Source organism: Loxodonta africana, chromosome 5 (assembly GCF_030014295.1).
Source record: "Loxodonta africana isolate mLoxAfr1 chromosome 5, mLoxAfr1.hap2, whole genome shotgun sequence".
In the NCBI taxonomy this organism is placed as follows: domain Eukaryota; kingdom Metazoa; phylum Chordata; class Mammalia; order Proboscidea; family Elephantidae; genus Loxodonta; species Loxodonta africana.
The window spans coordinates 135,981,363-136,053,451 of NC_087346.1; the positions used below are offsets into that span (position 1 = coordinate 135,981,363).

The following is a 72,089-nucleotide window of genomic DNA, read 5'->3' on the forward strand; positions in this document are numbered from 1 at the left end:
TTGCTGTTCCTTTAGGTACAGCACTATTGACTCTGCGATTTGGGGCACATTTCATAACCGCTCTCAGCTTTAGCTTCCACGCCTATAAAATAACATCTACCGTGCAGGGTTACCGTAAGAGTGAGGTAAAGAGGTAGGATTAACGCTGTCACAAGTGCAAAACAGGCATTAAAAAAAAAAAAAAAGGTAATTATCCCCTTATTGCCAATTGTCTCTACTCCAACAAAACTTTGATAGCCCAAATGCATGTTGTCCGTGTTGGGTAGAGAAAGCGCAAAATGGATCATGGCAAGTCATGACATCTTCTCATCTCAGTTTTCTCTCTGCAATTGAGTGTTTAGCACAGTAGCTACAAGTTCTAGATTTGGAGTTTTAGATCAGGTTCCAGTCCTGGCTTGGCTGGTCTCAGATTGCCCTAAAGCCAAGACCATACAGATAGGTAGGATTTCCTAACTAGGACTAGACTTCCTCCCTTTCAATTTCCTAAATCAGAGCGGGACAGTGAGACAGAAGCGGAGCCTCAAGCGCCTCCGTCTCACGGCTCTTTACACCCTCTCAGACTCGGAAAGCGCCGGGAATAGGGAGGCGTCAGGCGGGGCGCGGGGTGGGCGGGCCAGAGCGTTGGTGGGCGGGGCCAGAGTTGCCGCCTCCGAGAGTCGTGTGCGTGCACTACGCACGCAAGGACGCACAGTACGTACGCTGCGGAAGCGCGCGCGCAGGCCCAGCCCTCGTCGCCGCCGCCATTTTAGCTCCTGGTTCCGGCCGCACGGTGTAGGCTGTTGTAGCGGGAGGGGTGGGGGTTCTCCAAAGTAGCTGCCCTCGACTGCGGCGCTACAGCCACTGGCTTCTCTTTTTTCTCCTTCTTGGTAACCGCCCGCTCGAAGAGTACGAAGATGTCCAAGCGGCACCGGTTGGACCTGGGGGAGGATTACCCCTCCGGCAAGAAGCGTGCGGGGACCGATGGGTAAGCCAGGCCGGGGGCGCGAGGCAGCGGCTCGGGCTTTGTTGGAGCCGCGGCGGGCCGGCGGGGAGCAGGCCAGGGCCGGCCTGACCGAGGGGGCTCCGGAGCTCGAGTCTTTGTTTTCCTCTGGGCGGAGGAAAGCGGCGCCACTCTCCGCGGTCGGCCCAGCAAGGACGCGGGGAATGTGTGTGTGTGGCTGGGCCGCCGCCCGCCACCGTCGGGTAGGTGGAGGGGCCTGTTGTGGCCACGAGGACGTATCTGACGGGCCGATTAGAGCTCGACTCTTCGAGGGGGGCTGGCGGGAGGGACCCGCGGACCTCGTGGTTCGGGTTCCCGAGTAAGGCCTGGAGCCGGGGCGGGGGGGTAAGGGGGGAGGGCGCGGCGAGAGTATTCGCTTCCAAGGGCACCAGGCACTTCTCAGGCCGAGGGACCGGGGAGTGGACCTTGGGGAGTGGCTGGATCTCAGGAAGGGAGAGTCAGAGAGTGTAAAGAAGCGCCTGGGTTCTTGTGTAGGCTGGGATGGGGGTGGCGGGAGTTGAGTGTGAGACGTGCAGACGAGGAGTTCTCGGGGGAAGGGAGAGTAGAGGGCCTGTCGAAAGGGGAACGTGGAGTACACCTGGCGGGCTGGAAGGCTGGTGGGATGGAGAAGGCTACGTTTATAGTTTGGCGGGAGGGAGCGTGCCTCGGTCCATTCAAACACTTCAAAGACACTAGACAAACTTCCGCTCTCTGCCTACGCTCCCGCCATCTCCTTTATTTCCTGCTTTAGTTAAAGCATTGGCATCGGAAATCCGTGGGGTAGGGATAGAAGGCGTTCTTTCCTCCCCCCCAATAAGTTATTTTCTATTGTTTTTTCTGCTGTTCTTTATAAGTAGCTTTTGAAAAAACGCTTTTCAAAAAATGGTTATAATTACGGCAAAATATTGCCCCGTGGGGAGGTTGTTTGGGACTTGAAATACAGACTTACTGTTTCAGATAACTTTCCTTTCCCTTAGTCCTTTTTTAAAGGTGCATTAGTAATTGCATTAAAGTCATTTCTTGTTCATTTTTTTTTTTTATCCCGAAAGTACAGAGATCTCTTTGGATAATTCAGGCAAAAACACAATGTCCTGAATGTTCACATTCCTTGGATGATTTTATCTTATCGTGTGTGTATGTGTGTGTGTACAGAATAACTGTGTTAAACCATCTGTGTAGCTTTGGGGAATTGTTGTTGACCAGAAGCCCATGATCTGGATTGATTTGTAGGTCTCTGCTGTGTCCGGTAAATGCCAGGATAGGGTGTACTTTTTAATGCAGTTCCGTATATTGAATATATAAAGCAGAAGTATGTCACATTTTAATGTTGAAAAGTATTTAGTTTACAGTATTAGACAGTTTTCTCCCTAGGCTGCCCCTCCCCCTCCAAAAAAAAAAAAAAACACCCAGCAAAACTTGATGGCGTTGAAGCAACATGTCACAGACCCTCAGAGCTGAAGTGACTTCAGAGCCTCACTCAAGGAGTGGGAAAAGGAGACCCAGAGTTGTTAAGGTGGTTTCTGCAGGTTTACGCAGTTGAATGCCGGATGTAGAACCCTGAGCTTCTGATTTTTCACTCTGAGCTTTTTCCGTTACAACATACAGCCTATGGCTGTAGTTTAAAGTCACTGCAGCCGATTTTAATGACTTGTAAAGTTGGGAACACTTGGTTCTTGATGCCTGTGAAGCAAAAATAAATTGCTTGTTATCTGGCTGAGATGGAACAAACATGTTTCACAAGACTTTAGTTTGGCACAAAATATTTATATCCCTGTGTATGTACACCACTAAAAATGCTTTCTTTGGGGCTAGAGGTCTCATCTGTATATGTGGTTGCTCCCTTTCCCCTGCAAAATGAATGTCTGTCCCTTTTTGTTTCTAGGTGGTGCCCTTATGATTCCCTTCAATAGTGCTTGACTTCTGTCTGTAGGTGAAAAAGAGTTCATATTTGGAATAATGCCCAAGTCCTGAAATTCTGGAGGGCTGTTTTTATACGTTCATATCTTGAATAATTCATTTTTCATAGAACTAGTATTCTTTAGCAATGAGCTTACAGCGTTCATTAGTGCTGGAGTGTGTTTCATACTTGGCAACTGAAGTCACTTTTGGTGACTGCCTTTTCAAATGCAATCCTGCAGATTTAAAAAAAAACCGGGATGGGTTTTATCAGAACATAGGCTTGTCAGTCTGTGAGTGGCACTGCATATAACTGTCCCCTTTTCCCATTCTTGCAGTGCTGCAAATGGAGAGTGATTCAGTGGGAGATTTCACTCATTCATGCTCCCAAACTATTTGTGACTTTGTTTTCTTCTGGCGTGTTTTAACTTCAGGGCCAGATAGAGAAGTTGGGGGTTTATGTTATATACCCTAGCCTTATTCCTTTTTCCCTCATCCCACAAAATCTTCTAAAATTTATCCCCCAAAATATTGTTGGAGTGGAAAAACTCTTTGAAAGTAGGGGTATTTTTCTCTTTAATTTTAGTTACTTCCTGGTAAAAGCTTTTCCTGTTCATTGTGTAAAAGTGAAACACACTAATATATATAGAGTACATATTGTGCACCCGGCATTGTTCTAGGTGCTATATGTATAAACATTTTCACTACAGACTTACGGTGTAGGTGAAGTAACTTGCCCTAGGGAATGTAAGAAGTCCATATACAGAGGTATAAAGAAAACAGCAAAAAATTCCTGAAAATATCCCCAGCTTTAATTCTTTGAGGAACATTTTTGATCTCTGCATGTTTACTCACAAATATGAACTCTAGCTGTTAAGAGTGAGATCTCTCAATGGGTGTTGTTTTGTGGTTTGATTTTTTTTTTTAGAAACATGTCATGAACTGCTGTAAATATACCTTATTCTTTTCATTGGCTGCATAGTATTCCAGTTGTAAAGGTGTGTTGTAACTTATTTAGCCGATTTCCTGCTCATAGATGTTTAGTTTCTCAGTCTTCATTATTGTAAATAAAAAATTGTGATAAACATTCTTATATGTATATATTTGTACACTTATCTTTAGAACTAGTTCTGAAACAGATTGTCAGATACAAAGCAATACTTATTTAAAATCTACTGATTTTTATGACCAGTTTACATCTTCTTCAGCAGTACTATAGTTATTTTTCTTTAACGTGGTATTCTTAACATGGCATTGTAAATTTGTAAGTTAAAAAAAATCTTTAGTGGCAACTAATATTTATTGGGAAACCCTGGTGGCTTAGTGGTTAAGTGCTAAGGCTGCTAACCCAAAGGTTGGCAGTTTGAATCCGCCAGGCGTTCCTTGGAAACTCTGTGGGGCAGTTCCGCTCTGTCCTGTAGGGTCGCTATGAGCCGGAATCTGCTTGACGGTAATGGGTAATATTTATTGGGCATTTGCTGTGTGCCAGGCACCACTTTAAGCCCATTGCATATATTAACTCATTTAATCCTTGCCATACCCCACAAGATAGCTATTGTTAATAAAACCACATTTTATACCTGAAGAAACTGAGGCAGTGAGAAATTAACTTCTGTGTTCAATACAGCCAGTTTAAAAGTACACGGCTAGGATTGAGGGAAACAGTAGAGAACCAGGTGCTTAATGAATGTCATATTTTGTCTCTGTCTCTGACGGTATTGTGGTCAGTGACTGCAAACCACTGTCTTGAGATCTTCCTTTAAAAAAAAAATTATACCTCAATTAGTAAATATTTTAAGAACAAAGCTCCTTTATGGTAAAGTATTAAAAAAAGAAATCATACATACTTATAATAGTGGATACATATTTATAGCAGAGGGTTTGAACCCTCATTTACCTGAATTTTAATTTTTATCCTCCCCTATTGAAGGTAGACAGTTTTAACAGTGAACCATAGGCAGCATTCGAGGTGATTGAAATTTGTTTTCTTCATTCTCCCTGTTACCTAAGAGACTTCTGTTAATGCTTTTCACTATTTACTGACCCACATTGTAAATTGCAGTTTATGCCTTGCCCACGTATGGTTAGAGAATAACTGTGGTCCCCGTGCACCTTTTACCCTTATACGACTGTTGTTATTAGGGGCCATGGAGTCAATTCCGACTCATAGTGACCCTGTGTGCAAAAGAATGAACCAGTCCTGCCCCATCCTCAAAATCGTTGCTCTGTTTGAGCTCCTCATTGCAGCCACTGTATCAGTCTATCTTGTTGAGGGCCTACCTCTTCCACTGATTCTCTACTTTACCAAGCATGATGTCCTTTTCCAGGGACTGGTCCTTACTGATAACATGTTCAAAGTATGAGACTTAGTCTTGCCATCCTTGCTTCTAGGGAGCATTCTGGCTATACTTCTTGTAGGACAGATTTGTTTGTTCTTCTGGCAGTCCATGATATATTCAGTATTTGCCAACACCAAAATTCAAATGCATCAATTCTTCTTCTGTCATCTTATTCATTGTCCACTGCTACCCCCATTTCTTGGTAAGCAGCTAATCTTTGGGTCTTCACAACATATTCTGTGCTGTAGCTAATTTCAGTAATGAAGTTTCTAATGAAGTGGGTCCTTGAAAAAAATCTTTGTTAATATAGATATTACTGTGAGAAAGCAAGGCAGCACATGATTTACTTTGTCCACCCCCTCCCCCAGTCCTACCCCCGAATTTTGTAAACTCTTGGAAGGTTAGGTTCATATTTTAAGTGCCTGGTACTGTGCCAAAAGTATAGGAGGAGTTCATTAAGCTTTGGTTTTTGTTCCCCCTCCCCTCCCACTTGGAGTGAGTATTGGAAACATGAATCCTTTTTTTCAAGTGTATGATCCTAACTCCTGTGACATCAGTTCAGCCTTCATCTTTATTTGGACCATATGTTCTTTAAGGTTCTAGCTCTTAGGTCCTGTGATCTTTAAGAAGTCTACTTTTCGAACCATTCATGGCTACATTGCTTCTCCCTTGGCTGGGCACATTTCTGTGGACCCTATTATAAACTATTCCTCATTTGCATTTGAAGGCAATATAAATCCTTTTATTAATGAGCATCTTAAACCAGATGCAGAATAAGAGAAGCAAAGAGGATGGTTGATGGCATATTTCAAAGATAGGCCAGGACTCTTAAGTTTTGAATTGTGAGATTTCATTTTATATGTTTATTAGGTTATCCATTGGTTTCCTTTCCCTTTATGCCAGGTGGTATGAGTGGTTTCCTTCAATTCTAATTTGTATGTTCTGTGATTCTATAGAAGGTGAACACTAGAACAGGAAAAGGTAGAATATAAAATAAGGCTTTTTCTCCCTTTAAATTTCTGTGGATAGAATTATATTTAGCAAGGACATGACCAGATACAATTTTCTATTTCTGTAATTGAGGGACCATCTTAACTCCTACTGGGTTTAACATTTTAGTTGTACTCTCCCTAGGGAAGTTACTGTTGCCCAGATGAGCTTTCCTGTTCTGATGATACCTGGGGCATAGGAAATTTGTACATTTGTGTTTTAAGGATAAGGAACAGTCGTGTTCAGGGGCTTTTGTTATAGCTGTCGTGTTGACTCATTCTTTCAAGTATGGGTCTGAACATCTAGTGGAAAGTTTGTCTACTGTAGAACTGGATCTGAAATAAACTGGATTAGTAGAATGAGTAAACACATTATTTTAAAATTATTGTATTAGGGACCATCTCTGTTTATAGAACTAGTAACTAGAAGGGGATACCAGAATTGACTACTTAAAATTGACCAATACTAAGTTTAATATAAGGAGCCTGGGTGGCGCAATGATTAAATACTCCGCTGCTAACCCGAAAGGTTGGCGGTTCAAACCTACCAGCCACTCTATGGGAGAAAAGACCTGGTGGTCTGCTTCCATAAAGATTACAGCCTAGGGAACCCTATGGGACAGTTTTAGTCTGTCATGTAGGGTTGGTCACTATGTGTTGGAATTGATGGCACACAACACATTTAATATAGTGGCTCTCTGCATAATTCCAACATTTTAATCAGTTAAACGATGTGCAGTGAAGTGTATTTTTAATTTGGCCAGGTTTTATTTTATGGTTGATCGAGGTATTTAGGTTTACGAAGCACTTCCAATGTTTACTCTTGCTGTTCAGGCTAACATGCGAGAGTAAAGAAAAAATGAACATGTTTTAATTTTAGTTTCTCTGATTGTAAAGCAACATATGCTTATTGAACAAAATTGGCAAAGTGCTGAGAAATGTATATCTAATCCTGTAACTCTTTTTATTCCATAGTTTAGATGCTGCTCAACTTGTAGTGGAGCTGCTCAACTATGTCATGTTCACATACTTTAACATACATGCCTTTTTCATATAGCATTACAACATAAAACATCTTCCCATGACAGGAATTAAAAAAAAAAACTATTAGAAATGAATTCTAAAAGAAAATGTCCTGAACTTACCACTGTTTATTATAACTAATGTAAGGTGGAATTGTCTTTTTGTACAGTAGCTGTGTATCTAGCGATATCCCGGCTACATTTTGAACATACTTTCCGTGCAGAGAATACCTTCTCACGTAGTTGGAAGAGAGATGGTGATGCCCTCCTTTCCCAGATTTGGGCCTGCCTTTTCCCCGCCCCACATTCAGTCTCTGACTTCAAAGTAGGAGGGGATTTCACCTGTGAAAGACAAAGTTCTTGTGTTTCTCAGCTGATGGTTAAAGATTGTAGATAGAATTAAAAGAACTTGTTAAAAGAATTTGGAAACATCATCAAACCAAGGGAAGGAAAGATATTTATGGGCAAGACATGGGAGATCAATGATTATAAGTTATTTGTTATTTTTCATAGTTATGTAAGTTACTGAGTTTCATTATTCATTTGGTTGTTAGACTTTTAAGTTGTTCTTTGTGGTTGTAATGCCGTCGTGAACTTTTGCATAAAATTCAGAAACTGAATTCTAAATTTTTATTTTTAGGAAGGATCGAGATCGTGACCGGGATCGTGAAGATCGGTCTAAAGATCGAGACAGAGAACGTGATAGAGGAGATAGAGAACGGGAGAGGGAGAAGGAGAAGGAGAAGGAATTGCGAGCTTCAACTAACGCCATGCTTATCAGTGCTGGATTACCCCCTCTCAAAGCTTCCCATTCAGCTCACTCAGCCCACTCTGCACACTCAGCCCACTCTGCTCATTCAGCACATACTGGACACGCAGGACACACATCACTTCCACAGTGCATTAATCCGTTCACCAACTTGCCCCATACTCCTCGATACTACGATATCCTAAAGAAGAGACTCCAGCTGCCTGTTTGGGAATACAAGGATAGGTTTACAGATATTCTGGTTAGACATCAATCGTTTGTGTTGGTTGGTGAGACCGGGTCTGGTAAAACAACACAGGTGAGTTAATGTATACCACTGTATATGTTTTATTAATGTTTTAAGTTACCAAATGTTGCTTATTTGATCTTGGTGGTTATTCTAGTTGTTTTATAGAACACCTTGAGGAATAACTGCTTTGATGTTTAGTACTTTTTAGTGACTTTGAGAGTGGGATTCCTATAAGGAGTCGCTGTCTTTTGTGAGTCTGGGGCAGGGGGGAATAGCATTGCTGTTTTCCCGGTTTTGTTGCCTTAAATATGGCAGAGTGATATTCTCCTACCCACCTTGACTATGGGCCAGTATAGATTTGGAGGTATGAAGTTCATGTTTCATTTAAGAAATCTGAATCATTGGAGTGATTTTTGTTGATTGATTATTTCTTTGTTTGGGGGCTTGATTTTGTCTTTATAAATATTCTTTTTAACCATGTGAATATTCTTTCAAAAAATAGCAGCCCTAAAAGCTGTGTGGTAAAGTCTCCTTACCCATGACCTCCATCCAACTAGTTACACCCCTACACATGGAACCTAATGTGTTGTTAGTAATATATCTAGGATGTTTTTCAAGCATGGATGGGTCCCTGTTGATTGACATCTAGGCTGTTCGCAATGATTGTTTTGCATCTGGAAGTATATCTGTAGGATAAATTACCGGAAGTGGGTCAGAGGGTCATTAGTAATTGTGATCTGTACAGCCAAATAGCCTTCCAGAGGGAGCATATCAGCTTATCCTCCTGTGAGCATTTATGAGAATATGTGTGGGAAACGATTAAAGAATATTTCTGAACTCTTAGATTTTTACAAATCCGATAGGTGAAAAATGATACCTCAGTGTAATTTTAAATTTGTGTTTATCCATGTTTTAGTTACATGTGCCACAGATCTAGTTGGAGTACTTCATGGAGACGTTTTGTTGGCTGCTATAGCAACTGAGTCTTTGGGGCAGTTCTACCCTGTCCTAGGGTTGCTATGAGTCAGGATCAATTTGATGGCAGTGGGGTTTTCTTTAATAGCAAATTGAAATAGGAAGCTTTTATTAAAGACCGAGCCTTATTGAGTACAATTTTCCTTTTTAAATGAGGAAAAATTTAGTATTGATCTTAGAAACTAAAATGGTTGGGGTGCTTTTTTTTTTTTTTTTTTAATCACCTTACTGAAATTTAAAGAAATGCACGGAGACAACTATAGAGTGCGTTAGTACCAACATTTTTAATTGTTTCAGATGGTTTATCCACTGTGCTTAGTATTAACAGCACCTGCTTAATTAGCACTTGGATAAAGCCAGGCACTGTCTGCTTTATATGTATTATCTCATTTAAGCTTTTCAACAGTCCTGCAGGGAAGGTGTTAATTACCGTTTAATAGATAAGCAAAATGAGACTTACAGAGAGATTCATGAGAATCTTAGAAAAGTTCCGGGTTTGCCCAGAGCTCTGTACCTTATGGATTTAGGTGGGTTTAACATTTAAACCGTGTCCCTTTGTCCCACAGCCCAGGTTATATTTATTTTTTTTACTGATACTCTCTAGTCTGATATTAACTTTCCTTCAGAGATGAGTTTGATTGTTTAATAAAAGTGTAGAAAAAGGTCATGTCAGCTTGAAACAAGAGGTTGGTGATTGTTTAGAATGGTTTGCTTTTTCTGGATACTTGGAAACTTAGGATTGTAGGGCATTTGGGGGACTTGGATGGGAAACTGAACAGACTAAATGGTGAGTTTCTCCCAAATGCTTTTTGGCATGCTCTTAAAGCTTCGACTCAAAATCGTTAAGAATATTCAGCCATTTTGGCTACCTTTTACCTACCAAAAATAAAAATCTAAGGCGTGATGACTTTAAACTTTTCGCTAATACCCACAGTAAAGACATTTTACATTACAGTTTAATGTGCACATACTGTTTGCTTGTATAAGAAACTGAAGCTAGTTCAGGCAAAGGGATAGCATAGCAAGGAAGTTTAGAGGAGGGCAGGCATCTAATGGTCTGGCCAGAGTGTAGGGTATGTATGTGTGAAGGGAGAAGTGGGGCAGGTGAGACTGGTAAATTGAGCCTTATCTTGCTATGAATTAGGAAGCCGTTAGAGGAGAGGCATGAGAATGGTGATGACAGGCCATTTAGAATATCACGGCAAAAATCTTTGACTCTGCAAAGGGTGTCAGGAATGGAGAAGAGAGGGTGCATTAGAGTCAAAATATAACTTATTAAGTAGGAGACATGGGAAGAACTATTAAGTATTTGGGCCTGTTGAATTTGGGATACCAATAAAATGTTTATTCTTCAGGTGGAAAGGACCACTAGGTCTGAGAGTCAAGCTGGAGTTGATAGAGTTAACACTGAAATAGGAAGTATTAGAAGTTGGAATAAATAAAACCACCCAATAAGACTGTTGAGTTGAGAATCAGTTTTTATGAGAAGGGCCTCAGACGGAAGAAGGGAAGAAGCTGAGCTGAAGTTGAAGTTATAAGAACTGGTGACTGGCTTGAAGAAGCCAGTATCCTGTGTGTATCAGGACCTGCTTTACTTCCTAATGCTGTTTTTAGAAATGTGAATGGATGCATTAACTCAGCAGTTTTCCAAATATGTCTGGAAACCCTTTAAAGACCCTGAAGCCCTTTCTGGGATCTCTGAGGTCCTAGTATTTTCTTCATATACTGCAACCAAAACAATGTATTGAATGTAAAAGTAGATACGAGAATCCAGCTGTCTTCTATTGAGCCAGGCATTAGACATCTGCAGAAGTGTCAGACAATGCACTCTTCTTGCTAACTTGTTTGGAGAATTTTTTTTTTTTTAATAGAAAATGTTATTTCTTAGGATAAAATGGGTTTATTAATATTTCAGTAATTTTTTAGTATTTATTTCTAATAAATCGATTATTGTTTAGTGTCCTTTTTAAGAGTATAGAGAGGTCCTGAGATCAAAAGAGTGAAAACTGCTTTTTTAACTAAAACTGTCTTGTTTTTTAAATGGGAGTAAGCCTTCCATTTCCCTGAAGCAAATTCAAAAATTGGTGAATGTTCTTTCCTTGAGAACTCTGAATTAATTTTAAATATCTTTAATTTGCCAGTGATTTTTTTTTTTTTTTTTTTTTTTTTTTAATTTCGTTATCCTTGGTCTTTTAAAGTACATTTTGGCTGTGTAAGAGGGTGACTGAAGTGGGGTCGTATACAGCTTAGTTGGAAAACCACCTAAACCTGGGTCTGTCAGTCTACAGATACTGCCATTTTAGTTCAGTATGTTTTTGTTCTTTAAAGGCTTTGAAGCCTGTAAAGATATGCATTGTTGGATTTCTTAAAGAAGCAACCTAATTATCTGCCCTCCCCTTCACATATTTGTCAATGACGGTAATAATCCCAAAATTGCAGAAGTAACCTGACAAAAATGCAGTAATAGTGTAATGTAGTAATCTCACAAAAATGTAGTAAGATTAGCAATTAATATTCTCCATTAGGTGTCTTTGTATAGCTCCTGTACTGGGAAAGCTATGTCTCTTGTACCATTAGAACCTGATGGCCTTTTGAAGACTTTGATGGGGATTCATTCGTGTTCTTCCCGTATCAGTGGATTTCTGCTGCTGTTGTAGTGGACATGGACCCTTGCATTTTTTCCCCGTGGTTCTTTTTCCAGTTAAGTGACTGGAGGAGGAGACCGATGAAATTAGAGGATCCTTTAGCTTCTGTTGACAGCGGAACAGGGAGGAAATGCACTGTCATCGTGACAACTAATGTGGGCTTGGCTTTTTTTTCCCTCCCTTTTTCTTTTCGCTTGGATGTCCTCCCTTCTTCATGGAAGTGGTGTTACTGCTGCTGCTCTTCTAGGCCCCGTTGAATTTGAGATGGCAGTTATTGTAAGATGGTACTTCAACTATTGCAGTTGTCAGCCTTCCTCTTGACAGTAGAAGGATGGGAGGACAAAAGGGCTGTTAGAAGTTAGATTCTGCTGGCTTGTTAGCAAATTGAATTGAACTATAAAAGACAACTTTATTACTACAAGAAGATATGATTTCTGCTTTTACCTGCATTTGTATAAATCGAATCATATAGGAATTTAAAAGCTGCAGTTTCTTTTGAAAGCTAAGTGGTTTTGGAAGCCAATGTTTGTTATAAAATAGAATTTGTTTTAAGCATGTTCATCAAAGCCTCTGTAGACCTAGCCCAGTCAGGAGTACAGTTATGTCATATCACTGTTACACATGACCCTTCCTTGGCTTAGAGAGTTCATGTTGTAAGTTGAAGGCATAAATAATTCTATTTGTCATTTGCCTAATTGAATTTTGTTTTAAATTGTTGGAAAGAGATAATAAAACACTTTGTTAAATATACTTGATGTGCAGGCAGAACAGAATTAATTTAAATGTTAAATTATTTGATAGATTCCACAGTGGTGTGTCGAGTACATGCGATCGTTACCAGGACCCAAGAGAGGAGTTGCCTGTACCCAGCCCAGGAGAGTGGCTGCAATGAGTGTGGCTCAGAGAGTTGCTGATGAAATGGATGTGATGTTGGGCCAGGAAGTTGGTTACTCCATTCGATTTGAAGACTGCAGTAGTGCAAAAACCATTCTTAAGTAAGTACTATCTTAAAAAATCGACACTCTTCTTTCTCTGCTTTTAGTTTTCTGCCACTAGATAGGGGATTAGCTAGTAGAACCTTAAGTCATCTAAATTTATAATAGCCTGAAGTAGACCTTCTTAGAATAACCATATGACTTTTTAATGTGGCTTCTTTGTTGGTAAGAATATATATAGCTGTTAAGTAGAAATTGAAATCCAGAAGTCAGATTTTAATTTATTTGGTACTGTATTTTAGGTGAAATGTTACTGATGTTATAACGTGTGGTTTTAGTAGAAGCATTCTGATCTATATTTATATTATGTGTGATAGAAAACTAGTCATTCATCTTAGTAAAAGACAGCTATTTTGCACAAAAATGATGTGTGGGATGGGATATGATTTATTTGGGAAGAGGGCTTTTAATGTTAATTATACAGCTATTACCACACATGCGTTATGAGCTAAAAGGAGGAAATCTTTTGTTCTGTAATATACTCTTGGAGCCTCCTCTCAAGGTCCTTGTTCTTCATTATAGCTGGGATGCAGATGACTACCTTATTGAGCTCTTTTCTCACATTTTCTTTAACTTTCCTAATTTATTATATTCATCTTAGAATCTGCATAAGTAGTGATATTATGTAGCCTGATGGTAATTTCTTTTGAAAATATCATTTCCCTTTGCTTATTCTGTATTTATGTAACATTTAAATAATTTTTTTCTTAATGATTTCTTTGTCATGTAAAAGACAATTTTGGAACAATATTACATGGGCAATAGATATCTCTGATGGCAGAGATATATAGCGTTACGTGATAAATGAGACAAAAGGTTTTGTTTCATTTATCATTTGATTTTTAACTGTATTTTACAGAAAACTTCAGTTGCATGCAAAAATATAATAGTATAACTGACTGCACGTATTTATCACCCATCTTCAACCATTTGTTTCGTACATAGCCTATTACTATTCCATGTTATTTTGAAGCAAATCCTAGATGCATAATTTCATTGGTAAATATTTCAGTGTCTGTCTCTGACAAATTTTTTTTTTATATAACTACAGTATTACATTAAAATTATTCTTAATCAGGATATCCAGTCACAGTTCGTTTCCTGTCATTTTTGTCTAGTTTTAATATATATAACATTTATTAGAACTTCATGGTAATAAATTCCGTGATATGCTTAATAACAGTTGAATTTTAAAAAATCTTTATGAGGCATATTTTTAACTTAAATCTTAATCTTATTAAATAAATTCTGTTAATTTGGTGATAGCATGTTATTGATCACTTTTAATTCTAGTGTAACTGACGTAACAGTTACTCTAGCTAACTTTTTTTTATTGTGGAAAAATACATGTAAAGTTTGTTTTAACTGTTTTAAGTGTACAGGACAGTGGCATTTATTATATTCACAACGTTGTGCAACCATCACCACTTTCTGTTTTCATGACCACAAACTTCGTAAACCATCAACCATAGCTATGATTTTATACTATTTAAAAAAGGAAATAATGTCACAAAATTGAGGGTAATAAAGGGCACATTTTACTCTTCTTTAGGAGGAATAATTTCATTATTACGACATTTGGTATACTATGCATTGACTTTTTCTTGGTAAAGTTTAATGGGGAGAAGAGAATTTGGGCATTGGGAGGCAAGAAAGTTGTATATTGGGCCTGTGTGTGTGCGCGCACACGTGTGCGTGTGTGTAGGTAGGTAGGAAGTGGAGAGAGGATAGGCTTTCAAGAGGTGCATGTTTGTAAAAGATTTTAGTTCATTTAATAGGGAGTGACAAGTGTCTTGTATATAAATAGGACATAGTGATAGTATTTTGGCATTGTGATTTTTTTTATGGAACTCTCAGAAGTTATGGTTCCCAGAAGTTATAACTAAACTTTTTTTTCTTCTAAAATTTATTTTGTTGTTGTTAAGAATATCACTAATTCAACAGCTTCAACATGTATAATTCAGTGGCTTTGAATACATTCTTTGAGTCATGCAGCCATTCTTACCCTGCTTTCTGACCGTTCCTCTCTTGTTAACATAAACTCACTGCCTCCTAAGGTTCCTATCTAATCTTTCAAGTTGCTGTTATCAGTTTGATCCTATATAGGTAATTCTTAAAGGAGCATAATGCTCAAGGCAGACATTCTTTACTAGTTAAGCTAAATAATTGGTTGGTTTAAAGAAGTCTTCAGGGGATATTTTTGGTTTAAGGTTTAAAGATTATCTCAGGGCAATAGTTACGGGGTTCTTTCACCCTCCATGGCTTTAGGAAATCTAGAGCCCATGAGAATTTGAAATTCTGTTCTGCATTTTCCCCCTTTTGATCAGGATTCTTCTATGGAATCTTTGATCAAAATGTTCAGTAATAGTAGCCTGGCACTATCCAGTTCTTCTGGTCTCATGGCAGAGGAGGCATTTGTTCATGGAGGCAGTTAGTCACATGTTCCATATCCTCCTATTCCTGATTTTAACGTTGCTGCAGATGAACAGAGACCAATTGTTGTGCCGTGGATGATTGCTTTTAAGCGTTTAAAACCCCAGACACTGAACAATGAACTAGGAGGTAGTATAGAAGCACTACACATGTTATTAGACCAATTAACTGGAATGGCCCATGAAACCATGACCCTCCAAATCAAGGAACCAAATCTCATGAGGTATTTGGTTGTACGTAAGCACCCTTAGCAGCTACTCTCTTTTTGTAAATATGTTTATCACGTAGCTTCTGATTGCCAGTTCAACTTTTTACAGGTGTACAACTTATTGACAGCAATTAACAATAAATGGCTGTGCAGTGCAATCCTTATTCAGTGTGATTTTTCCATCACCGTTAATCACCCTTTCCCCCCTCCCTCCTGCCCCTGGTAACCACTGATAAACTTTGGTCCCTGTACATCTGCCTTTTCTTGTCTTTTTATGTAAGTGAGATTATGCAATACTTGTCCTTTTGTGATTGGCTTATTTCACTCAACATAATGTCTTCAAGCTCCATCCGTATTGTGGCGTGTATCAAGACTTCATTTTTCCTGCTGGCTGAAAAGTATTCCATGATATGTGTGTATGATATTTTGATTATGCATTCATCTGTTGGTGGACATTTAGGTTGTGAATAGTGCAGCAATGAACATTGGTGTACAAGTCTCTGAGCGTCTGCTTTCAAGGCTTTTGGGTACATATAGCTAGGAGTGGAATTGCTGGGTCATACAATAGTTCTATTTTTAGCTTTTTAAGGAGTGGCCATACTTTTCCAGAATGGCTGTACCATTTTGCATTCCCACTAGCAATGCATAAGGGTTCCGGTTTCCCCACATCCTCGCCGACATTTATTTCTTGTTTTTTATCTTAGCCATCCTAGTGGGAGTGAAATGGTATCTCATTGTGGTTTTTACTTGCATCTCTGATGGGTAAATGTGTTTGATGATCATTTGAATGTCCTCTTTGGTGAAATGTCTATTCACGTCCTTTGCCCCTTTTATGATTGGGTTGTCTTTTTGTTGTAAGGTTGTCAAAGTTTTACATATATTTTGGTTGTAAGATTCTTGTCAGGTATATGGTTTCCAAAGATATTTCCCTGGTAGGTAACTTGTCTCTTCACTTTTTCGGTAAAGTCTTCTGGTGAACAAAAGTTTTCAGTTTTTATGAGGTCCCATTTATTTATTTTGTCTTTTGCTGTTTCTGCTTTTGTTGTTGTATTATATTATTCATTGCTGAAAGTGAGGCCTGACAGTGTTGCACCTGCTTCTTGTTTTAAGAATTATATGGTTTTAGTTTGCACATTTAGGTCCTTAATCCGTTTTCAGTTTGTTTTTGTATATGGTGCGAGGTATGGATACTGTTCCATTTTTTTGCAATTTTTGCAGCACCATTTATTGAAGAGACTCTTCTTTCCCCATCAGGTTGACTTAGTACCCTTGTCAAAAATCAGTTGACCATACTGTGTGGATTTATTTCGGGACTCCTAATCCTATTCCATTGGTCCCTGTGTCTTTTGTTACACCAGTATCAGACTGTTTTGATTACTGTAGCTGTGTACCCAGACCGAGTGTTGGAAGCTGTGTAGTATGTTTTAAAGTTAGGAAGTGTGAGTCCTACTTTGTTCTCTTTCAGCATTGTTTTAGCCATGTGGGTTGGTTTAGGGTGGTGTTTCTATTTTTGTAAAGAAGGCAGTTGAAATTTGGATCAGGATTGCATTCGATCTGTAGATCTCTTTGGGTAGTAATGACATCTTAGCAATATTAAGCATCCCAGTCCATGAACATGGAACATCTTTTCATTTAAGTCTTCTTTAATCTTTTTAAGCAGTATTTTATAGTTTTCATTGTATAAGTCCTTCATGCTCCTGGTTAGATTTATTTCTAGACATTTTATTCTCTTAGGTGCTATTGTAAATGGAACTGTTTTCCCTAATTTCCCTTTCAGATTTCTCAATGTTGGTATACAGAAACTCAAACGGATTTTTGTTTGTTGATCTTATACCCTGCAACTTTGCTAAATTTCCCTATTAGTTCTGGAAGTTTTCCTTTCGACTCCTTGGGAATTTAAAACTAAACTTTTTAAAAGTCTTATTCTGGACAAGGATAAGCTTATTGAGATTTCTTCTAGAATCTGCCACAGAGCTGGGTGCTAACCTAGTGTTCTCTTTAATGATCATATAAAAAGAGTGTGTTATTACCATAAGTTACTCAAAACAGGAAAAAAAAATTTCAAGGCTAGCTTTTTTCCTATTTACTAGTAGGAGACTGGTGGTAGTTAAAGAAGCCCTTGTTGTTAATGGTTAAGTGCTTGGCTGCTAACTAAAAGGTTCAACCTACCTAGCGGCTCTGTGGGACAAAGACCTGGAGTTTTGCTCCCATAAAGATTACAGCCTAGGAAACCCTGTCGGAGCAGTTCTACGCTGTCACAAAGGATCTCTTCGAGTCCGAAAATGACTTGATGGCACCTAACAACGATGGTAGTTAAGTGCTTGACTACTAGCTGAAAGGTTGGCAGTTCAGATTTCACCTCTGCACTCTTCCGAGGTGCCTCGGAAGACCTGGCAGCCTGCTCCCAAAAGGTCACAGCCTTGAAAACCATGTGGAGCAGTTGTACTAGGCATACATGGGGCTGTCATGAGTCAGAATTGCGTGGATGGCAGTTAACAACAGTTGAGTGGTAATCTTGAGACCAGTGGTGAGTCAGTAGTAGAAGTCTCGCCTTCCATGTAGGAGACTGGGGTTCAATTCCTGGGCAGCGCACCTTATATCCAGCCACCACCCATCTGTCAGTGGAGGCTTGCCTGTTGCTGTGCATGCTGAACAGCCTTCAGTGGAGCTTCCAGTCTAAGACAGACTAGGAAGAATGACTGGTGACCTACTTCTGAAAATCAGCCAGTGAAAACCATATGGATCACAACGGTCTGATTCTGTTGCGCATGGAGTCGCTGTGAACCGGAGGCAACTCAGTGACAGCTGATGACAGTGGTAGTTTTAACTAATGAGAATGCTGCTGTACTGAGAGTAGGGTTTTATGATTCCCTAGATATATTTTATATGGTAATTTATCAACTCATTTCTTGAGATTTCAGATGTCAAAAAAGGTAAAGATTTGATTTTCTGAAGATGAGCTAATTGAGTAGGCATAGTGAACATATCAGACACCTATCAGTACATTACAGTAGCTCGCTTCATATAGAGATATACAATGCTTATGTATCGGTGGTATAGCCAGGAGAAAGAAAGCCTTTAGTTTTCACTATAAAAGGAAGGTAAAGAGGATGAAAGTTAAGGGGCTCAGAGTCTAATCCTGCTTGAGCAGTGTTAGCACTAAATAAGTGCTTGTTTACTAATTAAAGAAGTTTTTTTGAGAGCACTTTAGCTAAGTGTAAATTAGTTTAGATTGTCCCTATATAAAGAGCCCAAGATAGGTTCTTCAGTGTTTCGGACACAAATGCTGGTTCAGAAGTGCTGCTTCATTGCATAAATTCTAGTTCCTAGTCTGATGTTTAGTATTTGCAGAGTAGTAGATCTCTAGTATAAGTTAACGTGCTGTTAGACTAGCCTTAAATAGCCACCCAGTCCCAGTGGACAAATTTGTCTGCAAAGCTACAGCTGCTGAATTATTTTTTATTTTGGTTATTGCATGCTTGCCTGCTCCCACCCTTTTTTTTTTTCCTTTTAGTCTATTTATGGTACTTTTGCTGTCTTGAAGTGAAAATCATGGGGTAAAAAAAATGAGGTAGCTGAAGAACAACAGACTAGTCAGTGAAAAAATCTTAATTCATTTTCATGTAAGGAAGAAAAGGCTGGTGCTTGTTTTTAACGTCTGAGATCCTCTGGCTTTTTGCAGTGGATTTTAAGAAGTACTTTGTCTATAGTTGACATTGTAGCAAATTTTAAGAAACTCATTCTTCATTTTTTAAAGGGAATCCATGATTTTTTTAGAGAAGAAAACAATTTGATAGTCTTGTACCTGTGGAAAAACATTGTAGTATTTGAAGTTATGATTGCATTTTTGGTTTTTTCCCCAGGCTGCAAAATAACTGAGATAATGCAGAATTGGGAATCTATTTAGACAGATAATGCTTAGTCATTCGGTCAGCTGATAATTGTCTTCTGTGTGTAGTACAGGACACGTTACAGTAGTAAAAAGGAAGAGTCTCTGTCCTCATAAAACAAACATGTATATAAGATGTCATATGGGGAGTGGGCTTCTGAAAGGGAATATTGGAGTTTATATGAAAGTGTAATGTGAGAATTCATGCTTTTAGATTGGAAAAGTGAAGTTGTTGGCGGAAGCCTTCTTGCGATACTGTCACTAACTGCACTATTAAAGGAGCAAGGTGGGCAAACCCCACATTTATCACTAACTGCATGGTTGGTTGGCCTTTTTCTTACTGATTTGTGGAGCTCTTCATATAAGCAGACACCGTGGTGGCATAGTGGTTAAGTGCTACTACTGCTAAGCAAGAGGTCAGCAGTTTGAGTCCACCCAGGTGCTCTTTGGAAACTCTGGGCAGTTCTATTCTGTTCTGTAGGGTCGCTATGAGTCAGAATCAACTTGACGGCAACAAGTTTGGTTTTGGTTTTCTTCATATAAGTTGCAGTTTTTGCCTAGTTTGTCTTCTTTACTTCATGAAGCTTCATGCCATGCAGAAATTTGACTTTTGAATTAACTACTTTTATAATGTCTGGCCTTTGCGTCATACCTTGTCCAAGATTGTTTTAAGTAATTTAATCCGTGGGTTCTGGTATTTTTGTTTTAAATCTTTGTCTGGAGTTTTGGAGAAGGTATAAGGTTTGAGGTAGGGATTCAGGAAGTTTTATCTCAGCTGTACACTATCCTCCCCCCAATGCCAAAATACATAACACTAAGTTACTGGGAATGATTTCCCTACATACACACGGTTTTTTCGTCACTCATAACTGGAGCATTAGTCATTGACACTCATTTACGTTAGGAATAACTTAGTTTGTCTTACTCAATTTTTTTTTTTTTTTTAAATCTGGCTTTTATTTTGGAAAAACATTTCCCACCTTTCTGATCTCCTTTTTTTTCTGTGATTTTTCTTTGGAAAAGACAACTTGGGATGCTTTGTTCAAATCAGAACAGGTGATGTCAGCTGTACTTGTACTGTAGTTGTTGTTGGTGGTTATGCCATGCCATCTGCGTGTGGCCATTACAAAAAAGAATACTTGATTTAGTAACGTACATTGATATTACTCAGCGTGCTTTTTTGGAGAAGGTGTATTTTATTAATACCCAAGAGCTCTATTTCAGCATTCATTTAAATAGCCAGGACTGGAAACCTGAACTGTTTTTTACTTATTCCAAGGATATTTTTATGGCTTAATCATCTGCTTTGTTTACTCTTTCTTGTTTAACTTGATTAGTTTAGACTGACCTACCGATTGCCGATTAGGCTAATGCTTCTCAAACTTTAGCAAGCATCAGAATCATACGGAAGCTTGTTAAAACACAGATCGCAGTACCCCACCTTCAAAATTGCTGATTCAGTAGGTTTGAGGTAGGGCCTGAAAATTTGTACTTGTAACGAGTTTTTTAGTTTTCTGCCCCAAAACAGAATAACAACTCTAGCTAATGAGGTACCCAGTAAAATACGGAGTTGGCTGTCCTGTGGGTTTTTTTTTTGTTGTTGTTTTTGGAACTACACACATTAAATTTGTTTGCTAATTAAAATGCCCTCAAAGTAGAATTCCCTTTTGAAGTGAATAGTTACTGAGTATCCAGAAAAGTTTGGAAACTGAGTGGCTTTGGAAGAGCGAGCAGTTTTTTTTTTTTTCCTTTGCAAAGCAACAGACAGGTGCTTTGTTAATGTAAGGGAGTTACCACGTGTGGATGAAACTTTATTATGTTTTGCTTCTGAGATGATGGACAAAAAGATTGCCTATTTCATGTTAGTAATACATCTGAAGGCAAGAGAAATTGCTAAATGTTCCGAAAAAGGTGAAAGATTTCAAAGCAGCTAGAGGTTCTAGTGTAGCTGATTCATGCAGTGTGTGATGCACTGTCACTGAAGACAGTGACTCATAGTTTCATTTGCTGTTTTTTTTTTTTTCTTTCATAGTCTTACATAAAATAATCTTGTAGCTGATGCTGTCTTTAATTCCAGAAATACAGTTAGGAGTCTATTTTTTAAATATGGTTAAAGAGGAAAGAAGCAGAAAACCTGTAAATGGAGTAAAGATGGACTTGTTTGCCAGAGTCTCGAATTTAGGTGAAATAAAGAGTGGGATTCATGACTGTTGCAGGCTGTCAGTTTGGTGAACTTACTGCTCCAACAGATGACAGTAGTTAAAATATCAAGCTTTAGTCTGTGAAAGATTAGTTCATGAAAAATGTTCTCAAATGGTGAAGACATAGGTGATGACCTAAGATTTTTAAATAAAGTTATGGGTTTTTATTGACGCAACTGAGTTGCAGCTTCAGGATTTGAAGGCATATAGTCCTTTTGTATTGGTGACAGCAGCAGCCTGGGTGGAATGGAGAGGAGACGGTTGACCCACACCACCATTCTGCAAACCATCCTTCAACTAATTGCCTGAATTACACATTAGTCTTATCTTAAGCCGCTGTCCCTCAGCCTGGTTTCCCTCTTGTTTTGGTTCATTGATCAGTCTGATGCCATTCACCTTTTATCTTCCACGTATTTATTAGCATTTCAAGAGTGCAAATACTGCCCCTCTTGTTCCCAGTGCCTTTGTGAATGTATTCCTTTTTGTGCTTCTTTACAGTCATTTGACTCACTTGGCTCTGTCAGCCCTTTTGAAGCAGTAGCCTCTTGTTAGCTCATCAAATGGGGAATTATTAGGGCTTTCAGTTTGCATGTGGTAACATTTTAGTGGTGTGATGTTATGAAGCATCTTAAAATGATTTCTTTTGTTTAGTATGCTGAATATTTGTATGCTTTAAGGTTGGTTGCTAAGAAATCCACCTACTTAAATGACAGTTTTTGGTTGGGCATTTGTGTGAAATCATGTGATTGTTACATTCCATAATCAGGTTTATCTATGCTTATAAAATTATCTCCAAGCTTAGTTTTGCAGATGATTATGAAGCAATAAAACCAGCACATTTGTTTTGGAAGAAAGTTTAATTTAAACTTACCTAATCTCAGCATTTCATTTTTATGTCATGATGTTTAGTTTTAAAATGGCCTAAATGAACCTTGACCAACATGTTCTTTGTGAATATAGGTATATGACTGATGGAATGTTACTTCGTGAAGCCATGAATGATCCCCTCCTGGAACGTTATGGTGTGATAATTCTTGATGAGGCTCATGAAAGGACCTTGGCTACAGATATTCTCATGGGTGTTCTGAAGGAAGTTGTAAGACAGAGATCAGATTTAAAGGTGAAGTAATTTCTTTTACCCATTTAGTTCATAAAATGTATCTCTGTGAAAATATACAGGGAACGCATGCTGATCACTGATCATAGACCTTTGCAGTATCTTTTTGACTGTAAAAAGAAGCAATCAGTGAGTGCCTATAATGTTTTTCTTTGTTTTTAATATACTGTGTCTTCATTTTAGACTTCAAGTGTACCTCTCCCACTTTTTAGTAATATATTTTAAAACAAAATCTCATTTTCTAACCCACCCAGTTCTTTTTGAAACCAGTAGCATGATATTTTAATAACCTTGCTACTCACTCTACCCTTCAGTAAGTCCAGAGGCCTCCTCCCCTAAGGGTCAAATCTTTGTTCTTCCAGTCCATGTCGTGACCCAACACAAAACTCATTATAATGCTGGAGAGTAGCAGTAACTACACCCAGAACAAGCAGCTTGTCAGACATGGATTTGCTTACTCTTCTGTCTTGTTCTCCTTTCGTCCTCTGAACCACTAACACTGATCAGTATCACTGTGTTGATAACAGGCTTAAAAGTGACTAACTTTTTCTGATACTTCTGTCCCTTGAATATGATTAAGTTCCAGTTTTTACATTGTTTATTTTTGTTGTTGTTATGTGTATTTAACATTCGTTGGAACTTAGATACATTATTCTGTGGCAGTGTATGTGTTAAAAAAGGATTCTTCCCTAGACAGAAAGATTCTGTTCCTTAAAAAGAAGATTAAGGTCAGAGTATGTAAACATTTTGTTCACAAAGATTAAATTCATGCGTTTGAAGAATACACTTGAAGAACTAATGAATAGTATCATTATTGATTAAGCCACATGAGCTATCAAGGTTTTAGTAAGACACTCAACTGAAGTAGAACTCTAGTAGAGTGTTTTATGGGGAAACCTTCTATTTCAGGAAATTTTTAATGGATTGAGTAATTTATGATTTACATAGAGGGAAGGTAACTGCACAATCATGCAGCCCCCTGCATCAAGTGACCTTTTGTTGCTGTGACGTTTTATGACATTATAGAAGATTCTTGTTTATTACAAATTTTTCAAAACTCATGCTTATCAAAGATGATCTGCAAGATGGGAGAAAATTTACATCGGTTCCACTGTTTTGTTTTTTTTCTGCATTTCCTTTCCCCACCCCCCATATGCAATGTCGTTGTGTTTTAATAAGCATAGCAGTAATCTTACTACATATTAATGTTCTCTTTCCCAAGCCTTTCCTATATTGTTTAATTGTGGAAACGTGTTTTTAAAGTATAGTTTCATGAGGACATATTATAGTTTACTTATTTATTGGACATGAGGTTTATTTCTCTTTTTTATGTAAATGACTCAGATCTTCCTACAGCCTAGCCTTTATGTATTTGATTTTTTTAATCACTATTTATATGAAGACTCTTATGGGCTTTGTAACTGATACATAGGGCAGTAAACAGTACGGTATTTTTTGGTCTTTAAGACCATGTAAGAACCCTTTGAAGACAGCTTCTAACAATATAACTTTTGGTTTTAGGTTATAGTTATGAGTGCTACACTAGATGCAGGAAAATTCCAGATTTACTTTGATAACTGCCCGCTCTTAACTATTCCTGGACGTACACATCCTGTTGAGATCTTTTATACTCCGGAACCTGAAAGAGATTATCTTGAAGCAGCAATTCGAACAGTGATCCAAATTCACATGTGTGAAGAGGAGGAAGGAGATCTTCTGCTTTTCTTAACTGGTCAAGAGGTATTGTCATTATTTGCTTCATTATTTAGCCTTTGGTATATTATTTTTATTACGCTACGCCTTTCAACTTAAAAACTTCACATACAGTAGGCTCTCTGTATTGGCAGGTTTCATATCCATGGATTTAACCAACCATAGGTTGAAAATATTCAGGAAAAAAAAGTTCCAGAAAGCACTATGCTGAATCCAGGGGAATGAAATGATGTGTAGGCATAGCCTGCTGTAGCCTCCCACCATTTCACAGATCCTTGCACTCGATTGAGCATTGTTCACCTCTTATCTTGTCATTATTCCCTAAACAATACAGTATAACAACTATTTACATAATGTTTACATTGTTTTAGGTATTATAAGTAATCTAGAGATGATTTAAAGTGTACAAGGGGATGTGGCTAGGTTATATGCCAGTACTATGTCATTTTATATAAGGGACTTGAACTTATGCCGATTTTGGTATCCACCAGGCCTCTAGAACCAATCCCCTGCAGGTACTGAGGGACAGCTGTATTAACCTTTTTTTTTTTTTCTTATACAAACTTGTAAAGTTTTTCTTCAACTTGACTATATATAACCCTTTTTATCAGTGTACTCCAGGAGTTCCTTTTTATACCACTGGGCACAGTAGTTGAGCTTTTGGCTGCTAACTAAAAGGTCCGTGGTTCAGATCCACCCAGCTGCTTCATGGAAACCCTATGAGGTAGTTCTATTCTGTCCGTGTAGGGTCACAATGAGTCGGAATAGACTCAGTGGCAGTGGGCTTAGTTTTGGTTCTTAGTGTTTGTGTTATAGAGTGTTAAACGTTTTTAGAATTTCCAGATTTAGCAGTTGTAAACTCAAATTTGGAGAGAACTGGGTGATATGTAGCATATGGTCACCTGTAATTTTGCCAAGGTACATTTGAATCACACCTACCTTGAAATCAGGATAACATAGCCAGTTACTTAGTTTGCAAGTGATCACAACACATTTGTGTGTTTTGTTTTGTTCCATGTACTCACTGAGGATTGGAGGAGATCACCTAAGTGTTGTCATTAGGTTTTATTTCATTTTGGCGCGTTAATTTTATTCTCTGCTACAGTTTTCTAAATGTGCTTCCAACAGGGTGTTTATAGTTGTGTTGTGAAATTCTTGAGTGGCTAAATAAGGTTAAGAGAAGCTGTCCAGAAAGCCTTTTAACTAAAGTAAAGGTCTTGTTAGAAATTTTTATTTGCTTTAATGAGCTTTGTGCATTTTCTAGACTGGTGCTTCTCAAATGACTGTATATATGCAGATCACTTAGAAAACTTGTTAACAGGCAGATTCTGATTGTATAGGCCTGAATGTGTCCTAAGATTCTGCGTTTCTAGCATACTTCCAGCTAATGTTGATGCTACTGCTCAAGGTGTGAGTAACAGCTCTACAACAGCACTGCTCAGTAGAACTCACTTTTGATAGTAGAAATATAGTATATCTGTGCTGTTCAACATGGTAGCCACTAACAATTATGGTTTCCCAGCACTTGAAATGTGGCTAGTGTGAGAGGAACTAAAATTTTATTTTTTAAATAATTTAAATTTAATTATGTGCATGTGCAGGCCCACCTCCTGTTTTTTATTTTTTTATAACCCAAGTGTGGCCAGTGGATTCTGACTGGGGGAGGAGAGTTTGTTAAAACAGTGTAGGTTCCTGGGCCCTGCTTCAAGCCTGCTAAAATAGGGGAAATTTGGGGGTGAAGCATAGGAATCTGTTTTTTTTTTTTTTTTCAATTGTGCTTTAGATGAAGGTTTACAGAACAAACTAGTTTATTGTTAAACAGTTAGTACACATACTGTTTTGTGACGTTGAGTAACAACCCCACAACACGTCAACACTCTCCATTCTCAACCTTGGGTTCCCTATTACCAGCTTTCCTTTCCCCACCTACCTTCTAGTCCTTGCCACTGGGTTGGTGTGCCCCTTTAGTTACGTTTTGTTTTATGGGCCTGTCCTGTCTTTGGCTGAAGGGTGAACCTCAGGAGTGACTTGGTTACTGAGATGAAAGGGTGTCCAGGGGCAATACTCTCAGGGTTTCTCCAGTCTGTCAGGACAGCAAGTCTCGTCTTTCTTTTTGAGTTGGAATTTTGTTCTACATTTCTCTCCAGTGCTTTCCAGGACCCTCTCTTGTGATCGTTTTCAGAACAGTCAGTGGTCACCGGGCACCATCAAGTTGTACTGGACTTAGTCCGGTGGAGGCTATGGTAGATGTGGTCCATGAGTCCTTTGGACTAAACTTTCCCTTGTATCTTTAGTTTTCTTTGTTCTTCCTTGCACCCGAAGGGGTGAGAGCAGCGGAGTATCCTAGATGGCCACTCAGGCTTTGAAGACCCCAGATGATAACTCACCAAAGTAGAACGTAGAACATTTTCTGTATAAGCTATGTTATGCCGATTGAGCTAACTGTTCTTCGAGACCATGGTCCCCACAGCCCTCAGCCCAGCAATTCGGTCCCTCAGGGAGTTTGGATGTGTCTATGGAGCTTCTGTGACCTTGCCTTGTACAAATTGTGCTGACTTCCCCAGTACTGTGTACTGTCTTACTCTTCACCAGAGTTAGCACTTATCTATTGTCTAGTGTTTTTCCATCCCCAGCCCTCCCCTCCCTCATGACCATCAAAGATTGTTTCTTTTTTGTCTGTAAACATTTTCATGAGTTTTTACAGTAGTGGTCTCATACAATATTTGTCCTTTTGTGAGGAATCTCATTTTTAACAAGCTCCTCAGACAGTTTTTATATATGCTCAGGTTTAAGGGTGACCGCTTCAGAGGAACATTTTAGCCAGTGTGATGCCTGTGATACACATAATGATGCCCTAAATAGTGTTGTGGGAAATTGTCATAGTTTCTTTCACATATCAAGGGCCTCCTGTGTGGCTGCTTCCTTCTACTATAAAGTGAACTGCCTTGTGAGGGTACTTAGTATATAGTATTTGAGTAAATTCTGTTGCATTAAAGGCTATGAAAAGCTGAGTAATTTTTTCTATTCTTGGATTTCTTCACAGTTGTCCTTATGATTTGTGACTTAATTACCATTGTGCCCCACTGGCCATGGTTTTCTTTCAGTAGAGCAGAGTCTCTCGACTTTGGCAGTCTTACCCCAAAATTCTTTGTCGTGGAGTGCCCTGTGCACTGTAGGATATTTGTCAGCATCCCTAGCCACTAGATACGGATCAGTAGCACCCCCGTCTCACGGTCGTGACAACTGAAAATGCCCACAAACTTTGCCACATGACCTCTGTGGGGCAGAATCGTCCCTAGTAGAGAACCATACTTGTTCTTTGGGGGGAAAAAGATGTGTTGCAAATTTATTTTTCCAGATAAATAAAAGTGTACGAGTCTTCCTTTTTTATGCATTTTGAATGGAAGAATTTCTTTATATTTTGTATGCAAGAGTACCAAATGCTTTTTTGATGGCATGTGAACAGCATTTGTACTGTAATGTAGCATTGAAGCTGTTCTTTAGTGTCCGGTCTCCGTAGTCTCTTACTACCTCTGAAGTGTGTAGCATCTTTTCTCCCCTTAAATGACTTTAAAACAGTCATCATTATGTTCAGAAAACAAGCATGTTAGAATTCTGTCAGAAATACCAGGTGCCCTCAAGCTGAGGACTGGAAGACATTTCTATGAGTCAACTTTGGACAATTGGTATTTTGGCAACTGAGAATCCCATAGATGGAGAAAGGTAAAGTGTGAACCCTCTAGTTTTCACTAGGAATCGAAAATCTTGGGTAGCACTCAACTATAACCTGAAAGGAAGAGGTGAAATCGCATGAAGCCCTGTTCTTTCATGGTCTTAGAGGAGACAGAAAAAGTACAATGCTGGAGCATACGCCTTTCATTAAATAAAGTGCCACGGTAGTTGTGAACTTTGTTTACATCAGGCCCATTACATTTTTTATGTTCTTTTTCAGTGAGAAGTCTTAAATTTAAAGACCTTTAGGGAGAAGATAGCACAGTACCTGATGTATTTGGTATAAATTTCATTGTGTTTAGTAGAGCTGATTTAAAGGTTTTGTTCCTCGTGTCTGTGACCTTTGTTATAATTTATTTGGTCAGTTAAATGGTAAATTCTGGAAACTTAGTATGTCTGTCTTGATAAATTTGAATAGCCTTCATTGAAATTAGTCATCTTGTGAAATTGTCAAACTCATTTTTAAGACTATATTACCATTTTGACCACTTTTCTTAAGCAATAGTGCTAATTTGGGAGGGGGAAGAGACCAGTTTAAATTGGTGAGAGGTTGGAAGAAGTTTTGACTTCTAGAACATTTTTAGTGTTATTTGATATTACGCAAAGCATCTGGGCCTATCTTTTAAATTAAGTGCTGCCTAGTAAAGGTCCTTAGGGGAGCCACACTACTGAATTAGAGAAGAATGACTGCAATTGAAATATCAGTTGTCTAAGTGGGTACTTGAAGATGTTGAAACATTTCGATTCTTAAGCAGCACATTCTTTTTAATTTTGCTTTGTAAAATGTTTTTTCAATATGCAGTGAATTCAGCCTCTTTAAATTCGTAGGGCCCAGATTAATTACTACCATATACTGATACTTTTGGAGTCGAAAGTCCTCATAGCAGAAGCTTGGCCATCTGTCTTAATTTCAGTACTGCTGATGACTAAGCAGATGGTTTGCTTCTTGAAAGTGAACCTTCCATTTCCTTTTGGAACTCTACCTGTTTGTATTTATTTTCTGATGCACGCAGATACATTTTATGGCATTCTGAACTGACAGTGGTTGAGTCTATGGAAGCTTAGTAAACTTCAGGAAAAATTTTTCTCCTCAGATTTTTAAAGCTTAGCATTTAAGGCCATGTTTATTTAAAAACATAAGTGATAACGGGATTTTTTCCAGCATTTTAGAGATGTCTTTTAATATCGCATGCAGTGTTCCTCATGTTTTAGCTCCGTTCATGGTTAGCAGATGGCATAGTCTAGTCCTAGTAAATTTGAAGTTATTGGCTTGCCAAAAATACAGGAGTCTTAAACTGAAGATTTGGGGACTTAATTTTCTGATAAGTAAATTCAGTGAGTGACCTCTGACTCTATCAGTCATTAAATGGTACTATTAACAAAACTGCATATACTCATGTTTTCTCTTTATATATGTATATTTTTCATTTTAGAAAAATCTAGTTTATATTCTTTTTTTTTTTTAATTTGGAAGAGTTAAGACGATTTTGTATTTGCATGCCAGCAGGGGGCATTCTAATCTAGATACTAGATATTTTAAAGCGTTTTTTCCTAAAAATATTTGTTTTCTTCGTTATATTTTTGCCTTTGAATAGAAGCATTCTACTTCCTTTTTTTTTTTTTTTGTAAAGAAACTAGGGATCTCAAAGGGAACTGTTGATATCCAATCCTTAATGATCATTGCCTATGTCACAATTTTCAAGACCTTAACTGTTAAGAAAACTGGTATGTTCAAAATAGATGGAAAGTATTCTTTTGTTATTATATCTAAGAAATTTGTATTCTTTAACATGAAAACAAACTTACTTTGATTTAAAATTATTTCAGGGAAAATTGCTGTAATTTGATATAATAAAAATATAAAATGATTTTTCCTGAGGATTTTTCACTTGTTTTTTCTGGCATTCTGTCTTTTGAGTAAGGTAATTTGTTTATAAGGACAGCGTCTGTGACTGGGTTGTTTATTGGGTAGACTGCCTAAACATTTGTTTAACGTACTCCCTGAGCACGTTGGTAAGTCCCTTTGCCGTTGCCAGAGCCATTCCCACCACGTGCTGGATCACTCACCACTCCCTCGCTCACTCAGTATTCATTATGTTTCCTCCCTTTCAACTTAAATTTGAATGCAAATGCATTGGAAGCTTTCTGTGGTAGGGAAATTTTTGAACGGACCCTAAGATGTTTGGGTTAGCCTAGTTTTTAAATATCTATGTTGATACTGTAAAGGTGTTTGTTCTCATTAGGCACAATGAAGCAAATCTTCCGTATAATTGCATTAATGATACGTGACATTAAAGCCTAATTGGCTTATATAAAATATCTAGCACATCAATTTCTTTTAGATTGTGAAAATTGAAAAGGTCATGAGTGCAGTTTAATATTCCTGGGTGAGAAATTTTGATTTTTGTACAATCTGTTGAGAATTGATTAGGAAATCTGACTCTTTAAGAAAAAGGGTGTGGAATGCAAATAAAGCAGTTATGTGTTGAATACAGAAATCAAAGCTTCTTGAACTGTTTTTGGAAATCCCGTTGAAATTTGCTAAATTAGTTTGGTTGCTAAATTGAAAATGGAGTATCTGAAATGAAAGCAGGTTACATAGATAAAATAAAACTGCATGGAACTAGGATTGTGATACTTAAAATGTTTTAGTTGTGTATTCGTTTTGTTTTTAGACTCCAACTTGTATTTTGCAGGAAATTGATGAAGCCTGTAAGAGAATAAAGCGGGAGGTTGATGATTTGGGCCCAGAAGTTGGTGACATTAAAATCATTCCATTATACTCTACACTCCCACCTCAGCAGCAGCAAAGGATTTTTGAGCCTCCGCCTCCAAAAAAACAGAATGGAGCAATTGGGAGAAAGGTAATGTTAAAAATGCTCTCTATAAACATTTTTTTAATACTTAGAGAGTTATTAGTGAGATAAAATTATATTTAATTATAAAGTACTTAAGTTATGCAGTGGGCAGATCTGCTAAAGACCTCTTGAAAGTGTTAAAAGGCAAAGTAGTCACTTTGAGATCTAAGGTGCTACTGACCCAAGCCTCATATGTATGTGAAAGCTGAACAGTGAATAAGGAAGACCGAAGAAGAATTGATGCCTTCGAATTATGGTGTTGGTGAAGAATATGGAATATACCATGAATTGCCAGAAGAACAAACACGTTATATCTTGGAAAGAAGCACAGCCAGGATACTCCTTAGAAGTGAGAATGGCGAGACTTCATCTTAGGTACTTCGGATGTTATCAGGAGGGACCAGTCCCTGGAGAAGGACATCATGGTTAGTAAAGTAGAGGGTCAGTGAAAAAGAGGTAGACCTTCAATGAGATGGATAGAAGCACTGGCTGCAACAGTGGGCTCAAACATGGCAATGATTGTGAAGATGGCTCAGTACCAAACAGTATTTCATTCTGTTGTACATAGGGTCGCTATGAGTCAGAACCAACTCAAGAGCACCTAACAACAGTAACATCAGTATAGAGGACTTAAGCTATAGGTGATTGTGATCTGGATTGTACACAACAAAATAATCTGCGTTTCAAAAGTAAATAGAAAAAATTGTGTTTAGGGTGGAGTTCTGCATATCTTTTGATCCTAGAGTAATTTAGAGCATGTACTCCTTTGCAGGAAACCCTGGCAACGTAGTGGTTAAGTGCTTGTGGCTGCTAACCAAAATGTCGGCTGTTCCAATCTAACAGGTGCCCCTTGGAAACTATGGGACAGTTTTACTCTGTTTTATAGGGTTACTATGAGTTGCAATTGACTAGACAGCAACAGGTTTTTTTTTTTTTTTTTCCAACTCCTTTGCCATTACCAGTATACTATAAAATTGTTTTCTGTTATCCCCCTCCCTACAGGAAGTCTTTCCTCAGGAAAAGATGGGTTGGTTAGAGTAGGCTAAGAAGAAATTAAATGCTGCTTTCTTGAATACCTTGGCTTTTATCTAGAATTTTCTTCAAGCCCTAACTAAATGTCATGTCTATGAGTATGTGAAGTGTTGACTATGTCTGGATCCTCTGGATGTGTATGAGTGCCTGGCACAGAGTAGTTATTCAATACAGGGAAGGAACAAGGTTTTCCAGTCTTATCTTGGAGGCCCTTTGTTGGGAGTATTAATAGGAGGGCGTCTGAGTCCCAGTTTGAAACAGAAAAACTATATTTTTTAAAAGTTTATTTTTTAATAGTCCTTATGCCCATTTTTGTTTTTCCAAATAAGGTTGCACTGTTTAATGTGTTTGATACCATAAGAACAGTGACATCAACTTTTTACAGGTCAGCTATTCATTCATTAGGTTATGTAATAGCTGCATATGACTTTTGGTAATCATCTTAATCTCTTGTGCTTAATTTTTCTCCATTTCTTAAAGTGGTATAATTTATTATTTCCATCATCTTGGGAGACAGTTGCTGAGGATTAACCTTGATGTGTACAAGGTACTGAGCAGTGGAAGTTGATGGAATAGGTAGAAAAGCTAGAGACAAATAAACATGCTTCAGAGCAGCCTGGGACCATTCAGTGTTGAGGCTAGAAGCTCACCCAGTCATCTTAGTAGGTGCTGAGTAGCTTACTTATCTTAGCAGCCAGTCAAATTGATTATACGAAGAAATTTTTACTCATGTTTATGTTTTTTTTATTTCACATGTTCTAGAAGAAATATGTGAAATGTGTTTTCCCAAAGTAGCTTTTTTTAAGTGTTGTATTCTGCATTGTCATTTAGAACCAGAGACCTCTTACATAATCACAAACATGTAGTTGTTGTAATTGTATTTAATAACTTATACATGTGTTCCAAAAGTTCTGTATAGTTAAGGCATTTCCTGGATTTTGTAATTTTATTTCTTATATCCTGTATTTGCTAGACCAGGTGATGCACAGGAATCCTAAAGGAAATTGAAACTTAGCGAAGTTAAAAGTTTTTCACTGCACTTAGGTGTTAAGGCTTGACTTGTGACTCCACAAGCTACACCTAAATTTATCCATCTTTCCATTACCTCACACTGACTTTCTAGAACTGTATTTTGAATCAGCTTATTAAAAAAAAAAAAAAAATTTTTTTTTTTAATACTTAATGCTGCCTGTCAACCTTGTTCATTTTTGCTTTAGTTCTGATTATTGAATGTGAATACTACCTAGAAGTCTTGAGGAAGGTATCAACAGACAAATGAAAGTGGAAGCATTTGTTTTTAGACATGCAAATAATCTGAAGTATTCTTGTTAATGTATTCTCTAGTAAATTTTTGAGCCCCTAAGGTTTCCTGCTCATAGTTTGATAAATTCACTCAGTAGATATGAACTCAGGAAAAGAAATTATTAGTATTTTTAGAAGTAAAACAGTTAAAACAAAAAAATCCACTGGCTAGTTTTTTTTTTCCCCAGAAGTAGATAGCTAGGTCTGGAAGTTTCGTTGAAACCTTTCTGCGTCACAGTAACACTCAAGTCACCACAGTGTGAGAAATTGACAGAATGTTGCTGAAGATAATTCAAAAATGGCTACAGCCATGCATCACAAGGGAACTGCCAGAAATTCAAGCCAGATTAAGCAGAGGACATGGAACATGGGATATAATTGCTGATATCAGATGAATCTTGGTTGAAAGCAGAGAATACCAGAAAGATGTTTATCTCTGCTGTATTGACTACACAAAGATGAATCATAATGAATTATGGAGAACATTGCAAAGAATAGGAATTCCAGAGCACTGAATTGTGCTCATGTGCAACCTGTACATAGACCAAGAGGCAGTCTGAACAGAACAAGGGGGTATTGCATGGTTTAAAATCACGAAGGATGTGTGCATCAGGGTTGTATCATTTCACTATATTTATTCAGTCTGTATGCTGAGCAAATAATCGAAGAAGATGGGCTGTATGAAGAAGAATGGGGCATCAGGGTTGGAGGAAGACTCACTAACAACCTGCGTTATGCAGATGACACAACCTTGCTTGCTGAAAGTAAAGAGGACTTGAAGCACTTACTGAAGATCAAAGACTACAGCTTTCAGATGGATTATACCTCAAAATAAAAATCCTCCCAACTGGACCAATAAGCAACAACATGATAAATGGAGAAAAGATTGATGTTGAGGATTTCATTTTACTTGGATCCACAATCAACGCCCTTGGAAGCAGTGGTCAAGAAATCAAATGATGCATTGCATTGGGTAAAACTGCTGCAGAAGACTTCTTTAAAGTGTTAAAAAGCAAAGTCGTCACTTTAAGGACTAAGAGGTGCATGACTCAAGCCGTGGTGTTTTCAGTCACCTCAGACGCATGGGATAGTGGGACAGTGAGAAAGGAAGACTGAAAAAAAATTGATGGCTTTGAATTGTGGTGTTGGAAAAGAATATACCATGGACTGCCAAAAGGAACAAATCTGTCTCGGAAGAAGTACAGCCAGTATGCTAGTCAGGAGCAATGATGGGGAGGCTTCATGTTGTTACTTTGAACATACTATCAGGAGGGACCAATCCATGAAGAAGGACATCATGCTTGGTAAAGTGAGAGGTCAGCGAAAAAGAGTAAGACCCGCAACAAAATAGATTGATACAGTGGCTGCAACAGCGGGCTCAAACATACCTATTGTTGTGAGGATAGGACAGGACCGAGCAGTGTTTCCTTCTGTTATACATAAGGTTGCCCTGAATCGAAACCAACTCAGATACCTAACAACAGTTAGAATAAAAGCCTATGAAAAATTTAAGCCAATTAATTTGTAAAATCTCATATTTTTATAAAAAGAAAAAAGAAACAAAATTCCTCTCATTTCTTATGTGTGTCCCTGGCAGTGTTGCCCACATGCCTTTGTTTACACTGAACTCTCTATGGGTGGTAGGTTTTCTTCTCTTTTGTGTTTAGGTCCCACATTACTTTCAGGAACTCTCCAAAATGCTGTTTTCTCAGTATACCTTTCATGTTTTCACTGCTGAAGTAAACTCTTTTTAAGTCTTACAGCACATCTTTGATATTACATAAACTTTCTGTTGATGTCTAGCCTGCGCTTACAAACTATAAAAGCTATGAGAGCAGACTCTGTATCTGATTCATCTTCTGTGTTAGTTGCAGGCATATACAGACATCTCCCATTTAAGGATGTAATCTGTTCCTGAAAATCATACTCTGGGTAAATACACTAATGAGGAGCTCTTTTTCAGTTATTTTAAAGGGATAAACTTAAATGTAACATCATGTAACTTCCTAAAACATCTCAATATCTAATTGTTGTTAGGTTGTAACTTGAGATTTTTTTTCCCCATATGCTATTTTGTTTAAAATGTCCAATTGAGTTTTGCTGATACAAGTATAAATTTTGCTTTGTGAATATGTATTGAAATCTATACATGCTCTATGAAGCTTGGGTATTAACCGAGAGGCATGCTGTTGGCGGGGAGGAATTCTCTTTACTATTTGAATAGTCTAAACATAACGTGGTTAACTGATAAACTGTAATGGATTTGTTTGAAAAGAATGTTGCTGTTGTGAGCTAAGTGAAATTTTTAAAATAAAGTTTTCCTTTTCATAGCATTGGCTGTTGAAGATCAAACCTTATTTTTAGTTTATTGGTTTGGAATTTGTTGTGTTAGCAAAAGTTAATGGCTAATTTTTCTATCATGTTAATTTTACTTGAAGTGTAATGTAATTTCTACTGTTTAATTTTTCAACAGGTGGTTGTGTCCACTAACATTGCAGAGACATCACTGACAATAGATGGTGTGGTGTTTGTGATTGATCCTGGATTTGCGAAACAGAAGGTACATGTTTTAATGATTTCATCTTATACTTTGTAAATTAGTGTTAGTGTAACTGTAATTACAGCCTGCTCATTTAATAACTAAGATTTTCTGTTTAGAATTATTTCCTGTTTTCTTTTGTTTCATTTTCAAATTCCTAGCTGCCCATTAGAAATTGCCAATGTTTAACATTTAATCCTAGGCTTTTTATTTTTTAAGGTTGTTCTGTTTTTTGTGTGTGTGCATGTGTGGTTGCTGTTTTGTTTCAGTGTTGTGATGGTAGATGTTTTGGCTTTTATGTTCACTTAAGTATATAAGGGTAGTAATAAGAGTATAAGGAGTGCTGGTGGTGCAGTGGTTAGAGCAATCAATTGCTAACCAAAAGGTTGGCAGTTCAAAACCACCAGCGGTTCGCAGAAGAAAGATGTAGCAGTCTGTAGCTTCGGAAACCCTATGGGATCGCTAAGAGTCGGAACTGACTTGACGGCAGTGGGGTTTTTTTAGTTAATAAGAGTATAGGGTTACCATCCCTGCAAATCAATCACTTAACCAACATTAGAGTCCCTCATATGTGCCAGGCATGATGTAAAGGTTAGGGATTGTTCTTGGCACACTGTTGGGAAAAAGTTTTGAAGTCGTTTGACAGTGCTGAATACCAAGCACTTTTGCCAAGTTGAAGTGTTGCTTAGTATATATCATATATGTTTTATTTTTCAGAGATCTTTTGGGTAAATTAATCGCATTTTATCGGCATAATTGGGATATTTAGTTGTATGCAGTATTCGTATTTTTGGTGGAGAACATTCCCTTTAAACTGAAGGCATTTAACTGACTCCTTGTGGACTGTTAAAAATATTGTTCTTGATATCAACCCTGGCATTACAGTGGACATTGGTTATAGAAAAATGGACAGATTTTCTTTTTAGCAAAGTGTTCCAGCATTTGCAGTGTATCAAAAGTAAGGTAAAACTGGTAGGACTAAAATTAGGAAGTGTAAGGTTGAGGTAAGCCATCTGTGTGTTTGATAAGAGCTTTTTCACGTTAGCTTGAGCTTTTCAGAATGATGGAAATGCCTGTAAACATGGTGGATTCTCCTCTGTTATGTGGCTGCGTGCTTTGTTTATGGTGGTCATTAATGCTTCTTTGTTATTTTGGAATTAGCCATGGGTTTAGGTAATTCTTTTAGGTCACGGTTTATTTTTAATAACTGAAGAAAGAATCATTCTTATGTTATTTTCATTTAATAGGTATACAATCCTCGAATCAGAGTTGAGTCCCTTTTGGTGACAGCTATTAGTAAAGCTTCAGCCCAACAAAGGGCTGGTCGAGCTGGTCGTACTAGACCTGGGAAATGCTTCAGGCTTTACACAGAGAAAGCTTATAAAACAGAAATGCAGGTAAGGGGTATTCCTATAGCCTTCTATGTGTTAGAAGGTTAAGTTGAAATTGTTAATAGAAGAAAATTTCTTCTTTCATTTCACGTTGCCTTTTGGCACCATAAGCACCTTGGTTTTTCCCTAAGTGAGATTCGTGATGTAAGCCACCAGTATAACTCTTTGTTATACTTCTCAGGTAGGCTGCAGGTGTAGTACTTCATGAATTCTTTGGGGCATTATATATAACTCAGTATATAATCTTTCTGTGTTACCAGGTACAGTTCCTTTGATTCATATAATTTGATACTGCATCCTTTTGTTACACTGTAAAGATAGGAAACACTATACAGTTAGTTCCTGGAAAGTATCTGATTTCTTTGTAGTCTATTACACAAATATTTTTCTCTTTTGAGACAGTGGTGTAAAAGTAATGCCAAAGTAAATAGCTAAGGAGGCCTGGAACAGATGTGTTTTATTTTCTGGAACAAGAGGATTAGGAATGTTTAAGATGACAAATGTTTTTTGAATGCTTAACACGACAACTTTTTTTTTTTTGCTAGGACAACACCTATCCTGAGATTTTGCGTTCTAATTTAGGATCAGTTGTGTTGCAGTTGAAGAAACTTGGTATTGATGATTTGGTGCATTTTGATTTTATGGATCCACCAGGTATGATTTATCAAAGCATATTTTAATAAAAACCTTTTAACCAAAATTGGCTCTTTTATTTGCATTGTATTTAATATATGTGTTACATACAATTTACCTCTTTCTTCTAATATGCTTCAAGATAAATCTTAAGTATTAACATTAAAACTGTCACTAAAAGGGCGACAGTTACATAAATACTTTTTTTCAGAATAACTAAATTTTTCTGGGAATTTGGGTCAACTGAATTATTGTCTGAGATGAAAATGTGAGAATTAAATCTCTTAATTTTTCTTTAGGAAAAATAATTTGATAAACACTGAGCTAATAATTCATTTAAGAAGCCTTTTTTTTTTTTTTTTTAAGTGAGCGGAATTTATTGTCTCACAATTTTGGAGGCTAGAAGTCCAAATCAGAGCATTAGCTCTGGGAAGGGTCCCTCCTTGTCGGTAACTCTGATTTTCCTTGGCACTCCTTGACTTGTAGACAGTTTCTCAGATGGTCTCTGCCCTCCCGTGTCTGTGTATTCTGCTCATCTAATAAGGCACCACACAGAGGGCATAGGAAGAAGACAATTCTAAGTACTGTACAGGAGAATTTGCAGTTTTTTATGATTTCATCGTTTGCTACATCTCTATAATTGAATTTGATGACAGTTTGATTTTGATCCACTGTAGAATGAAAAATGACATTGCTTATTCTAATGGTTCGTACCTTGACATGTTTTAGCTTGCTAAAGGCCACTTGACTAACAGATTGCCTTTCCCCCTCCAGCTCCTGAAACTCTGATGAGAGCCCTGGAACTTTTGAATTATCTGGCTGCTTTAAATGATGATGGAGATCTGACTGAATTGGGATCCATGATGGCAGAGTTTCCACTGGATCCACAGCTGGCTAAAATGGTTATTGCAAGTTGTGACTACAACTGTTCTAATGAGGTCCTATCTATTACTGCTATGTTGTCAGGTAATAGAGGGAAAGGAACTAAAAAAAGCCCAGCTCTTCAAAGTTTGGGTGGACTTCTCTTTTGTTGTTGTTATTGTTGTTTTTTAATATTTAGCATGGTAGTGAATTTTATAGATGGTTTCAAGGAACTCGTTATGTTTCCTAAATATCTTGTAAATACCATCATAATGACATAGTATTTACAAAAGTAAAGTCATTGTGCAAGAAACAGTAGAAGCATTGACTCTCTTGAGTGCAAATAAAAATTCCAGTAAGGATTAGTTTGAACCTATTTGTAACTGAATTCTTTGGTAGATCCATCAGTGCTACTATAATTGTGTCTTATTGCTTAAAAGTACACGAAGAACTTAGTTCTAGTACTTGAGACTTTTAAATGAGCTTGTGAGAAACCCAGGCTATACACTGAAGTCGAGCCTTTCTTCATGTATAAATAACTCTTCCAGTGGCAGTCAAACGTGAATTTCAAACTTAGTATGAAATAAATAGCAGTAGTAATGTATAATTTTAGACTTAAAATCTAATCTGATAATGATATTCTTTTATAATGGCAGAAAAACGCTTGGTTACCTAATAGATAAAATTGCTAAGTTTGAAAATGGGAACGTTAAGCCGAGAAAATAATGCTGTTTTTTAGTAGTGTAAAACTGAATACATAAATGAGCGGTAACTTGGAAATTAGATTTTTCTTACAAGGAGGAGGAATAATTATTGTTAACAAACATGCATTCTGATTTTTATAGCTAAAATTAGAAAACTTCTAGTTTTTACTGAGTATCGAAGTACTCTATGATACTAGTTTCAGTACTGGGGAAGAACTGACTTCCATTTGTAGAGTGGTTTATTAGTCTCAATTACTTAATGTCTCAAATCTCTTCTGTGGAATTAAAGGATATATGAAAAAACTAAATATACAAATTATGTGGCTTAGTTTAGATGTATATTCTAATGGTGTGAATTTTTTTATTTAAGAACTAGCTAAAATGTTTTTTTGCAGAGTTATGATTGATCAGACTCAGAGCAGATGGGCAGGGCAGTATCGAATCTTCTTAATTAAATTGTAGTCTCACTTGCGGAGGTGGTGGTAGGTTGTTGTCTGCCTTTCTTACATGTTGTTTTTGTTAGATTTTCCTAGATGTACTTATCCCAAGATTTTAGTTTTTAGAGAAGTGGGGCAAAAGTTAACAGATTATTGTATTTGTCTGTTAACTTCCCAGTTTATAGTCCTCTAGGTTCTCTACGTAATTATGTGATTACTATGTAATTACCATTATGCAAGTTTAGAAAATTAGCCCTTTAAAAAATGGATCAATCTTACGCAGTTGAATTCTTCCAACTGCATTTCAGTGTTATTTGTAATAGGAGTTATTGTAATAGGAGTTATGCAGAAGATAGGGATTTTTGTTGGTCTTCTTTAGCACATCTAGAAAATAAGCATTTATTTCAGCAGTTTTTAAACAGGCCATTTCTGAGGGAAATGTTAAAGACTAAGAAAAAAGACATGGAAGAAAAAATATTCTGAGCTCGTAGTGCATTGTTTCCCATTAAAATAGTTTCTGAAGTTTTGTCCTCATAGAAAACAGGGCAGATCAGGGCCTTGTGTAGTGCTATTTCTTCATTCCCACGATTAACTCTGGTAGCTAGTTCACACTAACTTGCACAACTATGAGAAGTTTCTGTACTTTTATGAATTTCCTTGCTTCGATTACATTAAGCAAGACTTTTAATATTTCTGTGATCATGTTTGTCTCTAGTTGGCTGATTTAGCATCGCTTTAAAGGGGAAATGGTATGGGAAAAAGTAATTTGATAATGTATTTGATCTCGTTGTCGATTATTCCCATTATACGCTATCTGAACTGATAATTTATTATTTTTTTTATTGACAAGGTTTTAAGAGCTTTAAAATGTGTTGAAAAAGTCCCAAGCTGTTAAGTATTTTTATTTTCATACTGCTTTTATGACTATGGAATTGCTAAAGTGGATTAAGGAAAGTTGTATTTCAAAACATGAAGTGCATATTTTGTAACCTTAAAAAAGTTTTATGTAAATCAATTTGAGGCTCTTAACAAATACTGTAGTTACATATTTTGATGACCCTTGAAATAATGACTGTTTTAGACTGATTGTCAACTTTTAAAATACTGACTTTTGCTTTTATATTGAGATTTTGATTCAAATAACAGTTTTTGTGTATTTTTTTTTAACTTGGGACTTCATTCTTTTATTAAAATGCTAGAACACTAGGCTGAATATCCCTAGCCTTTTTGAATTTTCATAATTCAGAGGCGGTTTAACCTTCCACCACTACTGCTATCATCAAAACCCAAGATTTCTTGATATTTTTATGTTCATATATGCTTCTGCTCACCAGTGCTAATAGTGACACCCACCAGTTGGTAATAGCCACAGCAATAGGGAAACAATTATAATAGGACTGTGACAGTAGACTGGTTGCAAAGTTTTTTTTTTTACCTCTGCAGTGGGCAAGTATAGCTTCCATAACTTTCACAGATACTTGGTGAATTCATTGTATGGTTTTTTGAAAAATTGCATGTAGCTAAAAGGCTATTGACACCATAATTCTGGTTATTGGTAGCGCTATCAGCACTGGTTTTTGAAATAAGTTGAGCTTTCTAGTATCTTGATGGCCTTCAGAATAGCTGTTTTGATGCCTACTTTTAGATCTAGTTAAAATAATCAGGTACTCTGTAGCTTTGAAACCCTCTTGTCTTACAGATGTGGTTAGGTGTTGATGTACCAAATCAAGGTAGTAAACAGTCCAAGATGCAGTTGGAGGCCATCCTGCCCTGCCCTATGCTCTGTGAACTGACCTAGCTAGGCCTTGTTCCTCTATCTGTGAATGCGTGACTCATCGATATGGGCGTTTGTGTTGGGCCCATACCAACCTTGTTTAGTCCCACAGTGTTTTGTTCGTCCCACGGAGGCCAAGAAAGCCGCAGATGAAGCCAAGATGAGGTTTGCCCACATAGATGGAGATCATCTGACACTGCTGAATGTTTACCACGCTTTTAAACAAAGTAAGTGTAAATTAGAGTGAAGGCCCTCTTTGTCTAAATGTCACTGGCAGCGTGTAAGGTGTTTTCTTCATCCCGCGTTCATTTATTATCTGTGACAACTTTACATTAGAAACCCAGAGGTAGTCTCAAAAAACTCCTGACTAGCATTTAAGAGAGACATCGCCAGCCTTTTTTCAAATTTGTTTAGTTTTCTAATCACTGATTATAGAAAACTTGGAAAATACAGAATGATAAAATGAAAGAATTGCATAAAATTCTACCACTAGTATACAAACTTTAATATATTTCTCTCTTTTTTTTATGTTTTCATACATTTTCCATTTTATGAAGTTTTATATCCTTTATAGGAGCCCGTTTTTTTGGTGGCACAGTGATTGAGAGCTTGGCTGCTAACCAAAAAAGTCAGCAGTTCAAATCTACCAGCCGCTCCTTGAAAACCCTATGGGACAGTTCTACTCTCTCATACAGGGTTGTTATGAGTTGGAGTTGACTTGACAGCAACGGGTTTGGGTTTTTTTGGTCCATTTCAAAAGGAGCCTTGGTGGTGCGGTGGTTAAGAGCTCATCTGCTAATCGAAAGGTCGGTGGTATGAACTCACCAGCTGCTCTGGGGGAGAAAGATACGGCAGTCTGCTTATAATTACTGTTTGATATTTTTACTAATAAGCTGCTCTTACATGGCAGTAACACTAACAGTAGAAAAGGGGGCAGCAGATGTGAACAAGCAGTTCTCAGTCTTGCTGCAGTCGGTCAGTCAACACAAAGGGGAATTCAGCTCTACTGTTAAACCAAGAATTGTATTTTATTGAGCAAGATACCATTTTCTCACCTATGAAATTAGCAAAGAAAATAGTCCTTAGCTGTCTGAGAGTAGGTTTAGTGGAACAGTCGTAACACTGGAGGAGGGTCTGTAGATCGATCTAGTGTGGCTGCTGACCGGAAGGTTGGCAGTTTGAATCCACCAGCCACTACTTGGAAACCGTATGGGGTAGTGGGCAGTTCTACTCTGTCCTTTGGGGTTGCTATAAGTCAAAATTGACAGCAGTGGATTTTTTATTTTTTTCAATGAAAAGCAGTAGTTTTTATGTTACCAAGCACGTTACTAACTTGCTACCCTTTGACCCAGAAATCTAGCAATTTATCTTATAGTTGTTGCCAGATACTCTTGTGGGAACGCTTTGTTTACCAAAATTTAAAAAACTTCAACAAGAGAGAAAAAATTCCGAACTACCTGGAACAGAATCTGAAAAAGTTTGATTGCTACATGTCAGCAGGCTAACCTGATGAATATGTAATAGCCACTCTGTTTTTGTGGCTTATGCTAAGAGAAGTTAGTTTAATCATTTTATAAAGTTAACATTCAAATTTTGCACCTGTGGTTTTATTTGTAACTCGTTTTTATTGTTTCATAAAAATCTTAATTTGCACCCCTCAAATAGAGACTTTAGCACATCTCTGTAGAGAGGGTGAATTTGTCTCAGGGTCCAAGAGGTGCTAAGGGCCAGTATGTGCTACGAAGGGTACAGCAGTTAAAATGCTGCACAGCTGTTTGTTCTACTTGGTTCCAGTGTGATTTGAATAAAGTTGATAAATATCAAAGGAGAAACAGGATGCAGTCCTTCTGTATTACCTAGATCTAACAAATTTTGGATGATCTGTCACTTTGGGAGGCAGAGAGAGGAAAAGTTTTGGAGAAACCAAGAGCTGAAGGCCAGTACATGGTTTGCTTCAGTACAGGTTTGCTTCTATCCCTCGTCTGTGACCCTGATAAGATGGGTCAAGTCAGGACATCTGTATTCCTGTGTGTGCCAGACATCACGCTGAGTGATCCTGGGTGACCAACAGACACATAACCTGTTAATAGACTGCTGGTAACTGCTGTAAGGAGGAGTATATTCACACCCATCTTGGCTCTCAGAATTATAAGATGGTTTTAAGTGGTAGTTACGAGATTTCTACCCTCGTAGTCTTTACAAGACATATCCAATTAACCTTTGTAAAATTAGGAGATTGTTTTATTTTGTTATGTAACCATTTGATAATTCAGTAGCACAGTAGTATATTTGGATTTCTTTATTGTGCTTTGGAAATGAAATTATGATGGAAATATTTGTCCACTAACTAGATGATTCTCCTCGTCTAATAAACACTCCTTATTGCTGGAGGGCTGGTAAACTGTCCGCTGGATTTCAGGCCTTTTGCTCTGTACATTTGTCTTAATAAGTTTAAAAGAAACAGAATGACATGACATTTGATAGGACTGTCCCCTTTATTAAGAGGTGAAGAATTTAGAACCCCCTCCCTCTTTTTTTTCTTAAATCAGATTTTCTAGGTTCTCACATAATACTGTTTAGACATCTCATGTTCCTTTGTTGAATTTGGAGTGTTTTCCATAATATGTTTTAAATGATACCTTTTTATATTATTAATTGAAACATTAAATATGTTTTACAACAGGCCAAATATATTTCTGATAAGCTGAAATGTCACACTGATAAAATGTCATTTTAACACTGTTTGTATAAATAAAATTTTAAGGAAAAATCTACATTTGTTATTTTGTAATAGCCTAGTCTATGTGTGAGTGTGAAATTTCACTCTGAAAATCATGTAACTGAGTGAGTTTAAACATCGTTAGTATCTAAACACTTCAGGTAATTTAATTAAATATATTATCAAAAGGATAATATTTCTCTAGTCAGGAATCCCTGATAAGCTTCCAGGTGACCTAGTGTTACTCAATGTTATATACTAAATACAGTCAGTGGAAAACGGCACCATTTACTTCAGAGGCCCTTTGATAAACAGTCCTAATGGTTATTTTGAAATGGAAAATCTGACTCTCTTTTCTTTAAAAATGAGAAAGGCATGGCTGTTTACCAAATTCTGTTTTCCCCATACCTCCATGGTTGTTATATTAGACTATCTGTTCGAGACAACCTGATGGGTGTTAATGGATAAAATAACTCAATTTACTAAGAACAGTCTATTTAAAATCATTGTTTAGGCATTCTGTAGCCCAAAATTTTAGTGTTGTTGAAACCACACTACAGATTTTTAGGAAATGTCATAACATTGCAGTTCATTTTAAGAAAATGATTTGGGTAAATCCCCTTTCTGGATTATTTGGCTTTCTGTTTATAGCAGTTTTCCTTTTTAAGTAGATATTATACCTATTTGGATCATTCATGGCTCCTCTTTTTTTGTTTGTCTTTTCCCTCCAACTTTGTAGATCATGAATCAGTTCAGTGGTGTTACGACAACTTCATTAACTACAGGTCCCTGATGTCTGCAGACAATGTACGCCAGCAGCTATCTCGAATTATGGACAGATTTAATTTGCCTCGTCGGAGTACTGACTTCACAAGCAGGGACTATTATATTAATATACGAAAAGCTTTGGTTACTGGGTATTTTATGCAGGTATGTGAGTAATAATAGGAATGCATAATTAAATGCTTACATAATATTGTTTATTTTCTGCAGTAGCTTTTTTAGTCTACTTAAATACAAAATGAGTTTTAAATATGTCTGTCAGAATTGATCTTAAATGTTACATGAGCTCTCTCCAATGAACTAAGAAATTTTATGTGACACTTTGGACAAGGAGCCCTGGTGGCACAGTGGTTAAGTGCTTGGCTGCTAACCAAAAGGTTAGCAGTTCAAACCGACCAGCCACTCCATGGGAGAAAGGTGTGGCAGTCTGCTTCCATAAAGGTTTACAGCCTTGGAAACCCTACCGGGCAGGTCTGCTTTGTCCTGTAAGGTTGCTATGAGTTGAAATCAACTCGGGGTTTTTTTTTTTTTTTAATATACTTCGGACACATCATCAGGAAAGACCAGTCACTAGGGCATCATGTTTATTAAAGCAGAGGGTCAGTGAAAACAAGGAAACCCTCAGTAAGCTAGATTCACACAAGAGCCACAACAACGGACTCAAACATTCCAGTGATCATGAAGATGGCGCAGGCCCAGGCAAGGTTTCCTTCTCTTATACACAAGGTCACCATGAATCAGAGCCGACTCACTAGCTGCTAACAATAATGAGTAGTAACAAATTAAAGCAGTCAGTGGTGAAGTCAGTAGTCCAGTTACGATGCAGGAATCGATTACTTTATTAATGGGGTCGGGGTCTTTGTTACATCAAACAAAAGGTATGGCCATTTTCAAGTAGGATATTTCTTGCAAAATGTGAATTTCAACTCTTTTAATACAGTAATTGTATTAAAAAGTTTTTCTGCATCTGGAGCTTAATTAGAAATAAACGATAATTACAGAATACAGAAAGTTAGGAGGCAGATTCTTTGGGTGGGTCCAGAAACATGGTTCACTACTCTCTTATCTAGAATCCAAGCATCCCAAAATTGAAATATTCCAATAACTGTACTTTCATGTACTGTTCTATAGAGTGACCAGGGGTATTTATAACAGACCCTCGGGCATTGCAAAAGCCAGAAATGTCAAGCAACCCCAAACCCATTGCTTTTGAGTCAGTTCCAGCTCATAGCAACCCTATAGCTCAGAGTACAGCTGCCCCATAGAGTTTTCAGGAGTGGCTGGTGGATTTGAACTGCGAACCTTTTGGCTAGCAGCCAGGCTCTTAACCGCTGCACTGCCAGGGCTCTGAGTTAAAGATGAAAAATACTTACGTAAAATATTTAGTTTAAATACACATTATATTGGAGGCTGTAAGAACTGAAGCAAAAATTGTCAGATAAGTGTAGTGAACAATTATTTTTACAGGGTTTAAAACAGGTTATCTTACAAAACTCGAGAATATTTTGTGTTGATAAAATTGTTGAAGACAGTTTGTTACTAAGGATGGATTGATTTTAATTGTCTCTTTCATCTCCTGCTCTTCTTATTCGTTCGTTTTCTCTTGATGATGTCTTTTAAGCAAGAGCTGGCCTTGTAAGGCCAGAGGAGCTTAATAGAAGGAATGTGAACCTAACTCAGTTTTAGAGTCAAAATCAAGGGGCTAGAGATGGGGAGTAGTTGGTGTCTTTATTTGAAATTCAGAGTAACAGTAAGAATGCTCACTGTGGCTCTTTTAGCCTAAGGTCTTAAGCTTCACTGAGTAAGGTATAAAAATTCTTTTTCCAGACTCAGCTATATTCCTAATACTTGTTTAGTATAGACTAGCTTCTTTGACCAGTGTTCTTAAATTTGGTTTCAGTTGTTGAAAAATGACAGACAAAGCCATATTCAAGCACTCTAGCTCCCTTATTTTCCCTTATGATTAAAATATCTGTTAGAAACAGGGCATGCAGTTACAGTACCTGGCACTTAGGAGGTGCTTAGTAAACATTTCTTGACTTGAGCTGATTTTCTGTTATTCACACATGTCCTTTATGTCCACAGAGTTTTAGAATTGGAAAGGGCACCTGCTTCACTGTTTAACTGAGCGTTAGATGAGTGCCACTACTCAAGGCATTTGGTTGTAGAGAGAGTAGAGAAGCCACATGTCCCTCCTCTTCCATACCGTTCTCTGTTGTAGGGTTTTTCAGTCTTTTTTTTTTCTCTCTCTCTATTTTTCTACCTTAGGCAGGAACCTTCTGGTAATTGTTCATCTACTCTACAGTTGGCACCTGGAAGTTTATAATGAGCTTGCTCTAGATAGTCCTAAGGCAGGAAGGCCCAGATAGTGATATTGGGCTGTTTGGGCCTATAAGGTCTCAACCACTCAACCCTGCCTGCTGTTGTACCGTGAAAGCAGCCATGGGCAAATAAACGGGTGTGTCTGTGTTCCAAGAGAACGTTACTTACGGATACTGAAATTTTAATTTCATAAGATTTCCAGGTGTCACACAATATTATTATTTTGTCCCCTCCCCACCTCCAGATCATTTAAAAATGTGTATAATCCCTTCTTGGCTCAGAAGCCTTACAAACACAGTCAGTGGGTTGGGTTTGGCCTGCAGGCTATAGCTTGCTGACCTCTGCTTTTATTAGGCAGATAAATAAGTAGAGCTATGGAATAAAAAGCAAAAAGGTGAGGCCTGCCTCTTTTTAATTATATAGGTAGCTTTTTACCACTGTTGTTTTGTAACTGGCATGTACTAGCTTCTATTATATTAATTTACTTGGTTTTGATTTCAGGTGGCACATTTAGAAAGAACAGGGCATTACCTAACTGTGAAAGACAACCAGGTGGTTCAGTTGCATCCCTCTACTGTTCTTGACCACAAGCCTGAATGGGTGCTTTATAATGAGTTTGTCCTTACAACAAAGAATTACATCCGGACATGTACAGATATCAAGCCAGAATGGTATGTACATGTTTTGTTCAAAGTTTTTGTTAGCATTTTGCTCTGAATGTAATCTGAATTACGTTGCAAGGAGACATGTCCTTCCATTCACTCATAGGGGGATTGGTTGGTTTTCTCCTCAATTAGGAGTCTATTCCAGTGTGTAGTTATGTGGAGTCCACCTGATGACCCGGTTGATCTCGTGCTGTGTTCCCTTTGCTAAGAAGACCATGGGATTGTTAGCATGGGTGTGGGCCAGATTTGGAGCAGAATAGAGAGTTGACTGGCACCAAAAGTTTCTTTGGTTGCAGAAGTCATTCTTTTTTATATTTTATTACCTGTTCCATTCACAATTAGTTTTCAACTATTTATCATTTCCTTGGTGGTGCACGGCACTTTTACTGGGTAGTGGTGCTTCAAGAGCATAAAAACTACATACAGCTTTCTTTTAGAAATTCAAATGAGTGTACCGTAGCGTATTGGCTTTTGCAGAACGTAATCAGAATTGATTGTTTTATTTCAAGCAAAATTACTTTGTTTTTCCGTTTTTTTTACCCAGAGTCAATTCTTTAACCTGTGAGGGGAAATGTCAGCCAAGAGTGGCGGGACTGAAAGCATGATGTTGCTTATTTTAGGTGGTGTCACTTGCTATGTATTGTGAGGCTTCTTTCCTACACTGATGTATGGCTTTTGACACTTAAATTGTGTAGGACATTACCATTTTATCTTTAATGCTTTGTTGAGAAGAAATTGTATGGCTAAGCATTATAAGATTTCAGTCAAGGGTAGTCTTTGGAATATAGAGTTACATTTATAGTTATTAAAACATTGAAAATGAGAAGATGGAATCATTTGAATACCAAGGTGTTTCTTGTATAGTACCTGTGTTATTACTGTAACCTTGGAGAGGCAGGTCAGAATAGTGTGCTAAAGTGAGAAAATCAACAGCCTTGTGTTACTATCTTTTTATTAATGTAAAGGGTTTTTAAGAGAATATATTTTGAGTTTTTTTTTTTTTTTTAAGTTACGAAGCTTCAGTGTCAAAATTTATAGCTTACTAAAATAAGATTTCTAACCGTTTGTAAGGATTAGACATTTGTGATTTTATCATTAATTTGAATTTGTATGTTTGCTTTTATCAGTATATTAATGAATAATGTCTATCCAGCTAGCAACCCCAGTAATTTAGTATTAACTTGGTAATTTTTCCCCTCTCCTGGACAGGTTGGTGAAAATTGCCCCTCAATATTATGACATGAGCAATTTCCCACAGTGTGAAGCAAAGAGACAGTTGGACCGCATCATTGCCAAACTTCAATCCAAGGAATATTCACAGTACTGAACTCAGTGCTTAGAACTGAAGTTATTCAGAGGACAGCTTTAAAAGATGAATGAACTCAAAAGTTCAAGTTGTGCTCTTCACGTTGGTTCAATAATGGCCTTTATTTGAAAGCTTTTTAATTTTTCTTTACAGTAAATATTCCATTCTGATTTCATAAATTAAACATTTATGCCTCCCTTTTGTGTTGACACTGTAGCTTATACTGGAAAAGTCGATCAATGTTTTGCAGTTTATTGAAAGTAGTTCTATATATAACAATGTTATATGCATTTCTTTAGAAATGGTTGAAAATGCTTCTAAAATGTGATTATCGACCATGGTATGCATGATCGTTGTAATTGTTGACATTCCTTTTAGAAGTTGTGAAATGTTACAACTTGTGCTTATGTAGACACAATCTTCTGTCTCAGTACAGAGGCACTGACTTCAATAAAGTCTATTTATACTAATTTTGGCCAAAGCATTTTGATATCTTTTTTCTAATCCTTAAGTACAGCTCCTTCTCTTCCTTTTTATTATTACTATGATTACATATTTAATGTGTCTCCAGAAGGACTACATCTTAAAGTAGTCATTAAAGCAGCGTTTTTAAGAGCATAGCTTAGTACTTTGTTAAGTTAATCAGAATGTGATGTCATGGGATAAAATATGTCCTTTTTTATTTGAAATTGGATCCCAAAAGACAGAGTAATGAAGAAAAGATATCTTTCTCCAAGTTCCTTTTAGAAGGCTGACCATTTCTTATCTCATTACCACATTTTGGCAGATCTTTTTATCGTGCCTAGGCAAACAGTCTAAGCGTTCTGGGTGCTGAAGCACATGTTGCTTTGTACTAAGTAGATAGGGGATGTTAGGGTATGACAGTGTAGATCTCAGTCGGTTTGCTAAAGTCTCAGTGTTGGATGTTTTATGCAATAAATATACAAAGTAATTAGTATAGTTTACCAGGCAGTAGACAAGTTAAAACCCGTTTATTAATCACAAATGGAGTGTTTGATGTGATGTATGCCTGTCTGAGTCTGTAATGCATCAGTTCTCAACTTACAGAAGGAATAATACTATATTTGATAATGCCTAGGCTCCTGTCTCCCCTACCCTCACCTGTAAATTAAAATTTATAGGTCTATGTTACTGGTAGTTGGGCAAACTAACTCTTCTCAGGCTACTAGGGTGCTGCTTAGTGTAGGCGGCTGTTACTAAGTGATAGGCAATGTGCTTTGGTGTGTGCCTCATTTTTCCAGGGAATAATTTACATGCTGGAATAATGTTTCAGGATACATTTAAATTGGATAGGAATCTATTCCACATTAAGTACTGGTGACATTTTCTACTAGAAATTTTTTAGGTTATGTTAAGAAAGTCTAGGCACTGGGTCAGACAGTTTTCACTAAAAAGGCAGCTCTTACCAGAGGAGTATGTTAAGTGTTAAAATTTATGCCACAGGTGTAGAATTTGTAAGTTGGTTGCATATCTTTATCATCTAACCATTTATCCAACTTTAAATAGATTTCGGTGTGATGTGATATTTCATCTTAAGCCTTTTTAAATCCGAGGCTAGCCTGTTAGGTTTTCTTTACAGAGAAACTGTTAAAGAGCTTCAGATATGTAGAGCCGTGTTTATATGTGGCCAAGTTTTTAGGAATGGTGAGTCCTGTTTCCATCTTGTAAGTGATGAGTGTGCATCGGGAATGATCAATTGGAATTACTGGAGCAGGCTGTTTTTTTCTCCCCTATCGCGATGCCTACCCTAGTGTCTCTGGCATTGCTAGGCTGACCGCTTCTCACCAATGCTGGGAGTTTCTTACGGTCAGCATTATTGGCAAAGGCAGCATGGCTTTTAAAGAGTTGACTTCTCCAACCCCTTTGTCTCACAGATTTGGAAATTGAATACCAGAGAGGTTACAATGTCCCTTGTTCACATAGGTCAACTATCAGGGAAGACCTTTTTGGTGTCGAACAAGAATATAAAATTTTGAAATTTCCCTCCGACCATAATATTTAGAAAATCTGCTTTGAAGATTTTCTGAAGAGAAAGCCTTCCTTCGCTCTCAGGATAGTTGAGCTGCTTTTTTATTGTGAATATGGGATAAGGAAAGCCATCAGCAAGTAGAACTGTTGACCCTGCAAAAGCTGAGGAGATGAACACAACTGAGAGGGAATGGGACGGGGTGCAACACGCTCTACAGTGAGCCCATTCAGCCAGAATCCAGAAGACCTGGGAGCGCTCTGCACTAAGCTTTTATACGGCGTATGATTTAGTCCTGGACTTTAGGTTTTTACGGTACCTGCAGACCCTTGGGATTCTCTCCTGAATAATTTTAATGACCATCCCCTCGGCTCAAATACTTTAAGGAAAAGTTTATTCCCTCTGAAGACAGCTTAATAGTCTTCAGAGGGAATGAATTATTAGAAGTGCTGAGCTAAAAGTCTTTCTTGGTAACTTTTACTGGCTCTAATTCTTCTTTCTAGAACATAGTTAAATAAGGCTGTTTCTTCTGTGTGATGACCATTTAGGTATTTGGAGTTAACTGTCCATCTTAGCTTCCCTTACTCTCCTTTAGACTGAGTAGCCTGTTTTCTTTGCCCCTCTGCCTTCTTCCTTGACATAGTTTTTAGATAGCCTACACATTCCTGGTTATCCTGTGCCAGGTTTTCTCTGGATTGCCGTCAGTACTGTGGTCTAAACGGGTTAGACTGCTTTGGAATTTGGATTTCCCAGGGGACCAGACATGCCATTGCCTGTGTTAATGCAACTTAAGTTTACAGTAACCTTTTCAGCAACCGTAGCTTGCTTTGGGCTCCTATTAATTTTACTGTAAATTTAAGGTACCTAATTATTACCTGAGAGTTTCAGATGTGGTCTAGGGCTGAAAAAAGGTTTTCAGACACAGTTTTCAATCAATGTTAAATCCAACAATAAAATTAACAGTTGTTTTGGTGGGTATTTATGTGAGCATTGATTTGAATTTTGCACTTTGTTTCTATCTTAGAGAAAGGGCTTTTTGGTTGTTTGTTGGTTAGTTTCTGGTCTCAAACATTTTTATTGATCTCCCCCCAAAAAACTTCTATGACCTGTGGGGTCTTCGGATAAAGTGGGCCCGTGGATAACGCTTGAACAAGTAGTTCACCTTGTCATCAACAAGACGTACTTTTTGAGAGTTCCTTCTTACAGTGACTATTGTAGGTTGGTTTTATTAATTACTTACGTTAGTACGGCACTGGCTAGAGTGTGGGCATGTTCATATTCCAGCTACTAGTAATTCTCTGACTTGGAATCTGGGTAATTATTCATTTCTAGGGTAGTTGGGCTTAGCCTACCAAAGGCAACCCCCTCTAGCCACATCTGTTATTAGTTATGTGCTAAGGTTGGCCCAAACCTGAGAGTTATCTTTGGCAAGGTTCTAATGATTTTTTTTTTATTAATATGTGGGCATATTTTATTGTTTGAAAAGATGCTTGTGTGTTCTTCATTTGTGATTAAATCGTACGTAAACTGTAGTGAATTGAACCTGATTGAGAACTCGTCACAAACATGAAAAAACTACATTTATAGACCTTGAATTTAAAAAAAAAAAAAAACTTCTCAATGAGCAGTTTTAACTTGTGAGTGGATTCCTTCATAGAAGTTCTGTAGAAATTGCGTAGTGACTCTGAGCATTGTTCATTTTATTAAGCCTCAACCCAGAAGGCATTGTGAGAGGCAACGAAGATAGACGGATAAACCGGAACTTTTCCTCAAATTACGGTCTGGTTGGGGGTTTAAAAATATATGCAAGTCTGTAGAATGAAGTACGGTCTTGTGCATGAGGTAAGAAAGACACAAAGAATTAGAAAGGGCTAGTTAGTTAGGCGGGTGTTGAAAACTCACATTTTTGTAGCTAACAGCAAAGTGATGGAAATAAGCAGCCAGGTAATCTAAATGGTTGAGTGTGAGACGTTGGAAGTGGTGAGGGCTATGCTAAGCTCCCGTCCCTGGCTCTGGCCAGTTGTTGCCGTGCCAAAATGCACGATGGTATTTCAAACAAAGTTGGAAATTAAAATTTGTATGGGAGATCTCCCTTCTAGAAATTTCAGATTTCTTTAAAAAACTCTTTAAGCTGGATTTTGGGCAACCATTTGCAACTTCTGTTTTAAGTAATCAGGGGAAACTTAGTGGAGGAGGTAGTAATTTGATTGGACTGCAAACAATTATTAAAATTTCCACAGTCTTCGAGGATTAACAGCGTTTCAGTCCAAAAGCTAAGGTCCAGAGACAGTTTTTTAAATTTCTCTTTATTGAGGTATACTTTACATCCAATAAAATTCTCCCCTTTTTAGGTCTACATTTCGGTCAGGTATGGCAAATGTATAGTTACATAATCACCACTGTCAATATATGATATATTCATCAGCCCAAAAAGTTCCTTCCTGCACCTTTGCAGTGAATCCCCTTCCCCCACCCCCAGCGCTTGACAACCACTAAACTTCCTGTTCTTTTAATTTTGCCTTTTCCAGAAGGTCATAAATGAAATTGTACTGTGTGTAGTGTTCTTTGTCTGCCTTTTAGTTCTTAATGCATTTACCCGTTGCTAGTTTTTTAGAAGGTTGGGTTATTTTGGCTAGTACGGATAAAGCTGCTTGCATAGAGGTCTTTGTGTGGATAGGCTTTTCTTTCTCTTGGGTAGATACCTAGGAATGTGATTGCTGAGTTCTGCGGTAAGTGCATGTTTCTAAGAAACGGCCGTTTTCCAGAGTGGCTGTTACCGTTTTGTCACGCCACTAGTGATGTGTAAGAGTTTCACTTGGTGCACATCCTTGCCAGCACTGTATTTTTGTTCTAAATTTTAGCCATTTTATTAGGTGTGTGGTTCCTCATTGTGGCTTCAGTTTGCATTTCACTAGTAACTAATCATGTTGAGCATTGTTTCATGTGCGAATTTGCTGTTTGTAACCCTTTGGTGAAGTGACTGGTGTATCTTGGCCATTTTTATAATTAGTTCTCTTGTTGCATTTAATCTGTGTATTCTGCATCAGAACCCTTTACGAGATAGGCGTTCTGCAAATATTTTTCCAGTCTATTGGCTTGTCCTCCCATTTTTCTTCAGAGTGCCTTTTGAAGAGCAGAACTTTTAAATTTTGATGAAGTTTGATGTATCCATTTTTTTCTTAATGGTTTGTGCTTTTTGTGTTCAGTGATGGCTTTGATGGTCTGTTTTAAGAGGGCAGCAAGGAGTCCGGTTTGGCTGGATCGTGATCTCTGTACTGTAGGGTGAAGACAAATGAGGCTATGAAGTTAGGTAGGGATTGCGTTTGTAAGGGCATTGAAGGCCAGGTTAAGAGTGAATCAGAGTTCAAAATAGAGGGTAGATTGCAGAAAGAAGGAACACTGAAGCCACTTGGAGAAATACAATAACCCAGGTAACAAGATAGAACAGATCAAGTGAAAGGGAAGAAATGGGGTAGCAATGTAATTGATATATCTTCTAACTGGTTGGAAGGCAGAGAAATTATCCAAGGTAACCAGTATAGCACGTAAGTGAATGGATGGCTTGGTTACCAATCGTGAATCTAGGCTGCAGGTAAATTTATTAAGATCCTGGTTGTCACCCAGAGATAAAAATGGTGACCAAGTACAAATATATAACCTTTAATTAGGGAATTGGAAGAGTGAAGGAGAAACCAAGAATAAAACAATTTAGATAGTGCAGTTTCAGGCTGCAGAGGTATGGTGGATGAGAATTGTGAATCTAGGCCATTAGGGTTGGCTGTTTGGTCTTTACCCATCTTATGTAGGTTTACGGTAGAGGCTGCCAGTAGGTTGCCAAAGGGCCAGATGGAGCCTGCCTGCGTTTTATGTGACCCTCACAGTGTTTAAAACCAATTAGAGCCAGCAGTTTAAAAGGAGAGATTTCCACGTAAAATTTTCAAAATATTTGTAGCTTGGCAAAGGCAGGCCTACCCAAAGTTTAGCATGGCACACCATAATCAGCCATATTGGAGAGTGGAAAAGTGGTTTTGAAGTGGAAAAGCTTGGAGGGGCCACATTAAAATAAGTTGCATGGCTAGGAGTGAAACCAAGAGGAGGGATACTTTTTTAAACATAAGGGGCTACCTGAACATATATTGAGGCAAAACTTGGACCAGTGCCTTAGGAGGTACTGGAGTTGAGACTAAACTGGAGAAAGGTTGAAGCTAAATGTGGTAATGTTAGCCTTGGAAATAAGGAGAAAGCTTCTTAAGGAGAGGGTGAATATAGATGGTGAGGGTTAAGGGAACCTCCAGTCAAATGACTTATAAGAACTGACCATTAAGGCAGAGCAAAATAGAACTTTGTACTTTGAGCTTAATACATTCAGTGTGTTTAGATTTAGATGGCTACTCTACCCATAAACTTACCTAGTTATCAGTGGATTTTCCTTACGCCTTGTCCTGTGCTTTTTGGTTATTGCCAGTGGTGAGCACATTCTACATTGTATGTGATGTCTTTGCTTGAGAGGTGTCCTCATTTCAGCTCATAGATTTGTTATTCTTGTAAAGAATTGTTAGGTAGTTGAAAGTAGAAATTTTGACTTGGCTAAACCTGAGGCATATTACCAATTTTAGGGACTTACATAAAACCATTAGTGAATGGAAATTTAACAATTAACAGAGGTGTGCTTTATTTTAAATGATGTAAATAACTGCTTAGATAAAATGCTGGGGGATATTTCAGCTCTGTGGCACTAGCACTCTAATACCTTAGCAGAGAATTCAGTGCACAGGGAGAATTCACCAGTGTTTATGTTCTGAAGAAACATTTTAACTTACAAGGAATGAAAAATGAATTTCATCTCTGAATTGTGATAGTCTATGAGATAAGAATATTTGCTTTTTAATGTACAGTCTCAGTTCTGTTTAGTGTAAAAGAACATACTGAAGATTGTATGTTACACTAAATTCTTAAGGTATTGTATTTGGCTGTTTTGTTCCAAGATTATGAGTTATTTTGTAATGTGAAATACAGTTTACAATTCATTTTGTTTTACTTTTTTACATTTAAGAGGGGCTGGACCGATGACTTCTAAGGTTTTTTTTTAACCTTTAAAAGCCCGAGTGTAGGGAGACAGTGGTGCTTCAGTGGTAGGTTTCTGTCTTTCCATGCAGGAAATCCGGGTTCAGTTCCTGGCCAGTACGCCTCCTGTTCAGCCACCACCTACCCATCAGTGGAGGCTTGTGTGTTGCTATAATGCTGAACAGGTTTCAGTGGAGATTCCAGACTAAGATGGACTAGGAAGAAAGGCCTGGCAATATTGAAAACCCTGTGGACCACAACGGTCTGATCCGTAGCCAATCATGGGGATGGCATGGGATCAGGCAGTGTATTTTCCATTTTGCATGATGAGGTTGCCGTGAGTTGGGGCAACTCGACGGCAGCTAACAGAAGAATACTTTCCTTGCCTCTTCGGAGACATTTAATTATAGGGTTTGTACAAAAAGTGCTGACTGCTTTGGAGATGTCTTAAAGTTAGTGTCAGGACCTGCTGATCTCATTTTGATAGTTATTTTGTTTGTCAGGAAAAATATTTCAAGTCCATATTTCTCACATAATGTTTTACTACTGTAGAGAAATGTAATAGTATGTATCATTTGGTCTAGAGAACTTTTAAATGGTACAGATAGCTCTTGAACAGTAAGGTAGACTGACAGCAGTAGAAGAAATGATCAGCATGGTGGAGGAAAAGAGAAAGCAGCCTGTAACAGCAGCTTTTATTATAAAAAGGAGCCCTGGTAGTGTGATGGTCAAATGCTGGGCTGCTGACCCAAAGGTTGGCAGTTAGAACCACCCAACGGCTTTGTGGGAGGAAAAACCTCCCATAACCTTGACTCAGTAGAAAAGCCTATGGGGGCGTTCTACTATGTCAACGTTGGATGGTTATGAATTGAAATCAACTTGATTACACCCAGCAACATAATTTTATAGGAGCTCTTCAAGTCCTTGATCAGAGCTGACCCTTAGAAGCCTACCAGTAGGTTACACTATTTCTATTTTTAGATGAGCTGAGGCAGGGTCATAGGGCCCTTCAGCAGCGCTGGCATTCCTCACTCTGCACAGCTAAGAAGAGTGCCTTCAACTACCTGAGGGCTTTTTCCCTGAGCTGGGTACTGGGGCATCTTGGATAGGTAAGTCTGGCTGGAGGCCTTGACTGGTTGCATGGTTCTAAGATGGCAGTGCCCCTAAGTTTATAAAAGTGTCCACGTTCTGTACTAGGCACCTGTATGAGCAGGGTGGGTCTAGTCATTTTCCATTCTGGTTTAATGTTCTTAAGAAAATGGACTCAAAAGGGGACTTCCTGTATTCCCTGGTCCTCCTCTTCCTCAGGTGGTACTACAAGGATCTGATGAGTTTTGTTTTTTTTTTTAATTGATGGCTTACTTCTAGTATAAGTTTTCAATACAATCATTTCTTGATTGTATTTTTAGAATGGAGCAGTGATACAGCTAGTCTGAAGTAAATGATAATCCAAAAGTCACTTGTTCAGCTTGGGGGTTAGAACTATTTCCAAAGTGAATATATGTGCCTTCTCTCCTGCCTGTTAACACTAAACTGCTTTTCTCTGTGACTTGGAGCCATTGTGGTAATCGGTTATTTTTTCCAGCTCTGTGCTTGGCAGGGAGTTGGAATATTTAAGGCCATTTTCCTGTATGAGTCTGAGTTTCTCAAGGGCTGGAGCCACGTCTCATATAACTATTCTTCGTACTTAGCAGTAGGCCTAGTACGCAGTAATGTTTAAGCAAGTGTATTTTAAATACAACCACTGTGGTTTTCCTGTTTGTTTGTTTTTTTTTATAGTATTGTTCCCTTCTTTACTGCTGGTGACTTCTTGGCTTCTAAGACATTGTGTTCTTTTTTTTTTTTACTTACTAGGCTGGAAACTAGATTGTCCAAGTGTATGTAATTGAGTGGGGTAGAAAGATGATATAACGAGTAGCGCATGAACTTTGTAAACAGACTGACCCAGGTTAAAATCCTAGCTCTGCCTTTAGCGGTGCAATTGTGGGTGTGTGACTTAACAGTAACCTGCTTTCTCATCTCTAAAGAGGGGATCGATTATAGTATTTTGCCAAAGTGGTGGGGAAATGAAATAATATACGGCAAACGCCTGGTCTGGTGGAGGCCCCTAAGTGGCAACATCTGCTATTCCACTGTTAGAAATATGATCAAAGAGGTAGCATGTGAGGTGTAAGAGGAATGTCCCAGTCTTTACATGGACTTTGAAACATTTATTGTGACCTCCTTCTAGAGTTATTGCCTGGAAAGGGATCCCCCATGTAAATTTTGATATCACTGTGAATAGGACTAGCAGATTTAACTAACCTGAATGCTTGCCTTCCCTGAGTATATGTCAGGTGATGCTTGCTGGGAAGTGTCCAGAAACACTGAATCGTGTTGAGAGGAATCACAAGCTTTTCATAGCTAATCCACATTCTATTTACATTTATGAATTGACTATTGGTATCTGTGGCAATCTGTTGTTGTTGTTAGGTGCCATCAAATATGTTCCAATTCATAGTGACCCTATGTACTACAGAATGAAACACTGTCCAGTTCAGCGCCGTGCTTGTAGTCGTTGTGCTTGAGCCCATTGTTGCAGCCACTGTGTCAATCCATCTCGTTGAGGGTCCTCCTCTTTTCCGCTGACCCTCTACTTTACCAAGCATGGTGTCCTTCTCCAGGGACTGATCCCTCCTGACAATATATGCAAAGTATGTAAGATGTAGTCTCGCCATCCTTGCTTCTAAGGAGCATTCTGGTTGTACGTCTCCCAAAAGAGATTTGTTCATTCTTTTAGCAGTCCATGGTATATTCAATATTCTTTGCCAACACCACAGTTCAAAGGTATCAGTTCTTCTTCGGTCTTCCTTACTTATTGTCCGGCTTTTGCATGCATAGGAGGCAATTGAAAACACCATGGCTTGGGTCAGGCACACCTTAGTCTTCAAAGTGACATCTTTGCTTTTCAACACTTTAAAGAGGTCTTTCGTAGCAGATTTGCCCAACACAATGCATTGATTTCTTGACTGCTGCTTCTACGGTGTTGATTGTGAATCCAAGTAAAACAAAATCCTTGACCACTTCAATCTTTTCTCCACTTATCATGATGTTGCCTGTTTGTCCAGTTGTGAGGATTTTTGTTTTCTTTATGTGGAGGTGTAATCCATACTGAAGGCTGTGGTCTGTGATCTTCATCAGTAAGTGCTTCAAGTCCTCTTCACTTTCAGCAAGCAAAGTTGTGTCATCTGCGTATCGCAGGTTGTTAATGAGTCTTCCTCCAATCCTGATGCCCCTTTCTTCTTCGTGTAGTCCAGCTTCTTGGATTATTTGCTCAGCATATAGATTGAATAGGTGTGGTGAGAGGATACAGCTGAAATCTGTCCACCATGGGTGACCCTGCTGGTGTCTGAATACCAGTGGCATAGCTTCCAGCATCACAGCAACACACAAGCCCCCACAGTACAACAAACTGACAGATACATGGGGAGTGACTAAGGGTCCAGTTTCTAGGGAAAGGCCTTTTTCATTTTGACCTTTCTTTAGTCTCATGAGGAGGTTTGGGCACAGCTAGGAGTCGCTGGATGATGCAGATGGTTAAGCTTTCAACTATTAGCTGGAAAGGTTGGCAGTTTGAGCCCACCCAGAGGTGCTTAGGAAGAAAAGCCTGGCTATCAGCTTCCAAAAGGACACAGCCTGGAGAAACCGTATGCAGCATTTCTGTGTACACACAGGGTCGCCATGAGTCAGAATTGAGTCGATGGCAACTACTGTATTTTTACGCAAATAACACACGCCTTCTACGTTTGTTTGCCAACTGCTACCTCTGTGAGGTATTTTCATAAGCATGCTATGCTTAATTTTTTTTTTTTTTTTTTTGCGGTAGTATGTTTAAAAAACAATTGGCATAGCAGCTTTTATGAAAATACCTCATGGAGGAGAGAACAGTTGGCAAACAAATGTAGCAGGTGCGCGTTATTTGAGTAAAATAGGGTAACATTGCTATATTTCATATTAAGAAATACTGATTTTTTTTTTAATAGGTATGAGATCTGGGGAACTTTTTTTAACTCATTTTCATTGTAAAAAGGAATATTATATGTCTTTTGCCAAATTTTAGTAAGTATAAACAGTATGTCTTAGTTTCATATTTACTGTTAGAATTATATCTGCATAATACAGAGACCTACTAGTAGTGATTTAAGAGTTGTCCACTCAGGAATCCACGGTCATTGGGCTCCACTCGGACCATCTAGGCCTATTAGATTGATTTTTGTGCTTAGCGTTTAAAATAAAGTTTTGTTCTTTATTAGAAAATCAAAAACTTAGAAAAACAGATAAGTGGCAGTTCATCACTTTTTTCTTCCTTTTATTTCCAAGTCATTATCTAGTTTCTGAATATGGCATTGCAGTCCTGATTTTTTTACTGTTCTGCACTAAAGCATTTGAGATAAGCCCTTAGTGTTGAGGAATTCCTGAATCCTAGTGCCGGAGGGTTAAAAGAAATAAAATGACAGGCTATGAAATAGTGTTGTCATAACTTATCAGTGGCTAGTAAATAGGGTAGTTGCCTTCTGACACCATTTTGAGTGAAGGCGGTTTAATTGCGTTGCCTCTGTTTAGATAAGAGTTTGGAAGCCACAGTCAAATGGGTGAAAGTATTTCCATTCTATAAGATTTGATTCCTTAAGTGATTTTTTTTTTCTAAGTTCCACTTTATATCAGAAGTTATTTGGAAAATGTCTTTCACTGTATGTGTACATGCAGAAATATCACCTACAATTGTATGTAAATTCAGTGACAAAAAAATAAAAGGAAATTGGAAACAATTGACAGTTGGTGACCAAATTCCACCCCCCGAAAAGAACCTGTTAAAACAATTAACAATTCTGATTTTGTAATTTTTTTAGTTGTGTTATTTCTTCTTGAAGAGGACCCCTCCCCTTTTGAGTGAAAATTCTAGTTTCTGGGTATATGACATTCATGCTTCCAGCCCCCTTGTTTGCTGCAGCATAAACAATAAACACTGAAACCACTAAGCATTTACCAGGATCCTCATGGAGGCAGGTTCAGCTCTTTGAGCTAATTTTTGCATGCTTTGTCAATTCAGATTTTCTAGTAGGTTGGAAATCCACTTTCATTTGCCGTGGTGATGGCTTTTATCCTCTGATGATTCAATCTTTTCAATTTTTGAAAGAGAGGCATTTTAACCTTAGCCGTCATGTAGCACTTTAAAATTCAAAACAAGAATTTGGCTCTTTGACTCTTAAAATGATACTGTGTGTTTTCTTTATGTGGAATGGGAGGGCCAAATGGGTGGTTAGTTTCTGTTGCAATTGGAGTATCTGTCATAAAATCAGAGAAAGTGCTGGAAGGGACCTTAGAAGTCATTGATTTCAATCCCTCATTTTCAAAGGAAACCAGGGCCCAGAGATAAACAAGTTTTGTTCAAGGTCATTCAGTTTATTTTGTCTCATTCCAAGGGAAGACTTTCACCCTGTACACCGTATACCTGGTGGCTTTTATAATCCCACTTGATTTTCTCCTTTCCCCAAATAACTGTTTCTGAACTATGCCAGTGGCATTAAGGGAATGAGGATATAAAACATGGATGATGGCTATCAAAAGAACATTCTTTTAAAGTGTCGCTATGAGTCAAAATCGACTCGATGACAACGGGTTTTTTTGTTTGATTTTCAGTCACTTAACAGGAGGAAATTTTAAACCTTTGCTAATTGCATACTTTTCAAAAAATCATTTGGTTAGCATTTGATAAGGCTGTGGAATCTTGGTCTTTAACAACTAAAAGTAAAGTTTATTTTTTATTAGATTTCCAACTAACACATACCATTTCTTGGCTTTCTTAAGGAAAAATCTTGTACTCTGAGAGAAAAACACATTTCCAGTTTTCATTTGCCCTAGCATTTTTTGAACACCAGGTGCTGTGCTAAGCATGTTGTTGTCATTAGGTGCCATTGAGTCAGGTCCGACTCACAGTGACCCTATGTACAACAGAATGAGACACCTCCCAGTCCTGTGCCATCCTCACACTTTACATGTGTTAATGTAAGCATTTTACATGTATAATGTATTAATTATCAATTCTTCACAACTGCCCGGCCAAGGAAAATGAAGAACTCTGATATTACGGGAGCCCTGGTGGCATAGTGGTTAAAAGCTATACCTGCTAACCCAAAGGTTGGCAGTTTGAATCCACCAGCCACTCCTTGGAAACCCTATGGGGCCATTCTATTCTGTCCTATTGGGCTATGAGTCTGAATCAACTCAATGGCAATGGGTAACGGGTGAGGTTATGTAACCTTGAGGGTGAGGAACAGGCCCCCAAAAGTCCATTAACTTCTAAACCCATCACCTTAAGAGTTGATTCTGACTCACAGCAACCCTATCGGACAGAGTAGAACTGCCCCATTGGGTTTCCAAGTCATAGCCCTGTGCCACTTGGGGCTTGCCCTGTGAAGGCCCAGGCTTTACGTAGAAATCTCAGTTCTGCTCCATCCTTCTCTCCCCATTCATTCCGCTGTCCCTGTCTCACCTCTTGGGAGACCTCAAAGTGTACCCAGAGTCACAACCTGCTTACTGCCCATCCTTTTAGTCCCCTCTCCATTCCCATCCCCAGGGTTCCTCACAGGCAAGCTCACTTCTACCCACAGATGTTATAATTTCTTCTGAATTTCCAGGTGTTTTGTGTCAGGAAATGTTTTAGGTTATGTGTCTCTGAAATTCCTGGGTTTAGAAATTGACCACTTTCCACTTAATCTTTAAATCATGAGAAGGGAGTGAGGCTCTATCTCTGTGACTTTTAATGAGTTATTTGTACAGATGTAGAAAGATAAATATTTATCAGTGTAGTCAGATGAGTGAAAGTTTAGTAAGCTTTCCTTGATGTATTGACGTACTTGGGCCGGCTGACTTTCTGTGCTTTAGCAAATCTCACTTGAGTTCTATTGGCATAATTAGACGGAGAGGATAAGTCATCTACAGTAAAACCGGCGAAAACCAGAACCTGTGTAAGGCGGAAACCTGCCAGAGAAGAAAACGCAAATATCTTCCACTAAAACGAGCCATACAAAAGTGGTAAGACTGCACCCTGTCGAAGGCGGAAAACGTGCAAGACCTGTAAAAACAAAGCAGTCCTGTCCGGTTCCAGCTCTCACAGGTTTCACTGTATTTTCTGTCTCCCTGAAGCCTGACACACAGTGGTCAGGCGTTGAAACCAAAACACTCCCTCCTCTCACAACTAAGAAAAGGGAAGCCACTTTCTTAGCCTCCTGCCTTCCTCTGTTTTCACCTCCATTGTGAAAGACATCGCCGAAATACTGAGCCAGGGCCAGGCAGGGAGAGACACTATTTTTGAGCTACTTCCCAGAAGGACTTGCCTTGAGATGGGGATTTTGAGCCCCTTCCTTGCTTGGTGTCCTTGTCACCTGACTGCTGAGCCTCTCTGTTCATTCCCTCATCTTTAGGGGAGTCACATCTCTCACCCATGGGTCAGACTCTAAAGTCAGTCCTTAAGGCAAAAATCATACATAGTCCAAATTAAATCTCCCTAAGAAGGTGTTGGAGCCCCGGTGGTACAGTGGTTAAGTGTATGGCTGCTAAGCAAAAGGTCGGCAGTTCAAATCTACCAGCCGCTTATTGGAAACCCTATAGGGCAGTTCTGCTCTGTCCTGAAAGGCCCTGTCAGTTGGAATCGACTCGACAGAAGGTGTTGTGTTAGAGATACGTGCTGGACTATTTCGAGAACAAAAACATAGCCAGTTTTTCCTTCTACATTGAAAGATCACACTTTCCTAAGCTGAGAACTGATATAGTTGGTGTTCATTCAGAGGCCACGTACAAAAGAGAACTAGCTTTATCAAAACAAGAATCCCAGTCATTACAGAAGAGATATTTCAGACATTTCGGAAGGCCTATAAGTCTTGAGTGAACAGCAGATCCATACTGCCCATCTCATGCACTCCGTTTTCACTCAGAAAACTCCTGAGTTTTCTCTGTTTTTGTTGGCATTTGCTGACACTTTAGGATTGAATTCTCTCAAATAATTAATTTTTATCTTGGCTATTGTAAGGATTAAACTGGTTAATCATTGTTACTAATGCTTGTCAGCTGTCAGACCTCTGTGGTCGTCATTAACTCAGAGTTTGGGCAACTGCCTACTAAACTGAGTGGAAATGCTAATAGTGCATGAAATGGGCAGTATGAAACGGCTTTTCTCCCCAAATATTTCTGGTTCTGCTCTTCTAGGGGAGCACTAGTGGCTCAGTGGTTAAGAGCTATGGCTGCTAACCAAAAGGTCAGCAGTTCGAATCCATCAGCCAATCCTTGGAAGCCCTATGGGTGAGGATGTGCTCTGTCCTATAGGGTTTTATGAGTCGGAATCGACTCGACGGCAATGGTGTTATGGATTGAATTGCGTCCCCCCAAAATGTGTGTCAACTTGGCTAGGCCATGATTCCCAGTATTGTGTGATTGTCCACCGTTTTGTCATCTGATGTGATTTTCCTATGTGTTGTAAATCTTATCTCTATACTGTTAATGAGGCAGGATTAGAGGCAATTATATAAATGAGGCAGGACTCAATCTACACGGTTAGGTTGTGTTTTAAGTCAATCTCTTTCGAGATATAAAAGAGAGAAGTGAGCAGATAGACATGGGGACCTCATACCACCAGGAAACAAGAGCCAAAAGAATAGCACGTCCTTTGGACCCAGGGTTCCCTGCAGTGAAAATCTCCTCGACCGGGGAAGATTGATGACAAGTACCTTCCCCCAGAGCCAACAGAGAAAAAGCCTTCCCCGGGCTGGTGCTCTGAATTGGAACTCTAGCCTCCTAGACTGCGAGAGACTAAATTTCTCTTTGTTAAGGCCATCTACTTGTGATATTTCTGTTACAGCAGCACTAGATGACTAAGACAAACAGGTTTAGCTTTTTGGTTTGACTCTTCTAGGCACATGGTAGGATTGCACTTTCCCCTTGAAATTGACTGTGTGAGACTTGCTTAGGTCAGTGGCATTGGCCACACATGATCTGTCACAACTGGATGGAAGCACAGCGCCTTTCCGTCCGCCATAGCAGTGTTCCAGAGTGAGGTGATACATAGCAGATCCAAGCTGATCCAAGATGGAGATGAACAAGAAATAAACCTATGCTGTAGAAGCCACTGATCTTTTGGGGCTATTTGTTATTACAGTATAACTTAGTGCATCCTGACTGATATAAACACATATAGATCTTATATGATATTGTACTGTTTGACACATGGGTCTCACCCAGTCAATGAGACTCATGGTGAAGGTACAGTTGTGAATTGTATTTAAAACTAAATCTTTTGAACTCTTTAACAGAAAAAAATAGCCCAAGATCCCTCAAGAATATGTTTGAGTCTCACCCCATTTCTACTAACCCAACATAAGCATTACTAGAAAAGGTAGAGAATTGACAGTGATCCATTTTACTTGGATCTACAATCAACACCCATGGAAGCAGCAGTCAAGAAATCAAAAGACACATTGCATTGGGTAAATCTGCTGCAAAAGACCTCTTTAAAGTGCTGAAAAGCAAAGACGTCACCTTGAACACTAAGGTGTGCCTGATCCAAGCCATGGTATTTTCAATAGCATCATATGCATGCAAAAGCTGGACAATGAATAAGGAAGACCTGAGAACTGACACCTTTGAACTGTGGTGTTGGCGAAGAATTTGAATATACCATGGACTGCCAAAAGAACAAACAAATCTGTCTTGGAGGAAGTACAACCAGAATGCTCCTTAGAAGCAAGGATGGCAAGACTACGTCTTACATACTTTGGACATGTTGTTAGGAGAGATCAGTCCCTGGAGAAGGACATCATGCTTGGCAAAGTACAGGTTCAACGAAAAGGTGGAAGGCCCTCAATAAGATGGATTGACACAGTGGCTGCAACAGTGGGCTCAAGCATAACAACGATTGTGGGCATGGCGCAGGACCGGGCAGTGTTTCATTCTGTTGTACATAGTTTTTCTGAGTAGGAACCGACTCGATGGCACCTAATAGAAACAACAACCTGAGCATTACTAGAAAAGGTCGAAAATTGGTAGTGGGCCCCTTTTCTGTCCTTGGCACCGTGCTATGTATTTGTGCAGATGAGCTCATTCAGTCCTAACACCCCTGGGAAGAACCTTGGTTAAGCACTCAGATGCTAAGCGAAAGATCCACAGTGTGAACCCACCAGCCGCTCTTTGGGAGAAAAGACCTGGCTATCTACTTCTGTAAAGATTACAGCCCAGGGAACAGGCTGAGAAGGACTGAATGTCCCACAGCACACAGCTGGCTAATAAGTAGATGAGAAAGTTATTTTAGAGAGCAGTAAGTGCCACAACCACACTCATCTGTCAGTTTGTCGTACTGCGGGGGCTTGCATGTTGCTGTGATGCTGGAAGCTATGCCGCCAATACTTCAAATACCAGCAGGGTCGCCCATGCTGGACAGGTTTCAGCAGAGCTTCCATACTAAGACTAGGAAGAAAAGTCTGGCCACTTCTGAAAATTAGCCAATGAAAACCCTATGGATCACAACAGAATATTGTCCATGTGGTGCTGGAAGATGACTCCTAGGCTGGAAGGCACATAGAATATACAGTGGCCACAACAATGGACTGGAGCATATCAACTGTCATGAAGATGGCACAGGACCTGGCAATGTTTCCTTCTGTTGTACATAGGGTCACTAGGAATTGGAGGCAACTCAATGGCAACTAACAAGTGTCACAAAAATGCGACTTTAACATGCAGTGCCAATTTCAGCTTAAACATAGAAATTTGATAGCAGTGCCCACTTGAAGATGAGTTGCCCAGTTTAAGGGTCAGTTATTCTGGGTTGAAAAGGGAAAATACAATCTCTCCACTGCACCTGACCTTTCTCAGTGACATTGACCTTGTAAAAATTTCCCTTAAGGTAAACCTCAGCATAACAAAGCCCTAACTCAGTGATGGGTTATCCTTAGCAGTTGGGAGGTTAGCTTAGCACTGTTTGGGTGGAAATGTTGCCTGGACTCACTTTTACCAGAGTTATTTGTTGTACTGTTCGATTTGTTTTCTTGACTTATATTATTATATCGTCTCTGTAAAAAAAAAAAAAAAGAAAAAAAACCCAGCAACCTAAAGTGATGTGAGTTATCAGGATGCTTTGCCTTTCAAACTCAGATTAAAAAAAAAAGTTGCAAAAGCCAAATATATTCATTTTCATATAGTATCAATTAGTCTGAATTGGGAGACCTGGTAGTGTGGTAGTTAAATGCTTGGCTGCTAACTGAAAGCTTAGCAGTTCGAATTCACCAGCCTCTTCTCCGGAGAAAGATGTGGCAGTCGGTTTCCGTAAAGATTACAGCCATGGGAGTGTTATGGGGCAGTTCTACCCTGTCCTATAGGGTCGCTATGATTTGGAATGGACTCAATGGCAGTGGATTTGGTTTGGGTTTAGCACGAATAGCTGAGTATTGTTGTCTGTTGCCATCAAGTCGATTCTTGGGCGACCCCATGTGTGCAGAGTAAGCTGAGTGTCAGGAGCACTGAATTGCTTAAGAACATTGTCATTTACCACACATTATGAAGCCATCTTATTTTAGTTTACTATACCAAAAAAACCAAACCAAACCCACGGTCATCGAGTCGATTCCGACTCACAGCGACCCTATAGGACAGGGTAGAACTGCCCCATAGAGTTTCCAAGAAGCACCTGGTGGATCCGAAATGCCGACCTTCTGGTTAGCAGCTGTCGCACTTAGCCACTACACCACCGGGGTTTCCCAGCTCTATTAATTCACCTTTGTGCATTTCCGTGCTTGGGCACGAAATGAGAGATGAGCAGTTTGCCAGGATCTTTTGGGCTGCTTTACTGTGTGGTTAACCCTGTGGTTCTCAACCCAGCCCCACCTCAGACCATTTACTCTAAGATTTGGGCCCAGGCATCAGTATTTTTTTTTTTTTTTCAAAGCTCCCCTGTTGATTCTAACGTACATCCAGGGCTGAAGATCGTTGAGTTTAAACCATGGGCTCTGGTATCAGACAGACTTGGACACAAATCTTGATTTCATCAAGTAGGCTACTTAAGCTATCTTTCTGTTTTGTCATCTGTACAACAGGGATTGTAATAGCACCTACCTCATACATTTGTCCACCACCCATCTGACAGTTTGTCATACTGTGGTGGCTTGCATGTTGCTATGATGCTAGAAGCTACGCCGCTTGTATTTCACATACCAGCAGAGTCACCTGTGATGGACAGGTTTCAGCAGAGCTTACAGACTAAGATAGACTAGGAAAAAAGGTCTGGCAATCTACTTCTAAAAATCAGGCAATGAAAACCTTATGAGTTGGAATCGACTCAATGGCAGCGGGTTTGGTTTTTTGGTTTCAGATGCAGAAGGTTGAGTTAATCTTACGTTTTTTTACTCTTAAGTGTATGAATGGCATATTATCATCATTCATTATATAAAGTTCCTCTTGTTTTATTTATGTGTGTATTCCCTGTTATCCCCATCACCTTATTCCTTTAGGTAGGGATTGGCAAACTTTTTCATAAACCACCAGGTTGTAAATATCTTAGGCTTTGTGGGCCATATAGTCTCTATCACAGCTACTGAACTCTGCTGTTGTATCATATGGTGAAAGCAGTCATAGGCAATACATAAATGAATGGACATGGCTGTTTTCCAATAAAACTTTATTTACAAAATCAAGCCAAGAGTAAATTTGATCTGAGAGCCATAGTTTGCTGATCCCTATTCTTAGATGATCGTTCTGTATTTTCATGTGATTTTTCTTGTATCCTTCCAAATAAATGTTTTGTGGGCCTATATTTTGACAAGTAGGTGGCTTTAAAGAACAGAAGTTTATTTTCTTACAGTTTTGGAGGCTAAAAATCTAAATCAGGGTCTTGGCCATGTGGATGCCTTCTTTGTCAGCAGCACCTTGGTTCTTGGCAATTCTCACTGGGAAAGCAGGTATCTGTCTTCCCCAGTATGTGTCTGACCCTGGGTCTAACTGACTGTTTTTATAACTCAGAAGAGATTAGGTTTAGGACCCACCCTACACTGGTATGACCTCAACTGATTGATTACGTTACATTTGATTGCATTATGAAAGGTAATCTGCTTTACCCAAGGCCTACTGATTTAATGTCATGCTTAAATCATAACAGCATATGGCCAGTAATTCAATACATATTTTGGTGGCACATAATTCAATCCATAACAATATATATCTCATTTTGTTTTGTTCAGTCAACCCTATGCCTTTAAGGTCCATTCTTGGGTGCAACTTATCTGTTGGCTCTACCTACTCCATAATGTTCCATGGGTTGCATCCTCCATGTCTTACCCATTTTTCCAGTGACAGACACACAGGTTGTCTCCAACTCTCTGCTGCCATAAGTAAAGCTACAGGGAACACATCCTTGTACATTCTCTTTTATGCACCTGTGTGAGAACACCTTTGTGCTGTATGCTAAGTCATAGGGTATGCTTCCTTAAGCTGGTAGGACTACATCATTCTCTAAGTTTGCCACACATCTACACTTCTACCCACAGTACCACCAGCAATTAGTAGCATTCCATTTTCCAATTTTTTGCCAATAAAACATCTCATTGTGTTTTAATTTGCATTTCTCTGGTTACCAGTGAATTTGAGCATGTTTTCATGTGCAAGATAAGTCTAAATTTTTTGACTCATAAGCCAAGTTCTTTCCCTTAAACCTCAGCTGGTCTTCCCAAAAGACTTCAGATTTTATAACAGGATTTCACAAACATGCACAAAAGTATAGATATTTTATAATGAACTCCCATGTATCTCTTCTTCTGTGTCCTCAGTTATCAACATTTTGTCAAGCTTGTTTTAGCCATTCCCCCACACTTTCTTTCAGTTGTTGTTACTGGAAAGTCTTAAAGCAAATCCCAGAGCTCATGCCATTTCACCCAAATTGCAGCTCTGCCTGATAAGACTTTTTACAAACATTATTGCTATGCCATTATCCCAACTAACAAAATGAACAATATTTCATTAATATCCATATTTACATTTCCTCATTGTCTGGATTTGATTGATTGTTTCCTCATGGTGTCGTTTAACTTGTTCCTTGCCTCATGCCTGGCTTCTCACTTGTAGGCACATTTCCAGTCTCTCCTGCCTCTGGGAGCTTCACCTGCAGGCCCCTGATGAACTCAGGCCACGTGGATCCCACTCTGCTTGCCTATTACCAGCCTCTCCTCCCCTCAGTGCTCCACCTGCCTCCGACTTCTGGGTACTTGTCTGTTCATCTGTTCCAGCCCAGTGGGCTCTGAAGACTTAGGGTTCCAGCAGTATGACTAACCAAGTGTTAGTTTTATACCAGGATCATACACTTCATGCAGAAGCTATAATCAATACGCTAATACGTTATAGAAAGCCCTTCCCCCTAGAGACTCACAGGGCTTCATGGCTTCCTCTCCCACCTCCTTTAGCTTCTTGGGTTTCCCTCTACTCAAATGTCAATTACTCAGAGAGGCCTAATTCAAAAACACACATACGCACACACACGTACACTCCTATCATTATATTTTCTCTTACCAGTACAAGTACCAGTTGCCATCGAGTCGATTCCAACTCCTGGTGACCCCGTATGTGTCAGAGTAGAACTGTGCTCCATAGGGTTTTTGGTGTTTGGTTTTTTGGAAGTAGATCACCAGGCCTTTCTTTCAAGGTGCCTCTGGGTGGACTCGAACTGCCAACCTTTCAGTTAGTGACTGAGCACATTAACCTTTAGCACCACCCAGGGACTCCGTATAGCCTCCCTTACCTTGCTTTATTTTTCTTCATAGCACTGATTACAGCCTGAGATTTTATTTTCATACACACATGGACACAAGTACATTTTTATTTATATGTGAGAGCAGGGGCTTGGTATTGTTCACTTCTGTACCCTATAATTACAACCAGCACAAAGTAGGGGCCCCATTAAATACTTGTTCAGTGGGTGATGGAAGGAAAGTTCTTCCCCTTGGTGAGAATCCTCTAACTTCAGGGTTTTCTAAGTGGGGTGACATTCCTACTTCACCTATATTCTCAGCGTCGTTTGTATATTTTCCCTTGAATCTTCAATAGAATGAGGGCACTCTGCTTAAACCCTGGAATGCTTCAAGCACACACCGGGTTGCCAACAAGAAATCGGCATTAATTCTGCACTGAAAATGAGAAAAACTGAAGTGCCTGGTCCAAGGCCAGCAGCATTTTAAAACCATAATTGTGGGGATTTGAGCCACTGTGCTGGGCAGAGGGCAAAGGTGAGCCTGATGGCTTGGAGCAAATGGCTCACCTGGGCTTCCCATGAAGAACAGACTCGTATGGGGCACCATGTGGTGAAGTTTAATCCTAATTCACCATCAAAGAACAGCAGAGCTAAGAGTTACCTGGGGAGGCCATCTGGATCCTTTGTGATGTGACTCTAGGAATACTCTCTGGGTTGGAGTTAGAAAAATAGTCCCATGATCTCCAAACTTCCACCTCCCATCCCCCTATTTGGCCCCAAACTTCCTCCCTTTCCCCTATCTGGCCCCAAACTTCCCAAGCTT

The 72,089-nt window shown here is 38.6% G+C and overlaps 1 protein-coding gene across 2 annotated transcripts; it reads left to right on the forward strand.

Annotated features, from left to right (window-relative positions):
- The first annotated feature begins 737 nt into the window (after window positions 1–737).
- Window positions 738–60,295, forward strand: DHX15 (DEAH-box helicase 15). Of its 2 annotated transcripts, XM_003411291.4 has the most exons (14): window positions 738–964; window positions 7,866–8,292; window positions 12,645–12,838; window positions 22,530–22,689; window positions 24,208–24,426; window positions 30,828–30,995; window positions 35,797–35,883; window positions 37,110–37,259; window positions 37,799–37,907; window positions 38,661–38,852; window positions 41,767–41,889; window positions 45,121–45,311; window positions 47,988–48,157; window positions 49,361–60,294. In XM_003411291.4, the coding sequence occupies exons 1-14, from the start codon at window positions 894–896 to the stop codon at window positions 49,476–49,478; spliced, it is 2,379 nt and encodes a 792-aa protein (XP_003411339.1). In that variant the 5' UTR covers window positions 738–893; the 3' UTR covers window positions 49,479–60,294. The 2 variants fall into 2 exon arrangements, with proteins under 2 accessions (XP_003411339.1, XP_064142078.1); XM_064286008.1 differs by lacking the exon at window positions 37,110–37,259 and having other exon boundaries at window positions 49,361–60,295.
- Window positions 60,296–72,089: the final 11,794 nt, after the last annotated feature.

Coding starts and splice junctions, on each gene's coding strand:
- DHX15 (XM_003411291.4), top strand. CDS start 894: ATGTCCAAGCGGCACCGGTTGGACCTGGGGGAGGATTACCCCTCCGGC. Junction 30,996..35,796: donor ATGGAGCAATTGGGAGAAAG/GTAATGTTAAAA, acceptor ATTTTTCAACAG/GTGGTTGTGTCCACTAACAT. Junction 48,158..49,360: donor ACAGATATCAAGCCAGAATG/GTATGTACATGT, acceptor TCTCCTGGACAG/GTTGGTGAAAATTGCCCCTC.